The 72,089-nt window shown below is 45.7% G+C and overlaps 1 protein-coding gene across 1 annotated transcript; it reads left to right on the top strand.

Annotated features, from left to right (window-relative positions):
- The first annotated feature begins 35,269 nt into the window (after nt 1–35,269).
- On the top strand, nt 35,270–71,808 carry LOC142802937 (neprilysin-1-like). Its single transcript, XM_075888021.1, has 5 exons — nt 35,270–35,411; nt 46,630–46,868; nt 57,813–57,965; nt 58,445–58,585; nt 71,183–71,808. Exons 1-5 carry the CDS (start codon nt 35,270–35,272, stop codon nt 71,519–71,521), a joined length of 1,014 nt encoding a protein of 337 aa, XP_075744136.1. The 3' UTR covers nt 71,522–71,808.
- The last annotated feature ends 281 nt before the right edge of the window (nt 71,809–72,089 follow it).

Here is a 72,089-nt window from a genome sequence, read left to right as displayed (position 1 = left end):
AAAGCTGTGAAGATGATGAAATTGTTTAGTATCGAATATCGCATTCAAAAGATTGTATTGAAAAATTACAGGAGAGAAGAATTGAGATTATATTATGTCGTCTAGTACTTGAGTACATTGAGCGGTGAATGACTGCTATCAAAAGATACAAAGTGTCGCCCAAGAACACCGTTTGTTGCACATAATCTAGCTTCAGGCTCTGTTTCCCTTGTGTTACAGTCTTCACGGCAGTTTGAAACATTCGCTAAAGGTGCACCTTCCGTAGCAGGAGTATTTGAAATAAATATTTTGAGATACCTCGTGATAAACTGCAGCTGTATCCTTTTTGCAGTATTTCAAAGAATCACCCTTCTGAAATCAACAGCTCATTAAGCATATTTGAGTTTCTTGATCATGAATGATTCAGGAACGCAAATAATATATTATTATTTTAAAATCAGCGCGTGCTTGCTCTTTCATCAGTGTATCGGTGCTCGTTGCAACGCTGGCATACTGTGAGGACGTCAGCGTTTGTTTTAGCTATAGGTACACTGACCAAGCTGCAACACTGCCTCTTTTCACAATTTCCATATTGGTCCTGTTGGGAATATTTGAAAACTTATCTGTTAGCCATTCTAAAATTCAAGAAATAATTCATATAGATGTAATTCGATTTGGGATATAAGGTCAGTTATTGGTAGATACATAGTTAGCTAGATAGATAGAAAGATAGATAGATAGATAGATAGCTAGATAGATAGATAGATAGATAGATAGATAGATAGATAGATAGATAGATAGATAGATAGATAGATAGATAGATAGATAGATAGATAGATAGATAGATAGATAGATAGATAGATAGATAGATAGATAGATAGATAATGTTTCTCAACAGGAAGGTCCTGAACTGGGGATATTTTTGTTAACTGATCGGGCCCCGATGATAGTCTTTGCTGTCATTAGAGTTTACATGCACTAGGTACATTGCTCCTTGCGCTAAATGTAGACTTTGTTTATTAAACTCATCTAGAGGCCGTCTATAACCGTATGTTGTGCTTCCTGCCCTAAAAACAGGTTACACTGCCATCTATCACTTTTCCGGATATTCCTGTTCACGGTGTAACGCGACCGTCAGATGAGCCTAGCCCGCACATAACAAATGCCTCAGTGACAACACCACAAGATCGGCACCATTATCCGACGCCTCTCCGACCCTCATTAGACTGCTCATCGTGTTCCTGCCGGGCATTTGCACAACGCTTACGAGAAAAGCTCGACTTCTCCGTAGACCCATGCGAAGACTTCTACAAGTTTGTCTGTAACTCTTTCAGGGGCCACAACGAAATGGACAATGTAAGCAAGAACACCGCATCTTTTTAAAAACAATAACGCATCTTTTTTAAAACAATAACATTTGCAATCAATGTTTAGCCATAAAATGACGTGATAATTTAAGGGTTGTTTTTAATTGGTGGCAAAAAATAATGAAACTGTTATCGGCATAAATGCCAACGAATCTTTAGAATCAGTGGTTGCTATTTTCTTTGCCTCATTGTGTCTTACTTCCCATAAATATTTAATTAACGCCATCACCAGTGTGGAGCTGATGACACGTGTATTCATTTAGTACATATAAACCACACAATAGAAAGTGGAGGGAACATCATTTTTTGGAGAAATAAAGGTCCACTTGGTTGAAATATGTTCACTTGGAGTATGCATAACATAAACACTAATGTGCTAAGATGCGCCCGGCATGTCGAAGCGCACACAGTACAATGATAGGAGCATGCACAGTCAAATGGGTGACTGTTCCTTGCTGAAAGAAACAAACGTGTTGGCTGTTGATTCGTAGATCAGGCTAGGCTTCAACAGACTTGCTCTTTGGTTGAGCATTTCGGACTGGGGGTCTGCTGATCTGATTAAAATGAGGATTATATTGTCCTCATCAAGATAACTCATGAAATATTAGAATATCTTATACATCAAGAGTGGCTTGCTCATTGCTTACTGCGCTGTATGATTTGTACAAAAATTTGAAATTCTTCAATACATGCTTCTTTTCACAGGTGCCCCCTCTTGATAATCATTGACAAAACATTGATTGATAATCATTGACTTCATGCTACGAATTTTTCAAAATTGTTGCCACAGTTCTTTGTAATGTTGGGTTATTCCTCAATTACCCGTATGAGTGCTGCCGTTAGTAAACCGTGACAATTACTTAAGAACCATCGAGATAATCTTCGAACCTTCCAGTGTTATTACGCGCAGAGCGCGAACATTACAGATTGTTCCAGAACGTACGTGGTTGCTAGCGATAGCAACGCTCGACGCACATGTATAAAAGCCGACGAACGCAATTTACCACGTGTCAGTTGATCGACCGCCGACGCCCTGTTCGCCGCTATCAGTGTCTGTGTGTTTCTGTAATCTGTAATCCTATTTTCCCTTAAGTGGCCTCAAGTTCGGCGAAATAAATAGCCTCGCTTAAACATTCATTCTGCTCCCTTTGTCCATCACAACCCTCCGAGATTATATAATTATATATATATATATATATATATTGTGATGTAATGGTGAGGCAACCTTTATTATGCCCGAAAGACACGATGAAGCGACCACGCCCAAGGCACAGAACTCAGACAAGCCAAGTCCCCAGAGCAGATGAAGATGACGACCACTCATGATGATGAATAAGTGTAAAGATAGTAGATGTGCTTAATGAATGCCTACACTAAGTCCCCCCCCCCCTCCCCACACGTGAAAGCGGTCATCCTGACCGCAGTTCTTGGCCGCAGTTTAAAGCGAAGAGGAACGCCGTATGAAAGGCTTCATGCGGGATACGTGGACTATTTCTGCTGCCCTGTAGCGGCGGTCCGTCGGAAGAAGAACGGGTGCCATGCGATAATTCACAGGAGACGTTTGCTCCAAGACAGTGTAGAGGCCAATAAAACGTAATTGAGACTTCTCGCACAGTCCGGAAGTGCGAATGGGTGTAAGAAGGAGGACTTCGTCGCCCGGACTGAAAGACACGGCACGATGACAGGCATAATATTCAAGCTTGCGACCCTGTTGCTTGGCTTCAGTGTTCACGCGAGCCAGCTGGCAGCAATGAAGTAGACGAAACACGTATTCTTCACTTGAAGATGAACATGGTTTGACAAGCGCAGAGAAGAACGAAACATCGAGGAAAGAAGAAGGGAAGCGACCGTGGACGAGGTAGAACGGCGAGTAACCGGTTGTGTGCTGTACAGAGGTATTATACGCAAAAGTGACAAATGGCGAATTGGTTGTCCTGTTTCTGTGGTCGGGTTCGATATATATATATATATATATATATATATATATATATATATACTTATATATATATATATATATATATATATATATATATATATATATATATATATATATATATATATATATATATATATATATGTATATATATATATATATATATATACACGCGTGAAGACTTACCTATGAAGCAACCACCACAAAAAGACCCACAACGAACAGACCTCTGCTTGACTTACAGCACAAACTTTCCCAATGTAAACAAAATCCTTAAACATTACAACATTCTGGAACAAAGTGAACATCTGAAACGCGCATTCCCATCCGCTCCAGGCGTCGTTTACCGGTGACCACGTAACCTCAAAGACACTCTTGTCCACTCTCAAATTAATACATCACTCCTCAATAATTCATGCCGACTTGTTTAAAACCACGATGTCTTGTATATAACGCGATGCGAGAAACACACAAAGCAACATGCACACAATCGAAGTTTTCGATCAACATACGAGGAAACCTAACAATGCGATTCCTCTAATGTGGTATATCTACTCGAATGCAACGTGTGTAGTATGCACTACATAGGACAAACAGAAACAACATTTAGGATTCGCTTCAATAATCACAGAGCCCATACGAAATCAGCCCCAAGTCTACCTCTATCAAAACATCTCAATCTTCCCGACCATGCATTCGACAAACTATCAGTAACGCTCTTAGCAACAAGATTTAAATCAAATCAAGAACGTGCACAACGAGAGTCATACCTTACCACCGATTTAACACCCTCGATAGAGGAATAAACGAGAATCCTGGTACACTTGCAGCAAATAAAGCATTAGAAAACAATAACGGCAATAATGAAAATAATAACTGAGTTCACGGCACTGCAGCTGCGAAGAGCACTGGACAGCTCAAAATAATGCCAAGTGTGACTACTCTTCCTAAGTACAGCTGTCGTCTGTTTTCTGTTTTTACTTTACTACCCAATCAATTGTGCCAAGCATGACATGCCCAACAGCAACCCTCAAAACAGCCGGGAGGCCCCTACTGCACGCGTAATCCAGAAGTGGGCAAGGAATTCGCATTGCGCCCGCTTGCCAGCCACTGCGGCAATACGGGGCACCCCTCTTTCTACGATGAAATGTCGACGGGCGCTGAGTAGTTAAAGGCTTAAACTTCTTAAAAAAGCTCTTTTTGCCCACACAAAACCGCCAGAGCAAGGAGGCGCCGTCGGGTCGGGAAGAATGCGTTAGTGAAAGGAAGCATACACAGACCGCAGAGAGCAGAAAGGTGAAAAGGAGAAAGGATAGAGAGATGGAAGGGGAAGTGGAAGGAAGAGTGAAAGCGGGGCGTCCGGGAGGAGTCCACCTTAAGCTCTTTTTCTCTGTTAATTTCTTTTCTTCTTTTTTCTTTTCTCTGTTTTCCCCTCTTTCTCTCTTTCCCCTCTGATTTGAGATTGTATAAAGCTGAACACTAACAAACTGTACCTTCAATCCTGATGAAGACCAGACTCTAGGCCGAAACGTCGAAATAAACCACGTTGTGACCGCTCACGGAGCATCCACTTCACTATATGCAACGCTACGGCCACTAAACCACCATGCCCACCTATATATATATATATATATATATATATATATATATACATACATATATATATATATATACGTAGATTATAAAGAGTCTGGCTTCGGTCACCGTAGAATTAAGAAAAAATAAGTATACGCCTCTAAAGAACTGTTTATTGAGAACGATTCGATCGGAGACCGATCTTTATCAGACAAAATTTAGTAGGCTCCGACGCGCTTTTATGCCATCGTCGAGCCGAGAGAGAGAGAGAAAAAAAGAGAGAGATAAAAATAATTATATACATATATCAGTGGCCCAACTACCCATCATGCACTGATAAGCAGCCAAACGGCCACGTCTGCGTATTACGCATAGCACGTGCTTTAAAAAAAAACGCACCTGGGTCAGAGGCGATATCATCTATTATACACTGATAAGTAGTCAAACGACCATATGCATATTGGCCATATGTAACTAGCAACGACGTGTGCGTATTACCAGTAGCATGCGCCTTTTGTAAAGGAAAAAAAAAACGAGTGGTCAAACAACATACAATCACGGCAAGATTTTGGTCCAGGTGGCTAAATTAGGCAAATTCCAGTGATAAAATGTTTGGCTCCTCCGATTCACCTCTCATCAGCTTTCCCCGTAGCTTGTAAAGAATACCAAAGTACATTCCTCGCGATCATTGTCGCTGTGGCGTTCCACCTGTTCTCCCCCTCCATATTTGCTCTTGAAGCCTGGTTAGGAGGGCTACGTCCGAATGATGTGACAAATTAAAAAAAGAGAAAGAGAGAGAAGAACAACAAACAAGGGCTACGCGTGTCAAGGCTCCGCACGTGAGGGATAGGCACATGCCAGGCAGCTACGATCTCCCTTCAGTAACTCAAGCATATTAAATATATAGTGGAGGTTGTTTTTCAGATTTTTTTCTCGGAGTTGAATATGTCATTTTACTTGGTTGTCTGGTGAGTGATTTATTTAGGGGGGGGGGGGGGGTTAAGGATTCTTAGACAGTGGTCCACCTTCCTCGGAATTCGCGTGCCCATGCCGCGCGCCCGAACACGTGTTCCGGGCGAAATCAGAAGACAAATAATAAAAAAACGTATGGTTAGGATAAATATAATCTTGAATCTTCCAGAGCGCGACTGGAAGAAAGTATGCCTGGTGTGTTATTCAGACACGCTTTTAATGTATTAAATTTATAAATCATGTTTAATTCGCACTGTTCAAGTTCCCTTGTGCTATAGAAACCGCTATGTAAAAGTGTGACCTTTATGGATTCAAATAGGTGGTTTCCGCAGTTAACAAGCCGAGATAGAGGCAGATCCGGAAGTGAATGAACATGTTAACGTCGGTTATTGAAGCGGATCCTAACGGCTGAGTCCGTCTGTTCTATGTATTCAATACCGCATCTTCCGCACTCGAGATTGTATATTAGATTGGAGCTGTCACAGTTAAGGCTTGAATTAATGAAGCACTTGAAATCAAATTGTGTGCGTTCAGCAACGTTGGTTACCTGTAGGTGTTTGCAAACCTTGCAGCGGGCTTTGCCACATGACTGACGTTCATTCATAGACCTCTTGTCAGTTTTTGTCCGCACAAGACCATCTTCAATGTTTTGGGGGCGTCTATATACCACTCGTGAAGGGCAAGGAAAAACTATTGATAGCCGTTCACTCTTTTGTAACATGTTAAAGTGTTTCTTTAGAATTTTGTTTACGTTAGGGGGTTGCTACCAAATGTTAGAACCAAGTTTTTCCGTCCCTCTTATTTCAATTCTTTCTGCTGGTAAAGTAATCGCAGGCGATTTTGGTTGGCCGCTTTTTGTATGGCGTCATTCACTATGGAAAGAGGATAATGTTGTTTTAAAAGTACCTTGCGCAAGCTCTCTGGGTTGGCCTCAAAGTCTTGGGAACGGGAGCAAATTTGTTTGAATTGGTGAGCCTGGCAGTACGGAATGGATGTCTTGCAGGGATGAGGGTGACAGCTATCGAAATTAAGGTATTGATGCCTGTCTTTAGGCTTTTTGTAAACATTAGTAGCTAATGACCCGTCGTTTATGGTTACGTGAACGTCTAAAAATTTATTTCAGTTGTTGAGTATGAATAAGTGAATGTTATGTCTGGATGAGCTTTGTTGAACGATTCTATAAAAAATTAAGCTCTCCTGTGTGTCTGTCCGAATAATAAAAATATCATCGAAGAAGCGTCTGTAGAGAAGTGGCTGAATTTTTTGATTTGATAGAAACTTCGTTTTAAGGTCATTCAAATAGATGTTTGTGTAGTTAGATGCCATGTGAGTCCCCGTAGCCATGCTATTAATTTGTAAGTAGTATTGATTAAAAAACTCGAAGCTGTTGAGCTGGAGAACCAACTTAGCGAGGGTTTCAATGACTATTGGGTTTGGTGAGTCATCATATTTATGTGAACTATAGATAGACTTCTACTACTGCTTTGATGCTGTCACTGTGTGAAATATTGGTGTAAAGGGAAGTAACATCAAGAGTTACAAGAAAGGCACCCCCAAAGATTATTAGATCTTTAATCGTCCTAATGAAATGGTTTGTATCATGTAGGTAGGAGGGGTGTGTAGGAAGTATATTGTTAATTAGGTAGTCTAAGTAACTTAATATTGGTTTAGTGAAGGTACTTCTTCGTGAAGTTAATGGTCGGCTGGGGTTTCCTTTTCTGTGTATTTTCGGAAGCATATAAAACCGTCCTGGTTTGGCACGTGCTACAGTACGTGCCCTAGAGAGTTTAGGATCTCATTCTTTGAGCTCTACGAGATCATGGAGTGTGGTGGTTATTATTGCTTGATGTTCTAGGGTTGGATCTTTATCCAGTGGTTTGTAGAAAGATGTGTTGGTTAATTGGCGGGTGTTCTCTAGGATATAGTCGGATTTATTTAATATTTAAATTCCTCCTCCTTTATCCGCTGGTTTCATAACGATGCCTGTTAGGTCACTGTGTGCCTTAAGTCCTTCATACTCCTTTCTTGAGAGGTTTTGGGCTGCTGCCGGTCTGTGTGTGTTATATTCCTGAAGTATGTCTTTTTGGGTTGCTTGGATGTAAGTATCTAGATGCCTTTCCTGCTGAGAGCTTGGTGTCCACTGTTGCCCTGAACTAAAAGGTACTTTAGTAGTGGTTTCTTTCTTGCGTTTGTCGAAAAAGTATTCCTCTCGGCGGAGATTCGGTGCAAAGCTATCGATATTGTGTAATAGGGAGAGCTGATGGTATCGGCTAGGAGAGGGGCAAAATGGGAGTCCGCGCGAGATTACTGTCTGCTCATGACTGCTGAGTTTAACGTTGAAGAGGTTGATTATGATTTCTCCTATGTTGTGTTGTGAGTTAATAGGGCCTCTCGGCCGGTCGTTTGCGGTTTTATGCATCCTACCAAATTGTGGCACAACCACTGGTTGTGAACCCTCTGAATTGTCTGTGTATAGCTCGCGAAAAGTCGGAAGTTTATCCCTTGCTGCTTTTTTCTCCTTAATTTTTATAATTTCCACTGTCCTCTTTTTTCTCAAAACGTTTCAGTTCGGTAACTTCGATAGAGGATAGGGAAGCTCTAGATCTCGCTTAACATTCCACCGCCCTCAGAGACGTGAGCACCCTTTCACAATGCCCCACAACGAGTTCAGTTAATTTAGGTGAAGCAGACTCTAGAATCAGATTACATTCTTGAGTTTCCTCTTTGCCAAAGTCATGCATCAACGACCTAAATGATAGTTGAATGCCCCGAGGGGAGATATTTCACGAGTGCTGACACAGCCCTCGTGAAGTATGCCATGCTCCTGGACTCTATTAGGAAGGAAAGGCCAGACATTGGAACCATATTTTCCGCCCTGGTGCTTCCTCGAGGCTTCAATACGCGTCTGCGGCATTCGAATTCAAGGAAAGTTAACCACTTCAACAGGTAGGCACATCGTTTTAATAGCCGGCTGTCGAACGTGTGCAAAAGCTGCCAGAACGTATTTTTCATCGACCATGCCATCCACCACTTCCCGGCACAAATGGTGCTGTATGCGGACGGCGTACACCCGAACCTTGCTGGTGTATCCTTGTTTGCGTGGAACATCTACAATGTGGTTCTGCATACTCAGAGGGAACACATGGGGGTCTGGAAGGACCACGTGCCCACCGCTGAAGGAACCCACCGGTGCCAACAAAGCTATCATTTGCAGAGGCGCTCAAGTCGAGTACCCGGGCAAAGGGCAGCCAAGCAGTCGCACAAAGGACCGCACAGGCCAACAGAACACCTACTCATTCGAAGAAAAAACGGGCAACAAAACTCCAACCTGTACGCACTAAGACCACGGCAACATCATCGCCGAAAGTTACCGCGTTAGCACCAATATCTCGAAAGACTGAGACAGCTACATCAACGGCTGGGGGAAGAAAACCATCTCAACGGCCCCGAGACGGAGAACCAAGATATTGAAGATTAAGGTCTCTACCACCCTCAACCAGACAACGGTTGACTCAGCCCGAGCATGGCACGTCAACTTCAGCAGGCCAGCCACTGACCACAAAGGACTGCGAGCCATCAGACTCCAGTCCAGCGCCCGGGGAACAAACATCTGCTCCCTCCTCAAAATGTACCATCTCCTAAAATACTGTGGCTCAACTAGGTTATCGCAGTCTGATCGCTCTAACCCAATGAATATTTGCCCCGCAGACGACGCGCACCCTACACCCCAGACACCCCGTTTTCTTAAACTAAGAAAAATTGTTGATAAAAGTATGCGCCATGAACTTTATGTGCGAACCCTCAAAATAGATTTGCGTTACGGTATCGCCCCTCGGGGCATTCAGCTATCATTTAGGTCGTTGATGCATAAGTTTAACAAAGAGGAAACTTAAGAATGTAATCTTATTCTAGAAACTGCTTCACTTAAATTAACTGAACTCATCGCGGGGCACTGTGAAAGGGTGCTCACGTCTCTGAGGGTGGCGGAATGTCAGGCGAGATCAAAAGCTTCCCTATCCTCTATTGAACTTACTGAACTGGAACGTTTTGAGAAAAAGAGGACAGCGGAAATTATAAAAATTAAGGAGAAAAAAATAGCAAGGGATAAACTTCCGAACTTTTACACGCTATACACAGACAATTCAGAGGGCCCACAACCACTGGTTGTGCCACAATTAGGTAGCGGGCATAAAACCGTAAACGACCGGCCGAGAGGCCCTATTAACTCACAACACAATATAGGAGAAAACATAATTAACCTCTCCAACGTTCAACTCAGCAGTCATGAGCGGGCAGTAATCTCGCGCGAAATCACAATTTGCCCCCCTACTAGCCGATACAATCAGTTCTCCTTATTACAAAATCTCGATAACTTCGCACGGAATCTCCGCCAAGAGGAATAGTTTTTCAACAAACCGCAGAAAGAAACCACTACCAAAGTACCTTTAATCCAGGGCAACAGTGGACACCAAGCTCTCAGCGGGAAAGGCATCTAGATACCTACATCGAAGCCATCCAAAAAGACATACTTCAGGAATATAACACACACAGACCGGCAGCAGCCCAAAACCTCTCATGAAAGGAGTATGAAGGACTTAAGGCACACAGTGACCGAACAGACATCCTTATAAAATTAGCGGATAAAGGAGGAGGAATTGTAATATTAAATAAATCTGAATATATCCCAGAGGGTACCCGCCAATTAACCAACACATCTTTCTAAAAACCACTGCATAAAGATCCAACCCTAGAACATCAAGCAATAATAACCACCACACTTCATGATCTGGTAGAGCTCAAAGAATTAGATCCGAAACTCTCTAGGGCTCGTACTGTAGCACGTGCCAAACCAGGACGGTTTTATATGCTTCCGAAAATACACAGAAAAGGAAAGCCCAGCCGACCATTAACTTCACGAAGAGGTACCTTCACTGAACCAATATTAAGTTACTTAGACTACCTAATTAACAATATACTTCCTACACACCCCTCCTACCTACATGATACAAACCATCTCATTACGACGATCAAAGATCTAATAATCTTTGGGGGTGCCTTTCTTGTAACTCTTGATGTTACTTCCCTTTACACCAATATTTCACACAGTGACAGCATCAAAGCAGTAGTAGAAGTCTATCTATAGTTCACACAAATATGATGACTCACCAAACCCAATAGTCATTGAAACCCTCGCTAAGTTGGTTCTCCAGCTCAACAGCTTCGAGTTTTTTAATCAAAACTACTTACAAATTAATAGCATGGCTACGGGGACTCACATGGCACCTAACTACGCAAACATCTATTTCAATGACCTTAAAACGAAGTTTCTGTCAAATCAGAAAATTCAGCCACTTCTCTACAGACGCTTCTTCGATGATATTTTTATTATTCGGACAGACACACAGGAGAGCTTAATTTTTTCTAGAATCATTCAACAAAGCTCATATAGACATAACATTCACTTATTCATACTCAACAACTGAAATAAATTTTTAGACGTTCACGTAACCATAAACGACGGGTCATTAGCTGCAACGTTTACAAAAAGCCTACAGACAGGCACCAATACCTTCATTTCAATAGCGGTCGCCCTCGTCACTGCAAGAGATCCATCCCGTACTCCCAGGCTCACCGATTCAAAAGAATTTGCCCCCGTTCCAAAGACTTTGAGGCCAACGCAGAGAACTTGCGCAACGTACTTTCAAATTAATATCATACTCCTTCCATAGTCAACGGCGCCATACACAAAGCGGCGAACCTTGATCACCAGCAGCTACTTGACGAGCAAAAAGAATTGAAACAACAGGGACGGAAAAGCTTGTTTTTTTACATTTGGTAGCAACCCCCCTAACGTGAAAGAAATTCTAAAGAAACACTTTAACATCTTACAAAAATGAACGGCTATCAAAAGTTTTTGCTTCCCCTCCACGAGTGGTGTATAGACGCCCCGACAACATCAAAGACTATCTTGTGCGGTCAAAAACCGATAAGACGTCTATAAATGGATGTAAGCCATGTGGCAAAGCCCGCTGCAAGGTGTGCAAACACATACAGGTAACCAACGTTGCCGAAAGCACACAATCCGATTTCAGGTACTTCATTGATTCAAATCTTAACTGTGACAGCTCCAATCTAATATACCTTTTCAAGTGCGAAAAATGCGGTATTCAATACACAGGACACACTGACACAGCCTTTCGCGTCCGCTTCAATAACCACCGTTCGCATGTTCATTCATTTCCGGATCTGCCTCCATCTCGGCTTATTAACTGCGGAAACCACCCATTTGATTCCATAAAGGTCACACTCTTACAAAGCGGTTTCCCTAGCACAAGGGAACGTGAACAGCGCGAATGATACATGAATGATAAATTTCATACATTAAAAGCTGGTCTAAATAACACTCCAGGCATACTTTTTTCAATTCGCGCTCTGGAAGATTCAAGATCATATTTAACCCAACCAAAAGCTTTTTTTATTTATCATTTTTCGTTTTTTCTGATTTCGCCCGGAGCACGTGTTCAGTCGTGCGGCATGGGCACGCGCATTCCGAGGAAGGTGAACCACTGTCCAAGAATCCTTAACCTTCCCCCCCTCAAAGAAATCACTCACCAGACAACCAAGTAAAATGACACATTCAACCCCCGAGGTAAAAATCTGAAAAACAACCTCCACTATATATTTAATATGCTTGAGCCACTGACCGGAAATTGTAGCTGCCTGGCATGTGCCTGTCCCTCACGTGCGGAGTCTTGACACGCGTAGCCCTTGTTTGTTGTTCTTCTCTCTCTATCTCTTTTTTTATTTCATCAAATTGTTATGACGTAGCCTTCCTCACTAGGCTTCAAGAGCAGCTATGGAGGGGGAGAACACGTGGAACGCGACAGTGACAATGATCGCAAGGAATGTACTTTGGTATTTTTTACAAGCTACCCAGAATAAGAGGTGCATAAGAGGTGAATCTGAAGAGTCAAACATTTTATCACTTGAATTTCCCTAGTTTAGCCACCTGAACAAAAAACTTGCCGCGATGGCATGTTGTTTGACCACTCGTTTTTTTTCTTCTTTACAAAATGCACCTGCCCTTGGTAGTATGCACACGTGGTCGTTTGACTACTTTTCAGTGTAAAATGGGTGATATTGCCACCGGCCAAGGTGCGGTTTTTTTTAAGTGCACTTGCTATGTGCACGCGCCAGACGGCCACGTGCACATCAGTGCACGTGTCAAACGGCCACGTGCTACGGCCACGTGCAAACGGCCACGTGCTACGCACACGTGGCCATTTGGCTGCTTATCAGTGCAGGATGGGTAGTTGGGCCACTGGCATATGTATATTTTTCTTTTTCTCTCTCTTTTTTCTCTCTCTCCCTCTCTCGGCTGGACGATGGCATAAAAGCGCGTCAGAGCCTACAAAATTTTGTCTGATGAAGATCGGTCTCCTATCGAAACGTTACCAATAAACAGTTTTTTAGAGGCGTATACTTATTTTCCTTATATATATATAATATATATATATATATATATATATATATATATATATATATATATATATATATATATGTGACGCTACGATGGATGGGCGACGTGGCCTGTGTTTTTGCCGAGTACAAGGGGTGCTTTTGTGGCTTTTGGAGATTTTTCTATGGCGATGTCGCAGATGGTTCGATGAAAGGCACATTCTTGATCTTTGGTGGAGAATGTATCTATGACGATGGGCCTTTTTGCAATGTTCTTTGAGCCTTAAAAGTGGTTTCGATGAGGTTTCCTTTCGTCGTTGACAATGTTGAAGTATACGTTGACGTTGTAGTTTCTTGGTTTCGTCGACTTGCTTGTGGTGTGACATTGATCGTGCTGAGTCAGGATTCTTAGCAAGTCCTTCGTAGGCTTCTACGACGCCAACCAATGCAACTGTTTCCGGCGCAAGATAATGTGGCGGGTTTGATGCACTTGAATCTTCTGTATTTATAAACCGTTCATTGTTGGTCGTTGCCTGAAGCGTACTTATGTCATCAGAAGTCGCACCTGCGGTTTTGTTTTCATTATATGCAGTGAGGTTGTATACTGGATTCACGTCGCTTCGATCTTGTGATTGATGAACGCTCGACGCTTCTGCAGAACACTTTTCTTCACAAGATGCTGATTGTGAATGCTTCTGTCTCTGTGGAACTGCTGAACTGAATACTTTGAACAAATGATGTTTCTGTGAACATTCGTTGTCTGGTTTGGTTTCATGTGGATTTACTAACTCGTCATGCGTAAATGCCGTCACGCGTCCGAAGCCGTGTGGGCCATGTGTGCGACACGAAGCATCAAGGGATTCGGGTTGTTCAGTAATACCTGAAGTATTATGGTGCCGTAAATACACTGGAAACGCCGATTTATTTGCCCGTGAAAAATCCAACCGTAAGTCCGGTCTTTTGGAAAAATGGTCGACATTCCTATCGGCATACGGTGGCATTACCTTCTCTGCTGCGACGTGCAAGTCCCTAGTTGGTGTTGTAATGCGTGAAGTGTATTTGGACGAGTCATACGATGGTACAATGGTGGAATATTTTCTCTGAGGTCTCGTTTGGGAAATAGGCTAACTGCGGGAAGACTTCACGTAACTCTGATGGGCGAGTTGAAAAGCTTTCCGCTGATGGAGTATGGACAGGTCTTTATCGTATTTCTTGAAACGGCTGAACATTTCTTCTTTGATCTTGTTCTAAGACTCATCGTTCTCGAAGATGTGGGTGAGGTAAAACTTGAATGCCTCACCTGAGATGGAGTCAGTGAAGTTTATGATCATCTCCCGTTCCGACAATGATGCAGCGGTAGCGTGGAGCTCGAACAGGTCGAACCAGTCTTGTACGGGTCCATCGTCCGCTGCTCCGGTGTACTTGGGGATGGGAAGGTCAGTAGATGCTTCTGACATGATGCTGGTCGATGCGTAATGCTAGGTGCCTGCACGGTTGTCCATGTGTGGTCATGGCGTCACATATATATATATATATATATATATATATATATATATATATATATATATATATATATATATATATATATATATATATATATATATATATATTCTAAAGTGAGACATTTTAGAGCGGCACTTTTTTATAAAACAGGAGAGCGGTCACGACAAGTCAGGTGGTAATGGCGGAACAAGCCTGTGTACCCAGCCAACCAAACGTCGTCTTGTTCACAGACTGAGTGATACACCCTGCCTATCCGAGTAGCACTCATCTTCTTCACTGCATTTTTTCTCCCCTGCGGAAAAGAGCCATCCTGGCGACTCGTGGCCAGAAGACAATAGAGGGATCATAATACGGTTTTGGGCAATTTGTGTGGACGGTCTGACGTCCACGGCCTCGTTGATCATGGGGTTGCTCAAGCAGCTCCACGATGTAATGGACGAGGGAAATTTGTTTAACTACACGGTAAGAACCGTTATACTTGCACATCAGTTTCGTTGAGAGACCAGGGCTGGTTGAAGGGATGCGAAGCAAGACAAGGTCATCCGATGCATAAGAAGCCGGAGGCGTTGGGCTATCGCGGTGGTGTTTCTGGCGTTGCTGTTCAGCACTTGTTAAGGAGCGGGCAAGCTGACGACACTTTTTCGCGTATTTAGCAGCTTCTGACATCGTCGACGACTCAGTAATATTCGGGCGGTAAGGAAGGATGGTGTCTAGAGTGCAAGAGGGCTCGCGACCATAGAGAAGGAAGTATGGAGAAAAACCAGTGGTTGTCTGGACAGCAGTATTATGCACGTATGTTAGTACATTGACAGCATATCTCCTAATGTACGCTTGAATCGTTCTGTAATGCCATTAGTTTGGGGATGATATGCGGTGGTGGTGCGATGAATGACTTGCATTCTTCGAAAAGTGATTCGACGGCGTTCGACAACAACACATGCTCTCGTCACTCAGGAGTTCACGTGGTGCACCTTGACGTAAAATGATCTGATGCAAATATGAAATGACCGGCGTCACTTGCTTACGTAAGAGAGGGTGGTGACGTTTCTGCGTAGCGTGTAAGGTGATTAATAGCGACGATTACCCAGGCGTTTCGTGCCGGTGAATTCGGAAGAAGTCCATACAGATCGATACCAACAAGGTCAAACGGTCGGGCAAGACAAGGTATGGGTTGTAGTGGAGCTGGAAAACTTGGAGTGAGGTTGTTCCGGCACTGGCAAGCAAGACAGGAATGTACGTAGCGACGAACGAAGCCATACAATCCACGCCGGTAGTGGCGGCAGAACAGGTGGGTGTAGGTTTTTAACACTCCAGTATGGGCGCATTGTGGGTCATCGTGAAAGGAGGCGCATCTGTCTGAGTGGAGACGTCTGGGAATAACTAGGAGCCATTGGCGTCCTTCGGAGAGATAATTCCGTCTGTATAGAGAACCATCTCTGAGAACGAAGTGCTGTATTGGAAGGCGCGTACCTCTAGGGATATTTTGCGAGGAAGTTAGACTCAAAAAGTTGATAAGTGAAGCGATCCGAGGATCTTTACGTTGCTCCTGCAGCATGTCGCTGACACTGAGTGCAGATATGGCGGGGGCAGGCGAAGACGGCGACTTGTCAAAACATCGTAGAGGTGATCGGGACAAAGCGTCCGCATCGGAATGTTTTCTCCCAGATCGGTAAACGACGTGAATGTCATACTCTTGTAGCCAAAGCGCTCAGTTTGCGAGCCGGCAGGTGGGATCTTTTAACGAGGAGAGCCAACATAATGCATAGTGATCTGCAACCACGCTGAATGGGCACCCGTAAAGATAGGGTCGAAACTTGCCTATGGCCCATATGATGGCTAGACACTCTTTTTCGGTGACTGAATAGTTGGTTTCTGCTTTTGTGAGTGCACGGCTGGCGTAAGAAACGACGTACTCATCAAATCCGGGTTTACACTGGGCGAGCACCACACCGAGACCAACTCCGCAAGCATCCATGCGTATTTCCGTCGGGGCAAGAGGATCGAAATGTCGCAGTATAGAAGGTGACGGAAGAAGGTGGCGGAGTGTGGCGAATGCATCATATCTAGCTGATGACCAACTAGAAAGGTGTCTGTTGCCGGCAAGAAGGTCAGTCAAGGGCGATACTATGGAGGCGAAGTTGCGAATAAAACGACGAAAATATGAACACAAACCGAGGAAGCTGCGAAGTTCCTTTAAGGTTTTCTGCTTAGAAAGTTCGGCGACGGCACGAAGTTTTGTCGGATCCGGAAGATGGCCATCTCTATATACAACATGGCCCAAAATAGGAGTTTTCAAGCGCTGATGCAGAACTTCTTCAAGTTTAGCTGTAGACCGACGGAGGTGAGGTACGTAAGCACTGTCTCGAGGCACTGAAGATGCGTTGAAAAGTCGCTTGAAAATATCATGACATCATCTAAATAACACAGACATGTCTGCCATTTCAGGCCGCGGAGGATGTCGATCATGCACTCGAAAGTGGCAGGCGCATTGCAGAGCCCGAATGGCATGATGTTAAATTCGTATAAGCTTTCAGGGTAACGAAAGTTGTCTTGGGGCGATCAGCCTCGGCCATGGGAGCCTGCCGATAACCTGAGCGCAGATCTAGTGACGAGAAGAACTCCGCGCCTTGTAAGCAGTCAAGGGCATCGTCTATGTGAGGTAGCGGGTAAACATCTTTGCGCGTGATCTTATGAACTGGCGGTAGTCGCCGAAGAACTCTTTGAGCCATTCTTTTTCTTGACTAGAACAACTGGGGAGGCCCATGGGCTGTTAGAGAGCTCAATAACGCCGCGTTACAACATGTCGTCAACTTGCTCCGCGATTATACGACGCTCAGATGCCGCTAACCGATACGGACGTTGACGTAAATGAGCTTGAAGGCCAGTGTAGATTTGGTGAGATACTGTGGAAGCACGGCCCAAAGTCATTGATTGATTGATTGATATGTGGGGTTTAACGTCCCAAAACCACTACATGATTATGAGAGACGCCGTAGTGGAGAGCTCCGGAAATTTAGACCACCTGGGGTTCTTTAACGTGCACACAAATCTGAGCACATGGGCCTACAACATTTCCGCCTCCATCGGAAATGCAGCCGCCGCAGCCGGGATTCGAACCCGCGCCCTGCGGGTCAGCAGCCGAGTACCTTAGCCACTAGACCACCGCGGCGGGGCACGGCCCAAAGTCAGTTGCTGGTGATTGAAGCTGGCGCGGAAGCGCTCGAGGAGGGCGATGATGTCGCCGCGCTGCTGGGCCGTAAAGTTAGTGTCTATGCAGTGCGAAATTGCGTCGGTGAATGATGGGGAAGAGTGTGACGCGCAACTATCAACAGCATCAATAGGTTGCGTAGTCGAGTGGTCAGCAACTACACGTGCACTCGAGGCATCATTGTCATCGGCAAACCCCAGGCACTCTCCGCACAGTAACTTGGAAGGCGAGGGAGACGGATTGGAAACATAAATTGCACTTGATCTATCATGAGTGTTCAGAACGGCGAAAGAGATCAGGAAGCACTTGCGGCAAACACCGGTTTTAGAAGGCGTAAAAAGAACAGTTGAGCCACTAGCGACGTCACAGGAAAGCGGAACTAGGGCAAATGAGAACGGGGGTATCGAAGTGTCGGCGACAACGAAAATTTTTGCTGGTGAAAGGGGCGAGTCGAGTGAAAGAGCGTCGCATAACGGCGCGACCTCCACTTCAGTGCGAGCACAGTCGATGACGGCATCATGAGTGCAGAGAAAGTCTCAGCCTAAGATAATGTCATGGCAACACTGCGGGAGCACTACAATCTCGACGACATAAATATTGTCAGCAATAGCGACACGTGCTGTCCATGCAGCAAAAGGGCGAATTCGTTGCTCGCTCGCAGTGCTCAAAACGAAGTCGTGAAGAGGCATTGTGACTTTTTTTAGTCTACGACAAAGTTTTTCAGTCATTACTGACACTGCGGCGCCAGTATCAACTAATAAAAAAACAGGTATACCTTCAACGAAGACAGCAACGGCGTTGGATGGCGAAAAACAAGGTCTTGTAGTGTTCGAAAGATCTGCAAGTCTTTTCCCCGGAACTGCGGCTCCTAGTTTTTCTCAGGGAGAGGGCGAGGTCGGCGTAGCATAGGGGAAAGGGAACGGTGTTGAGGTGAAGGCGACCGGTGTCTGTTGAAGTTCCGGCGAGGTGATGTATCCATGGTGACAGGCTCGCCAAATACAGCAGGCTCCGGTCGTGGTGAGAAATGAGAATTGTTGGGCCGGACGTCGTCACGCAGAAAAAAGTCACGCCGTTGACAAAATCGTGCCACGTGACCCGCAATTCCACAGGCGAAGCATATGGGGCGGTTGTCTTGAGTTCGCCAAGGGTTCTGAATGCGTGGTGGTGGTGGCCGGGAGAAAGGACGGGCAGCCTGGTACATAGGCTCAGTCGGTACGACAAAAAGGCGCGTGGACGTAGGCGTTCGCGACCAAGAAACGTGGACGTTCACGACAGGTGGACGTCAGGTTCCGTTCAGTGCTTTGGCATAGGTCAGTGGAGCAGCCACAAGTGATGCGTGAGCTGTTGGTAGCACCTCGGACACTTGCTCCTGAACTACTCGCTGTATTGATGGCGCTAAAGTAGATGGGACACCTTCGGAGGTATAAGGCATGAGGGACAACTGGCGTGTGATCTCCTCTCGTGCAAATTGCTTGACTTCGAGAAACAAACTAGTGTGGTCTATAGCAGTGCCAGCCGACTAACGCTGAGATTGTTGCACATGACGCGCTGGCACGACGAGTGGTGTCACGTTGTTTCCAGAGCTCGTCATAACTCTGACAAAGCTGGATCACTTCCGCTACCGTTTGCGGGCTCTTGGCGACAAGCATCTGAAATGCGTCGTCAGTCAGGTCTTTTAAGATGTGTTTGATCTTCTCGGTTTCTGTCATGGCCGAGTTGACACACCGGCAAAGGTCGACCACATCTTCGATATAACTGGTGTAATTCTCACCATTCTGGTGAGCCCTAGTACGCAAGCGTTGTTCGGCCCGTAGTTTGCGAAGCGCTGGGCGGCCAAAAAAGTGCACAAACGCCGTTAGGAAGGCCGACCAGGTGGGGAGGTCTCTCTCGTTATTACGGTACCACAAACTGGCGACGTCAGTCAAATAGAATTGGACTACAGTAAGCTTGTGCGCGTCGTCCCACTTGTTGTGCTTGCTCAACCGGTTGTATTCGTCGAGCCAGCCTTCCACGCCCTTGTCATCGGTTCCACTGAAGGTAGGCGGATCGCATTGCCGAAAGGAGCCGAGACAGACAGGAGCTGCAGTAGTTTGAGCGGAGGTGGCCGCCTGCTAATCGTCGTCCGTGGACATCGTAGCAACTGGAGGCAACGTACGGTTTCGCAATTCCAGGGTTATGCGTTACCCAGCAGTTCCACCTATTGAAATGAGGCGTCTTAGAGCGGCACTCTTTTATAAAACAGGATAGCGGTCAAGACAAGTGAAGTGGTAATGGCCGAACCAGCCTGTGTACCCAGCCAACCAAACGTCGTCCTCTTCACAGACTGAGTGATACCCCCTGACTATCCGAGTAGCACTTATCTTCTTCACTACAATATATATATATATATATATATTATATATTGTAACGCGGACTGAAAGAGCGAGAAAGATGAAAAGATCGGACGCGCTCGAGCAATGGCGATTCGGCAGTGACAGTAGAGCGCTGACATTTTTTATTGTAAATAAACCCATCACATCCGTAACAGATTTGGTGGAGCGGTGCTGGGTGACTTGCCCTCCTGGACCTGCAGCAGAAGTTCTTCGAAGAAGCAGACGCTTAGCTGGCCTACCACCGGACAACATCAGCATGAACGACGACACAGCAATCCCATCGACGTCCTACGCTGCTGCATCCACCAGTGCCACCGACACGGCACAAGGTGGTCGTCGGCCTCGACAACCAGACTACTGGGCACCTCAGCCACGAATTTTCTCAGGTAAAACTGACGAAGACGTGGACGCTTGGCTAAAACACTTCGACAGAGTGAGCCGCTACTACGAATGGGGCGCACCGGCGAAGCTCGGGAACGTAGCATTCTTCCTTGCCGGGACAGCCTTGCTTTGGTTTGAGAACTATGAACATGTCCTCCACACTTGGGATATATTTGTTAAGGAACTGAAGGCCTGCTTTGGGGACACGAGTTCCATGAAAAAGAAAGCTGAGCAAACGCTGTCACGTAGGGCTCAGTTGCCCGGCGAGACGTGCACAACCTACATTGAAGAAGTGTTGAAGCTTTGCAGGATTGTCAACGCAAATATTTCTGACGAAGACAAAGTCGGTCATTTGTTAAAAGGCATTGCCGAGGACGTGTACAATTTTTTGATAACAAAAGAAAACTTGAACACTCCTTCGACTTTCAGGCAGCAGTGTCGCGCATTCGAGGCGTTCAAGACCCGAAGAATTTTACCCAAGTTCGGGCGCTTGGACAATGTTCTCTTTGTCGCAAGTATGGACGTCGCCAGCTGCAAAGACATTTCCTTCCTCGTACGTCGGGTAGTTCGAGAAGAGCTCGTACGACTTCAAGCAGGTGGCGTTCACCACCAATGCTGGTTCGCCACGTGCCCCGAACCACCTCCCTTATGGATGCGAGAGCGTCACGTCAAAAACCGACCACGCACAGAAACTCCAGATTTTACCCCGCGGCTTCTGTTTTTCTCGACGGGTCGTGGCCACCACCGGATGTCATCATCTCGACGTGCCGCTGCGGACCTCCGACCGTCGTCAACCAGGCCTCTACCAGAAGATTACTATGCGTCATCACAAAATGTTCCTGCGGAGCACGACCCGTCTCCGCGTACTTCTGTTACCTCTGCTCCTGCTAATGTAGGTCGACAAGTCCCCGTTTTCTACACATGTGGTCTCCCAGGGCATATTTTGCGCTTCTGTCCCAGACGGCCGCCTGCACCGTCACGTTTTTCGACGTATCCGGCTCGTATGTATGAAACGCCTGTGCCGCCACATTTTTCGACGCACCCGCCTCGTATGCACAAAACCTGGACATCTCACTCGGCCGATCACCGTCCCCGACAGCAATGGCCTAACTAATTTCGCAGCGAGTCCCCCGCCTCCGAGAGAAGCCTGACGCCGCCTCCGACACGGTCTCGCTGGTCGTCGTCTCCGCGTCGTCGGTCACCTTCCCCGCATCAGCTGGGAAACTAACTGGTGCGACCGATGGAGGCGTGGTCGCGGGATGGTCAGTTTCGCCAATTCCTCCTTCTGCTGTGATGTTGATGATCAAAGTGCGTGTGAGTATAGACGGTGTAGATACTCTTGCTCTTGTAGACACTGGTGCTGCTGTTTAGGTTATGAGCCTTCGTTTCAAACATCGTTTCTTGGGTCACAAAGTTCTGTTCGCGCGGAATCATAAACTTTTCGCGGAGTTGGAGGCGAAGCGTTATGCCCTGTCGGTATTTGTTCAGTTGTACTCACGATTGGTGGACAAAATTTCCGAGTTGAATTCACTGTACTGGCTCGCGCAACTCATGACATCATTTTAAGGATAGGCCCCCTTCATGAATGCGGCGCTACGCTTGACTGTTGAACTGGAGAGATACTTCTACAAAGTACGTTGCCCGCTGCAATAGTTGGCGATTTTCCGACTCTGCCCATCGATGCCCTTTCGTTGTCTGAAGATGTGACGATCCCTGGTCGGACAGCAGTGTTTGTACCTGTATGCTCTTCTCATGTCTGCTCAGGACCCTGCACTGGACTTGTGGAGCCTGATCATGCAAACGCCATCAAGAAGAATGTGCTGGTCCCACGGTCTGTCCTTACAGCCATCGACGGACATGCTTGCTTGTGGGCGCTCAACGCAGCCTCAGAGCCTGTTGTTTTACCAGCCGGATTCAAACTGGGAACGCTCGAGGAGCAGGCCACAATTGACGTCAGAATGGTCTCAGAGTCTCCAGCCATCAGTCAGACTGCGCCCAACTACTCAGCCGAGATTAAACGTATGATCAATAAGTCGCTGCCTTCTTCCGAGCAGAATGTCCTTGAGAAGGTACTTACACGCTACGCGGGAGTCTTAGATTTCTCTCAAAACAAGCGTTGTTCCATGTTGCCGAATCTCGTATGCACCACCGCATCAACACGGGAGATGCTACACCGATACGCCAGAAAACCCTATCGCGTATCCCCGTCAGAGAGGCAAGTGATCGCCGATCAGGTCAACGACATGCTGCAGAAAGGCGTTATTAAAGAGTCAAGCAGTCGTTGGGCAGCTCCTGTTATATTGGTAAAAAAAAGACAACTCTTGGCGATTTTGTGTGAACTACCGCCGTGTCAACGCCGTCACAAAAAAAAAAGACGTGTATCCGCTACCACGCATCGACGACGCTGTTAATTGTGTGCACTCGGCCGCATACTTTTCGTCCGTCAACTTAAGGTCTGGATACTGGCAAATACCTATGCATCCGTCTGACAAAGAGAAGACTGATTTTGTCACGCCCGATAGATTATTTGAATTCAACGTTATGCCGTTTGGCCTATGCAATGCCCTAGCTACCTTCGAGCGATTCATGGACTCCATCCTTCGCGGTCTCAAATGGGAGATATGTATGTGTTATCTCGATGATGTAATTACTTTTGGCAAGACATTCCACGAGCACAACCATCGGCTTAGCGTTGTTCTAGATTGCGTCAAACAAGCTGGTCTCGTTTTAAACGCAAAGAAGTGCCATTTTGGTGAGCGTCAAGCCTTTGTGCTTGGATATCTAGTCGACAGGGACGGTATACAACCAGACCCACACAAAATCAGTGCTGTCCGAGACTTCAAGCAACCGACGTCTTTGAAGGATCTCCGTAGCTTCGTGGGCCTGTGTTCTTATTTTCGTCGGTTTATCAAAGACTTCGCCCAGCTTGCTCATCCGCTGGCAGAGTTGCTCCGCAAAAACACCCCATTCCGATGGACCATTGTATGTGAGGCTGCTTTCGAGCAGCTGCAGTATTTGCTTACTTCCGGGCCTCTCTTGCGCCATTTTGACCCGGAAGCACTCACGGAACTGCATACAGATGCTAGTGGTATCGGTGTTGGTGCCGTGCGAGTTCAATATCACGATAGCCGGCAGCACGTCGTGGCATATGCAAGTCGTACTTTGACTAAGGCAGAGGGAATTATACGGTCACCGAACTGGAATGTCTTGCAGTTGTTTTCACCGTCCAAAAGTTCAGACCTTATTTGTACGCCCGGCAGTTTAAGATCGTCACAAATCATTATTCGCTTTGTTGGCTTGTTGGACTACGTGACCCAGCTGGTCGGTTGGCTCACTATGCCTTACGGCTTCAAGAATATAATTATTCTGTGACCTACAAGAGCGGTAGATGTCACGCAGATGCCGACTGCTTATCTCGTCTTTCATCTCCGACTGTGGATGCTGATTATGATGATTTCGACAACTACCTGGCCGCAATCTCATCCAACTTCCTAAATTCGGATGTCTTCCGTCACGAGCAACAGCGTGACCCTTCGCTGAAACCAATGATTGATGTGGCTCATAGCTCTAAACGCGCCACGCCACTCGTGATTCATGACGCCCTAATATATCGCAAGAATTACTCCAGCCATGGTTCCACACTACTCCTCGTCGTGCCAGAATGCCTGCGTCTTGCGGTATTTCAAGCCGTGCACGATGACATCACGTCTGACATCACCGTATCCGACAACGTTTTTACTGGCCTCGACTCTGGAAGACCATCAAGCACTACGTCGCAAGTTGTGATGTCTGCCAACGCCACAAACAACCTACTATACCATTGGCCGGCCCACTTCAGCCGGCTAAGCAACCGACATCACCATTCCAAAAAGTCGGCACAGATTTACTGGGCCCTTTCCCCAAGTCTACCACCGGCCGCCGCTGGATTATTGTGTGCGTAGATTACCTGACGCAGTATACTGAACGATGGCGGTTGCTTCAGCCACATCATCTGATGTGTCATGGTTTCTTCTACACTTGATCATACTTCGTCATGAGCCCCTCGGGTGGTGATAAGCGATCGCGGCCGACAGTTTACCGCTGACACTGTCGAAGAGTTGCTACGGCTTTGTGGGTGTCAGTATCGCCATTCCACGCCATACCACCCTCAGACCAACGGCCTCACTGAGCGCACCAATCGTACTATCATCAACATGCTTTCAATGTACGTTGCAGCGGATCACAAGAACTGGGATGCCGTATTACCTTTTGTTACATACGCCTTTAATACCGCGAAACACGAAGTCACAGGTTATACGCCTTTCTTTCTTCTCTATGCTCGTCATCCGCAAAGTTTCCTTGACACCACACTTCCAATTTCGACGAACGAAAACGCCAGTGTCGCGCAGACTTTGTGTCGCGCCGAAGAAGCTCATCGACTAGCTCGGCACCGAACTCTTTCCCCCCATGCTCGCCCGAATGACCGTTACGACGCAAAACACCCGCCCGTGACTTTCACTGCACGTTATTTGGTCTGGCTGTGGACGCCTGTTCGAAAGAAGGGACTTTGCCAGAAGTTTCTTTCTAAGTACTCAGGACCAGTCGTCAATACTCAGTGCTTAAGTGACATCACTTACGCTGTTGCGAAAGTGACAGCTCAGAACCGGCGTTCGCGCAAGACGCAAATTGTGCACATTGCCCGATTGAAGCCCTACAACAACCGATCGCTTCTATTCACTCGGCGAGCTTCGTATGGCCCGGAGGGAAATGTAACACGGACTGAAAGAGCGAGGAAGAAGAAGAGATCGGACGCGCTCGGGCGATGGTGATTCGGCAGTGACAGTAGAGCGTTGACATTTTTCATTGTATATAAACCCATCACATCTGTAACAATATATACATTTATTTATACATGACACATTAACAAGGTGATTCCAGGAGAAGCCGACGAAGATAAAGTGCGCGTGCATTAGAATAAACGCACGGCATCTGGACCATGACGTGTCTCTATTTTGTAGCGTCACACAAGTCGACAGGATCGACCTCATCAACGTGCCATGGCTAAGCCAAAGCCTCCGCTCAACATACAGATGTTCAAGGGAACACCAGAAGACGTCCCCATCAACAAGTGGCTTCTTTTCGACATGAAGGCATTCAAGGCGTCATGGACTCGAAATCCATTGGGGTTTCCCCGCACAAGTCGACAGCGATGCAACAATGAGCGTCCAAAAGGAACGCACTTATTGAAAAATAACATCATCATCGTTAAAAGAAGTGACTACAGAAAATATACGTGCCCCATGAACTACGCCCAACCATTCTCAAGAATGCACATCAACATTTTGGGCATGTCGGAGAGAAGAAGACGCTATCACTCCTGTCTCCGCAATATCATTGGCCGCATATGGTAACCGATGTTTCCACTTACATTCGCCATTGTGATACATGCCAGAGATGCAAGAAGACGAAAACAAAAAAGTTTGGGACGCTTGAATCACTGCCTCCAGCTGAAAAGCCTTTCGACCTCTTTCCACTATGCAGCATTGGAGGATTTTCTGGATATGGCTCGTCAAAGAGGTTTATACACTTGGTTATTGATCATGCGACTCGCTACGTATGGGCGTTTGCTCATAAAAGGGGGAACAGCGACCCCTACATTTCATGCTTATAAACAAGTTTTTCTTCTGGCAAACCACGGAAGCTCCTTTCAGACCGTGGAACAGGATTTACCGCAGGAAAATTTAAGTAGTTTTAAAACATAACCATATACACCATCTATTCACCTCATCTCATCATCCACAGTGCAACGGCATAAACGAGCGGACAAACCAACCTATCGTAACGAGACTTAAATGTAATATCAATGACGAACCACAGAAGTCTTGGACTAAGCTGCTTCCGGAGGTAATTGACGAATACAACAGAACACCCCATGAAGTGACCGGCACCTTCCTTCCTGGTGTATGGAATTCCATCTTATCCTACTGTACTCGAACAACGAAAAAAAACTGTCAAAGAGCGCGAAAAACTGCATTTACCAATTCTATCGCCTACCACAATACTAACAAAGTCATTTATGATAGAAAATTTCTTCCAATTGAGTTCCAAGTCGGTGACTTTGTCCTTTATGAGACACCATGGCATCCCAACAACGGCAAACTGAGTTTCGTCATGGAAGGACCCTACAAGATTCTACGCAAGGTCTCAACAGTGAACTATAAGATCAACCGCTCCGTGCTACCCTTACGTAGAAACTCTGACATTGTGCATGTTAGCAAACTGCGACGTTATTTTGAACCTTCTGAACTGAGACTTTCTCGAGAGGAGGCGGAAGTGTGACGCATTAACAAGGTGATTCTAGGAGAAGTTGACGAAGAGGAACTGCGCGTGCATTAGAATAAACGCATGGCATCTGGACCATGACGTGTCTCCATTTTGTAGCGTCACACACACACACACACACACACACACACACACACACACACACACACACACACACACACACACACACACACACACACACACACACATATATACAGCTTTTTGACATTCAAACCAGTGTCAAGAAGCTGTATGACATGCATTATTCGCTACCTAAAGGCACACTGCTGCAACCTCACACCGACTTGCTATGGAGTGAAGGTGAGGGAATTGCAAGCTTCGTACTACTTTGCGGTAATTCAGACGAAATTTTTTCCGTCCTATAGAAAAATTTTCTCTTTTGGAACTAGCTATGTGTCTTACTGAAAAACCATAATATATAACAATATATAATATGCATAGCAGCTACATTATGTAAATGGGAGTTAGGAACCTATAACCGCGTTCAAACGTTATTGCGCAATATGATAAGGCAAGTGCGACTGCTAAAAACATGAATGCAAAAGTATTTTCAGCTGAAGTATACATCACCCTTTACATAACATGTTTGGAATCTTGATGTTTTTGTAACACGTGCTTTTTTATTGTTTTTACTTAGTTCACACTGTGTGCATAAATTTAACGCTTTTTGTTTTATTTCTATTGATATTGTTACGGGGAATAAAGTATACACTGGCGAGAAAATGCGTACTGGCGAATATACTGGCGAGGTAATGCGTACAACGCTGCTACAGTCCGAGCGCGTTCACTTTCAGCACTTCGTCGTCGTCATCCTCAGGCATCTACTTAGCCTGTGACATTACCCGCCGGTGGCAGAAGCACCGTCCCGGTGCGATCAATTCTCGAGGCGTGAGTAGTATGGTTTAAGCCGTGAGACGTGCACTATATTGGTCGGGACTGAAGCTGGTACTGACGTGGTATGGAGTGGAGCTATCTCATGGGTCACGCTGGGGACCTTGCGTATGACGCGGTGGGGGCCAACGTAACGGGACATCAGTTTTTCGCAGAGACCAACACGACGTGAGGGTGACCACAGCAAGACGAGTGACCCCGGAGAGTACTGTGTGTGGCGGTGCCGGCGATCGTAAGCACTCTTTTGGTTAAGCTGCGAGGCACATAAACGATCCCGGGCGACTTGACGGGCGATGTCAGCACGGGCCAGGGCACCACGAGCATAAGCAGTCGATGAGGAAGCGTCGGATTGGAGCATGGTGTCCATTGGCAAAGGCGGGTCATAACCAAACAGTAGGTGAAAAGGTGAAAATCCAGCTGTATCATGACGTGAACTGTTGTATGCGAAGGCAACGAAAGGTAAGTGGATGTCCCAATCTTTGTGATCCTTGGAGACGTACATCGCTAACATATTCGTCAGGGTACGGTTGAGGTGTTCCGTGAGGCCCTTGGTTTGCGGATGGTACGCTGTAGTGAACTTGTGGTGGGTAGAGCAGGATCGCAGGAGCTCGTCCACTACTTTAGATAGAAAACAGCTGCCGCGGTCGGTGATCAACTGACGAGGAGCACCATGACGCAGAATGATGTCATGAAGAAGGAAATCGGCTACATCAGTAGCGCAGCTGGTGGGGAGGGCGTGTGTAATGGCATATCGCATTGCGTAGTCGGTAGCAATAGCAATCCACTTATTACCGGTGGCCGACACGGGAAAAGGTCCTAGAAGATCGAGGCCGACTCGGAAAAATGGCTCATCTGGTACTTCAATGGGCTGGAGGGTACCAGCAGGTCTCAGAGCAGGTGTCTTGCGGCGCTGGCAGAGGTCGCATGCCGCAACGTACTGTCGCACAGAACGGTAGAGGCCAGGCCAAAAGAATCGGCGGCTAATGCGGTCATACGTGCGTGACATCCCTAGGTGTCCAGCGGAGGGGGCATCATGCAGCTGGGCCAAAACGTCTGAGCGAAGATGCACAGGAACAACGAGTAAAAGCTCAGCACCATCAAAGCGGGCGTTGTAGCGGTGCAAGATGTCGTTGTGAAGAACGAACAGTTGTAAGGAGTGGTCAGGGTGGGGAGAGTGCAGACCATTGATAGTAGCACGCAAAGAGGGGTCGCGGCGTTGTTCATCAGCTATGTCGGCGAAGTCAGTAATTGAAAGAACGCGGGCCTCTTGCTCATCTTCCCTCGTGTCAGGGGGATCGACTGGGTAACGGGACAAGCAGTCGGCATCCTTGTGAAGTTGTCCAGATTTATAGGATACGGAAAAAGTGTACTCTTGTAAGCGCAGCGCCCAGCGACCAAGGCGTCCCGTAGGGTGCTTGAGTGAAAAGAGCCAGCAAAGCGCATGGTGGTCCGTAATAACTGAGAATGGTCCGCCATACAGGTACGGTCGGAATTTCGCAATGGCCCAGACGAGAGCTAAGCACTCGCGTTCTGTGATGGAACAATTTTGTTCCGAGCGCGACAACAGTCGGCTTGCATACGCGACGACGCGGTGCATGCCTTGTTGCCGCTGCGCCAGCACTGCGCCTATGCCGTGGCCACTGGCGTCAGTACGAGGCTCCGTGGCGGCAGATGGGTCAAAGTGTGCTAGGACTGGTGGATTGGTGAGAGTATCAACGAACGACGAGAAGGCGTTTGCTTGCTATTGGCCCCAGGTGAATGTGACATCTGTTTTGAGAAGGCAGGTTAGAGGACGGGCTTTTCCAGCAAACTTTTCGAAGAAACGACGGAAATAGGAGCACAGTCCCAGAAAACTTTGGACGTCCTTGGCTGAGCGAGGTGTGGGGAAGTCGCACACTGCTCGGACTTTTGCAGGGTCTGGTTGAACGCCCACAGCGTTAACAAGTTGGCCGAGTACGCAGATTTGGCGTTGCCCAAAGCGGCATTTGGACGAGTTAAGTTGCAAGTTGGCACGTCGAAAAACATCAAGCACTGTAGGCAGACGAGTAAGATGGTCGTCGAAAGTAGTTGAAAAAACAATAACATCGTCAAGATAGCAGAGGCAGATGGTCCACTTCATGCCTCGAAGGAGAGAGTCCATCGTGCGCTCAAATGTCGCAGGGGCATTGCATATTCCAAAAGGCATCCTCCTGAACTGATAATGTCCGTCAGGAGTCACGAAGGCCGTCTTCTCTCTGTCTTTGTCATCCACAGCGATCTGCCAGTAGCCTGAGCGAAGGTGTATTGAAGAGAAATATTTGGCACCGTGCAAGCAATCGAGTGCATCATCTATGCGTGGTAGGGGATAAACATCTTTCTTGGTTTTATGTTTGAGATGGCGGTAATCAACACAGAATCTTCAGCTATTGACCTTCTTTTTAACAAGTACAACGGGTGAGGACCACGGACTAGATGAGGGTTCGATTATGCCTTTATCAAGCATTTTATCGACTTCTCGCTGTATAATAGCACGCTCCGGGGCTGACACACGGTAGGGTCATCGGTGAATGGGTCGAGCGTCACCGGTGTCGATGCGATGGGTTACCACGGATGTCTGGCCCGAATTACGGTCGCCGAAGTCAAAGATGTCCTGCTAAGAAGCAAACACACAGCAGAAAGCAGAGACTTGTTCAGAGGTGAGCTTGTCAGATAGCAGTGGCTTGAAAAGGTTGGAACAGGAACGTGACGAGAACGACTTTGATGAAAATTGGGTGGCGAATCGGTGTTTAGGGCGAAAACTGTGTGGTCGACCAGTGGTGTCAGATGCGCAAGTGACATGCCGCGAGGAATAACTTGCGCTGAGAAGCCGAAATTGAGGACGGGAAATGAAGTTCGGTTGTCCTTAACGGTAACCACCGTGTTGGGGAGTGCAACATTTCGTGTCATGGCCACGTCAGAAATTAGGGCAGCAACATAAACACCATTGGGTACTGGAGGATATGGCGAGAGTTGTACTTGGACTGCGGCTTGCGGCGAAAGTCTGAGGAAATTGACAGAGCGTAGACGAGGTGGGCTGGTAGAGACGGTCTCCGAGAAGGATGGTAGTTCGAGCCGAAGAAGATCTTTGGAACAGTCAATGAGCGCAGAGTGTGAAGTCAAAAAGTCGAGTCCAAGGATGAGGTCATGAGGGCAATTTTCCAGAACAGCGAACAGAACTGAAGTTCGATGCTCAGAAATTGTTAATCGCGCAGTGCACATTCCAAGCACAGCAGGAGTACTCCCATCCGCTGTACGAACGGTAGGTGCAATCGCAGGTGTTAGAACTTTTTGGAGGCGGTGGTGGAGGTCTGAGCTCATCACAGATATTTGTGCACCGGTATCAATAAGAGCAGTTACAGGTAAATCATCAACGAGAATTGTAAGAAGGTTGCACCGCTGGTCGGGAGTAATCAGAGGATTTGCGTTCCGAGTGGTGTATGCAGTGTCACCTCCGGGGGCTGCATCGGCTAGTTTTTCGAGCGACGGTCGTAGGGAGACCGAGAACGGTGGGGTTGGGGCGAGCGGGACTGACGACGCACGGGTGATGGCGAGCGGCTGGTCCGACGTTCTGGATTTTGCTCTGCACCCGTCTCAGCACGGTAGGATGGGCATAAGGAGCACGTTCAGAGTGAGGCCGCCAATCATAGAAGCTCGGTCGAGGTGATGACGTCCAACGGCTGCGGCAATGGCGAGCGATGTGTCCTATCCGATGGCACGTGAAACATATGGGCCGTTCATCATGAGTGCGCCATTCAGCTGGGTTTTGTCGTGGCGCGAACGTGCGGTTCGGAGTGGCAGCCGCAATGACTGGAGCCAAGTTGGAAGTAGCAGGGGCATTTTTATGAGGTGGCGAAATGCCCATATTTGCGATCTCTTGGCGAACCACGGCCTGTATCATAGAAACAGCATCGAGGTTGTGTCCTGGCACGCTGACGCTAGACATAGCGGGAGCCATAGCCTCGAGTTCCCGACGGACTATTGTGGTGACGTTTTCTGGCCCTGGTGGTTGGTGTAGTGTGAGCAAATCTTCGCAAGAGCACGTAGCCGCCGTGTTGGGAAGGCGGTCAAATAGGTGAACTATGCGCCTACTTTTTGCCTGTTCGAAGCGATGACATGCTTCAAAGACCAACTCCACCGTCGAGCAGTCCTTGCACAGGAGAAAATTGAAGGCGTCATCCGCAATTCCTTGCAGGATGTGACCGACTTTGTCCTCGTCGAGCATGTCCTTGTCGACCTTGTGGCACAAAGCCAACACGTCCTGGATGTACGCGATGTACGGCTCTGTGGATGTCTGGCCACGAGTCGCAAGCTCTTTCTTTGCGGCCACTTGAAGTCTGATGGGTTTCCCAAAGAGATAACGCAATTTATGCTTACAGACGTCCGAGCTAGTCGACTCTTCTTGATGTGTCTCGTACCAGAGTTTTGCCGTGCCATGCAAGTAGACGATGATGTTCGCCAACATAAGCGTCGGATCCCAATGGTTGCTGCTGCTGATGCGCTCATATAAAACCAGCCATTCATCGACGTCTAAGCCACTTGTGCCGTTGAATGGGCCTGGGTCACGAGGTTGCACCACAACGATTGGCTGTGGGGCTGATGGATCTTGTTGACATTGAGTAGCCTGGTCAGTCATCGTGGTAGCTGCAATGCGCCGTCCGCTGCGAAGATCCAGCTCGTTGGGCCGAATAGCGAGTGGTAGCCAGCACTTCCACCAATGATGTTACGGGGAATAAAGTATACACTGGCGAGCAAATGCGTACTGGCGAATATACTGGCGAGCTGATGCGTACAACGCTGCTGCAGTCCGAGCGCGTTCACTTTCAGCATTTCGTCGTCGTCATCCTCAGGCATCTACTTAGCCTGTGACAATAATCAGAAAAGATTAATTCCTAGCATCACACTGACTGGTTACCAGCCCATCTTGCATTATATCGATGGCCGAGATGTATGCACCCTAACAAGCTCGCACACATCTCTCACGACCTCAGAACGGCCACCTGCAATGCCCAATATGTCATGATCAAGATTTCACCACGCAGCTCGGATCAGAGCAGAATCATTTATCTTGACATGTACAGTAGCCCTAAGCCCGGAAGACAGCGCTTCAGGGCCCAGATAAAGAAGTTCGTGAACCTGGCGGGTTTTAAGCCCATGTTTGTGGAGGGCCACTTTGATGCCTACCCGTACAATACCAACAAGGGCATGGAAATGTGGCAGAACGGGACTGATATGAACTGGACTCTAATCAACGACAAAGCTTTTGCCATTCGGTTGGGCACTTCTCCTGCAGAAACTCCAGCTCCGACTTGACCTTCGTCAAGAATCTCACCAAGGTATACAACCAACTCAAACAATAACTTGGGTAGTGATCCTTACGTCCTGGTGACGCAGTTCTCATTCGTCCGCAAGACGGCACGGGAGTTTTCTGGGGCAGGCTGGGACCAGTTTCGCAAAAGGCGCAACGACCGGCTTCTCCCTACAACCCGGCTGATCCTCGAGAAATGAATAGGCCAGGTCTGAGACGACGTCAGAAGTACCACCAAGAAGATTACTACCAACCTTCGGTTGAAAAGATGGACAGCCGTCTTGCCTACCCGCTCAACGCCAAGCAGTCGCTTTTCGCCCACTGGAAAGGGCAGCGCCTCAATATCAGGATGCACAAGATGTCCGACCTTCACTAGACCATACAGGAGCACTGCCGCGTTCTCGCCAAGCAGCAGTGCGGCGAGGTCTGCAACGCGTTAGATGGCCAGATGCGCAATGGCAAGGCATAGAACCTAGCTTGAACACCTGCTCGACGAGACTAATACCATTACTATCCAGCGGAACGTACTTGTGCGAGCCGTGCACGAAGCTCAGCAGTCCTCTTTAGAAGAAGTTTCGAAGCAGGCTGGTGCTAAAATATCTCTCTGTCGACTCGAGCCTGTCAACAATGTCGCCCGAGTACTCGGAAACGGCTAACACTGAACTCGACGCCGAAATCTGCAACGAAGACGTTCGGTGGACACTTCACGAACTGAATGTAAGGTCTGCTGCGGACCCTGACGGAATAACTAATAAGCACCAGCGCAACCTGAACGACCCTTCAATCGACTACCTCACCATAGTCATCAACGAAGCATGAAAGAGCGGCGAGCTCCCCGACCAGTGGAAGGTCGCACACGCCGTGCTCATTTCAAAGCCCAACTTGGACAACATGCGCCTCATTTGGCTCCCGTCCTACGTAGACAAAAGTTAAGTTGTCTCTCTCTCTCCTTTTACGAGTTCAAGGTAGCCGTGCTCAATAAGTTGACTCGGTGCTTGGAGAACAATGGGCTATACCCACACGCCGTCATTGGTTTTCGGGCCAAGCTTTCTACACAAGATGCTATGAAGCTTCAAGCACCAAGTCAACGACTGCAGCACTCGAGACATGCGGGCATTGTTGACCTCAACTTATAGAAAGCTTTCGACAATGTTGCTCACTTTTTCGTGGTGCAGTCGATTGCCAAGCTTGGGCCCAGAACGAGGCTTTACGAATACATCAAATCGTTCTCCTACCACAGGAGAGGCACCCTCGGAGTGGGAGACGTCGTCTTCGAGGAGATCAAGCTGGTCACGCTTGGCATGCCGCACGTGTCAGTGATATCAGCCACCCTATTAACCTTGTCATAGTACGATTGTGCAAGAATCTCTAGTATATTAAGGGCATTAACCACACAAGTTATGCGGACCATATAACTATTTCGTGCTCAGGTGAAAGCCACGGCAAGTTGAGTGCTCCCTGCAGGAAACCATAGACAACACGGAAGAATATCTCCGTCCTACATGCTTGAGGTCTTCCCCAAACTTCCCCAAACTATTCGAGCTTCTCTACCAACCCACTAGGCGAGGGCCCAAGCCCAGAAACTAGCAGCCGATCTCGGAGAGCGATATCAAGCTTTGCACCGGAGAGGGCGGCGCACTACCCGGAAATAACTCAATTCAGGTCCTTGGCATGACTGTATAGTCATTTAGTTTGAATGGCAAGAATAAACTCAAGCTCACAACCAAGACAGTTAACATGGTTCAGCCTGGGCTGGAGATGACCAACCACCAACAAGACCTCAAGGAAGGCAATCTAATCCACCTGGTCAATGCCAGTTTGCTCGGCGGTTTTTCCTATATTGTGGACATACACAGCTGGCAGCGTGCCAAGCGCGACAAGACCAACGTCCTGCTCAGAAAGATTACCAAGCGCGCCCTCAGTATCCCAATTAGGACGAACACGGTGCGCATTCTCAACCTCTGAGTACAAAATACGTTGGAGGAGATGGCCGAAGCGCTGGAGCGGGCTCAGCACGAGCGTCTTTCGACCTTCCAGACCAGCAGACATATACCCCGAAAGCTCGCCTACTCTCCAGCTGAAGTGGACGACAAGATGAAACGGGTGCTCTGTGGGATTCGCGACCGCAGTATGGATACCGAGGAATGTCCATCCCGAGCCTAATCGTGGCAAGTAACGGGCTAGAGCTGCCACACTTCTCATGCAAATCCACAGTGAGGAGCACGGCGTCAGCTTTGTCGATGTGGCAGGGTACCGCGGGAGCCGTGCATCTGCGCAATCGTCGTCGACTTCAAACAACTTATTACCAATGGCGCATTCGTGCACACTGAAGATCTGACTATTGCCGAGCAAGTGGACTTCGCCCTGGCTATGCTGGATTATGAAAGGGAGGTCATCTGTAGGGACTCCAGGTCAGCTATCCGTGCTTTCGAGCGAGGTGCCGTCTCTAAAAACCCCTGTACGTGCTTCAAAGTAGCGGCCATGACGCTATCAAGCACCGCGTACTTATCTGGTTTCTCACAGATGCTGGCCTGGTCCAGGCGCTCCCCCAACCCTCAACAAGTCTGCCCATAAGACCACGCACATGCCAACTGACGTCATCGGATGATTCGGGTACAGCGGGGTTGCGGAGAACAGTGACGCGCCTTCCACGTACAACGAAATAACGAAACATTTTTAGCTCACGCGAAAAGCATATACACTCCCTCATCCAAACTCAATAGACCACGAGCCCTTACGTTCAGACTACTGCCGACGGATAAATACTCTAATCTGAGCTTCCTTCACGCTATTTATCTCGACGTGCTCCCTATTTACGCTTGCCCCGCATGTGGTGACGTAGCAACGCTGACGCACCTGTTCTGGAAATGTGAGGCAACGCACACTGAACCCGACACTATTTCAGTCAAGTGGAAGGTGGCTCCCTCTACGCAGCTCTCCACGGCTCCCTCTCTGCGACGTGGGCTGGGTTAACGGCTTTAAGGGGGCTTCCGGTACATGAATGAAGCAGCACCTCTAACAGATGTCATGGGGTTGTGACGTGGACACATGGAGCAGACTGCGGGTTGAATAATAAACTGTTTATTTGCGCCGAACTTGGGGCCACGTAAAATGACATTCCGATTGCAGCAAGACACTGGCACTGATAGTGGTGAGAAGAGCGTCTGCCGTCAATCAACTGACAAGCGGCGAAGCATGTCGGCATTGGTACACTTGCCTTAGAACAATACAGTGTTATCGCTAGCGGCAACGTAGGTTCCTCAATATTTTGAAATGTTCACTAGGGGGGTGGGCGTAATTTCAACGAAATAATCTACTGCCATTCAAAACCTCCTTGTACATTGTAGGTGCGCTTTATGTTGAGAATTGAGTACAACGTAACGGATTGATAGGAAATCTTGTGGAAAGAACGTCGCAATAAAACAAGCATTGCAGCTCTGTTTGCCTACAACAAATTATCTGTGTTTTTAAGACGTGCTATAGTTCTGTTGATTATTGTGATTGAACTGAAAAAGAGCTTTGTGGGTTGATTTAAATTTTGCTATATCGCTGCTAGCTGCATATAACATTACAAAGCTCAGCCCAAGCCCTTACTGTGAAAGTAATATGTAGGTGACTATATATGTAATCTCGGAAGGGACGTGCACTTCAAATTGTAAGACTATGTCTACTTAGGGCAGGTAATAACCACGGAGCCCAACCACGAGATTGAAGTAAGTAAAAGAATATGAATGGGGTGGAGCAGATTTGGCTAGCACACTCAAACTGTGACAGGTAGATAGCCACTATCCCTGAAGAGGAAGGTATATAACAGCTTTATCTTGCCGGTACTTAGCTACGGAGCAGAAACCTGGTGACTTAAAAAGAGGGTTCAGCTTAAGTTGAGATCAACGCAGCGAGCGATGGAAAGAAAAATGGTAAGTGTAACCTTAAGAGACAAGAAGAGAGCAAAGTGGATTAGGGAACAAACGGGGGTTAAGGATATCATAGTTGAAATCAAGAAGATGAATAGATATGGGCCGGGCATGTAGCGCGTAGACAGAATAACTGCTGGTCATTAAGGGTAACTTACTGGATTTCCAGAGAAGACAAGCTGGTTAGGGGGAGACAGAAGGTTAGATGGGCAGATGAGATTAAGAAGTTTGCGGGTATAAATTGGCAGCAGCAACCACAGGACCAAGTTAACTTGTGGAACATGGGAGAGGCCTTAGTCCTGCAGTGGATGTAGTCAGACTGCTGCTACTGATGATGATGATGATTATGATTATGATGATGATAATGATTATGATAATATTAGTGACATTCCCTGAGAAAAGTCTAAGACATCCTAAAAAACGGGGAGTGCAACCACCGACACAAGCAAGATGACCCAACAGCGCAAACGCTGGAAGTTTGAAGTGCTGTGACAGGCAGACCGTTTGCGTGACCGTGAAATAAAACTGGGTTTGTTGAAAAGAGACTAGCCTAGGATGCAGACGGTAAATCGCATGTCAACAATTCAAATATAGCTTTCTTGGCCTTTTATACGCCGAGTACAACAAGATCTTCTTAGTACCAAGACTCTCTGAATTGGAGCTCTGGTGACTTCTCTCAGAGACTTTGTGACAGACTGTTTGATGGGTTGATACCACCTGAGCAGTCACCCTTCAGGCTTCTCCGTATATTTAGGTACGAGAAGAAGTAAGCCTGGCTTGCAATGTCAATGTATAAGGACTGCATCAAACCTGATGTGAACCTGCAGACTTCACAGTGTTCTCAAATGGGCTGCCAATGTTTCTCGGCAGGTCAGGGCTCGTGACTTTCTGGGTGCGCTGAAATAGCATAGCTAGTATTCTACTCCGTGTAAGAGAGTCCAAAAACTATTTTCATTAATAAGTATAATGTAAATAATATAGACTTGATTGTTTTAACCAGACCTTGCCCAATCACTGTGCAGACAGAACACGCACGTGAGAGTGAGAATCCTCACGAAGGCAATCTATAAAACGTCTGACCTTTTCTGATAAAGAAAATTTGTAACTTGTTGCCATTTCGGGAAGCTAATACCATGAAGTATTTCTTTCAGAACAGCTTCTAAATTCCATTCACATCATCACCAAATTACGTCTTATTTTTCCGTATATACCTGACTCGAATCAGCTTTTGTGGCAGAAAGCAGCTGGGTTGTACCATGCTTGCTTGACATTCGCATCAAGGTATGAACCAGAGGTGAGTGTGAATACTCTATTTTTATTACCAAATAATCTTCTAAAAATTGATAAGGGGGTGAAACCTGCATAGGGGTATCCTCTTCCTAAAATACCAACTGAAAGCAGTTATGAAGTACTCGCAATGTGGATGTCTTGTAATTGGCCGAATTTCATAGCTAAAGGTCCATGGTGCACGGCGTTTTACCAAAAACACGTGGTTTCGATTCTGGGCACGAGAGTTGCACATAGGTACACGCGACACGCTATCAGCTACTGTAGTCAACTTATACACTTCTTAAAGATCATTTAGATGTTCGATAATATCCTGAGCTCTCAACACCACCATCCCTTGCGCTGCTTGTCTCTTTCATCTATGATCTATGCCAAACCAACTCACACTAACGTAGCTGTCCCTCAGAAAGTGGCGTAAGTTCAGGAAACTCTAATGCAGAACATGAAGTTTTATTAGTTTCCACAATTGAACGAAGAAATACATTAGTGGCGAGATTTGGCTTGCAAGCTAAAAGTACTATGCAGCCTGCTTTTCAAGATACGCACTATTCCTCATAATTTAGGATAGCACCTTTAAGCCGCAGTGGCACTGCCGTATCGGATATGCTAGAATAAAAAACCAAGCCAGTATGCTTGACTAGCCATTCTAAATATTTTATTGTTTACTTTTGACATCCGGAAGTAACTACGAGTGCTGCTACGCTGCTCTGCTCATTCTTTAGAACAGTTAAGTCCAGTGCCATGGTAAGCCACTTCAGGTACAGTGTGGAAAAGACGCGCAAGCGTCACGTCTTATTTATTCCATAAAAAACAGCCTAAATTACGACATTTCATTTATATAAAGCTGAACCGTGACACGATCGAGAAGAATGTGAGTGGCTGAAAGCTTTCTGCGCTGTTTGTTCGAGATAAAGTGATAAATGTTTTCTCCCGTATACTTGTTTTCAGACATGTGCAGATTTTGCTTTCGATCATTCTGAATAGAAGATAAAAATTATTCCACATAACTGGTCTGTCCAAGTATTCTTCTATTTTCTACACCTGCGAAAGTGTTTCTTATAAGGTGTTTGCTATGTAGTGTTCCAATATAGTGTTTCCTATAATTTTACACCTGCTTTTATTACAGACAAAATATCTCGTTGAATGGCTCGCTTCAATGGACCTGGACATCCTCAACGAGAATAGGCTGGCTAAAGTGAATTCCATGAAGATGATTGTTCGTGGCTCTCTTCAGCTTGGAGTGCCAGCATTCATTTCCTTCTCATTCAGCCCAATGGAGTTTCGTAATAACAAGAGAATAATGAAGGTACACAAAGCGAATCATCGTTCACCGTATTACACCAAGAATTGGGAGATATGCATCAGATGCGGCTATTAGACAAGCCGGAATGTATGTAGTACACGGGCTTACACTGTTTCGTAGAACCCGATTTCCCAATTCTGCGTACACTCTTAGGCAAAAGGGTCTTAAAAGGGTGTGTGGTTCGTCCTTTTGAGGACTAATGGGGCTGCCACAACCACTATTTTCTTTAAGCACTAACGGCACTGTGTCTAACAGTTAGTCCTCACAGACGAACTCAAGGAACCAACAATAGGTTCTGACATTTACACCTTAGTGAGTAATCGTTAGTCCCACAACTCACCTCGAAGGACTAACATTGAGTCCTCACATTTTCACCTTATAGAGGAACTGTTAATACCCACATATACACCTTAACAAGAAAACGTTAGTCTTCACAGTTGCACCTTGTCGGACGAATGGTTGAGCCACTCAAATGCTCCAATCGGATGGACTTTTTGTCCCGAGTTCACACATTGCTTTTTGTTTATTTTCTGCCAGGCCTAGTTCTTTTTTCGCGTGTTTTTCTGCGCAGCGAGCAAGAAATTGCACAGAAAAGAACACGCGAAAAAGTAGTTAGCCACCTATGTGTAACTGCTTTCATAGTCACGGCAACAACGAACGCCAAAAGTGAGACATCGAAATCTTATATTTTTCTACATACACATCAAGTTTCTCCGTTCTTTTGAGTGAATTCATGGTGAAGTGTACAAGTCCAGTCTCGTTCTCCAATTTTGTTCACTCCATGGGGAGCTCATTCGACGGAAGCGATAGATGACAGGCATTGCAGACGCCAGCGCAGGCAGCCTTCTGCCTGTTGTGTTCCGACGGCTGCACGTACAATAATATAGTAAAAATAGTTAGGCACACGTGACAGAAGATAAAGATGCACGCATATGACAAGTACGTGCACGTTATTGTAAAAACAAGCGTTAAAAATGACACACAATCAACTTTACCCTCACTTCTCGCACAGTCCTTTTGAAGCTGCTAATGACGAAAGAGATGGATGACAGGCATCGCAGATGCCAGCGCACACAGTCTTCAGCACGGTGTTTGCCCGTGGCTGCACAATAAATATGTAAAATAGTGAGTCAAACGTGACAGAAGATCAGTACAAATGCATATGAGAAATACATGCAAGGTGAAAGGAAAACATACCTGAGATATGACATGCTAATAATATCATTGTGGTGTCACACATCGTCAAAGACTCATTTCGATCCCCGTAGCGCGACAGCTTAAGAGCGTAGCCCGCAGCCACAACTACGCGAACCACCATCCCGCAAACAAGTCGGCAAGTTCTAAGCGAGTGGCGTTGTTCAGCTCGAGCAAGCGAACGCGAGAGACAACACGGCGCTGCACACGGAGTGTCTGCCGCCAGCCAACTTCGAACAGGAGAGTGAGCGTACGCTTGGCCGCCGCCACGAACAGCGCCGAGCTGGTTTGGAGCTAGCGCCGAAGAAATCGACGGTTATGCTCCCTTTTCCACAAACTCAAGCGAGTGCAGCGCGCAAACGGGAGTCCGCCCTAGCGACCAACGGACGGCGCCGAGGTGCTTGCGACCGACTGACGGGGAAGCCAACTGTAATGGTGACAAATTTTTAGTGAGTTCCGACGCTAGAGAAAGCCCCGCCAGCCCATGCTGGTGCACATACAGCGTGCTACATTCTACAACCAAGCGCTTCGCAAGAACCCGCAACGTGTTTTCGACAACTTCCAACACAGCGACGAGGTCTCAGTGTAATATCGCCAGCCCGGAGGTCATCGTGGTGGCGAAGACAGGCGAACACTCGATGAGCGAGCGTACGGGAGGCCGACGGCAATGGCGGCCAATTTACAGGTGGTCGCAAAGCACAGGCGTACTGCAGACGCCGAAGATGACCTTCTTGATGCATTTCTTGCGTGCGATATTTAACACGACCGAGCCCGTTGCCGGCAAGTGCGATTTGTATCGCACACGCGACAAGTAGAGTAGAAAAAAAAAGTGATAACCTACTTGTCTTAGACTCCAGCGCTGTTTTCTGCCCTGAGTCCGACTGAAGTATATATCTGATAGGCCTGTTGTCGTCTCGTCTGCCATATTGGCCTTCTCAACTGTTGCTGTCGTGTGTTGGTCGTGACTATCTTGAAGCCAGAGATATACAGCGCAGCGTGGTGACATGTCTAGACTTGCTGCAGACTTCATGGGTGCAGCGAAACGCAAAATTAGCAGCCCACACTCATCCAAACATACACACTAGCACCACGCCGTATTTTTTAGATCGTAGAATCCAGGTGGCCTTGGTCGAGCACTCCGAGCGCGACGCAACGCGAACAATCGCCGGCACAATACGGGAAAAGACTGAACAAGCAGAGGAGGAGAAAGAGGGCTGGTCACCTTGGGAACGCTTTTCGCGCTGCCTGCAATCCCCGGGCGGTTCATCCATTTGGAGCGTGTTGGAAAGCAAGTGCTTTCGCGCGGCACGCTTCCCTCTGTGGTTGCTCTTCAAAGGTCTATCCGTTCATCGCGCGCGCCTATTGGGCTCCGTTACTTATTTTTTGGGTAATTTTGCCTTGGAGTGTGCAAAACAAAATGTCCCGCAACGTCTGTTTTTCACGGAGAGCTTTGCTTTTAGAATTACTAATTTTCCCGGCCTCCACTAAAGCCATCTCGAAACAGCATAGGGCATCACATTCAATTGATTGATTGATACGTGTGATTTGACATTCCAACACCATCATATGATACTAAAAGACGCCATAGTGAGGGGCACCGAAATTTTGGCCGCCTGGAGTCTTATAACGTGCACCCGAAAGCATAGTGAAATGCGAAATGCAGATCGAAGGCTGGCTTGTGTGCCTATCATTGTTTTTTTTTGAACATTTCGTTGACTTCACGTGTACACTTGTCCTTCTGCTTCATCGCTGCTGCAGCTTCGTTTAGCACAGCTGTGCAACCCCGCTACCGTCCATATAGAGACAGAAGTGTGGACAACGTACCTTTCTAAGTGCTATGGTCTGAAAGACTTGACCGGACTTTCAAGCCAACGTTTATATATCGTCCCATTTGCCACATGTGCCCATCAAAATATCATAACGCTGTTCCATACTCTTGGCTTGTTGTATTGTGCATCGATGCGACACACGGAGTGCATGAGGCCGGGCGCCCGAAGCAAGGGCCGGGAAGGTGGAGAAACTGACAGTGCCGAGACCCGGGTATAAAACCTTTTACTACGTGCACGAGCATCTCTGTATATACAAATATACAATACTATCTAGGGGCCAGCCAACCGGTTCTGAAACCTGAGCCATAACCGAACGCTATATATCACGTCATTCCTCTGTTATTTGAAAAGCATGGGGGCTAGCACGTAACAAAAAGCATAATGTAACACACTGCACGTAACACAATGCATAATGAAAAATATGAATGTCTGGCTGGCGCTTTAACGCATCAAAGCAAGGCACAAAAAAGCAAGGTACACAAAAACACCACCACATCAACCCCTCCCCTGGGAGAGTTTGTCCACATAGTCACTGTCATGTTTGAGTCTGCGGCGCTGTTGCCTGAACCTGTGCAATTTCCACGAAAGGCGTTTGATGGTGTACACCACTCCACTTGCACATAAGGTGAAAGTTTTAAAGCGCCTCATACAATTCCTCTCACCACCGGTGAGTGATGCCCCTCTGCAACTTTTGGTCAAACTCCCGCGCGCACACTTCCTGTCTTTTTCCAGCATGGATGACGACACTACGTCATAATGTGCAGGAGTCTTTTTAAGTGATGTGACAGAGTGCAGCTACGGCATAATGGGGAAGGCCTTTTTTTTGCTTATCCGAGGGCAAATTGCTGGGCAACACCGCACCACCTGGATTCTCTTTTTGTTCTCGCTTCAAGCATTGTAACAATCTATGTGAAGTGAAGGCAAGAGCCATGTGTGAGAAACCACCCACTTTTGATCTGTGAAGCTGCTGCAAAAAAATGTCACGTACAGCGGGAAGACAAGCCTTTTTTGAAACAGAATAAAGATAAGATGTGGTCCATTCATTGTTTACGGGGGAGAGAGTGGTATACGACCAAAAACATGACATTTGGAGAGCCGTACTGAAAGATATAATTGCAAGACATTGACCCTCGACACTTGAGAAGTGAAGCACACGTCTCAGCCCCGTTTCTGAAACGTACTCAGAGCTTAGATCATAGAGTGCATGAAACTGACGTGATCAACAAACAAGTAGTCACCGACGTATCTAAAAACATGTCGTGCAATACTCTTGAAATACTGTTCAAGTGTTCAATTTATTTTTCAAGGAAGAGTTGACTTCTAAGAGTGGACTTTATTGGGTTGCACAAGCTTGTTTAGGCCGGAACACGCTTGCTAAAGAAAGGTTCTTTACACTTGAGATGTCTTGATCCAACAGATTATGCAGCCTTCGTCAGCATCGATAATGTAATTGGCATCATTTTGTACTGATGTTTTTTTCACTGATGGCCTAATAAGACAGAGCTTTAACTAATCTGCCTAAGCAAGCGTTAGGCTTTAAAATGTAAGTTTTAAATTGGTTATGTAGGCATAAACAAGCTCTGAGACAAGTTTCCGTTCATTCCCTACACGCTCATCTCTAGCTTCAGAGAATAATTCTGTTATGCTTTAACTGATTAGCTTTAACTAATCTGCCTAAGCAAGCGTTAGGCTTTAAAATGTAAGTTTTAAATTGGTTATGTAGGCATAAACAAGCTCTGAGACAAGTTTCCGTTCATTCCCTACACGCTCATCTCTAGCTTCAGAGAATAATTCTGTTATGCACCTAAAGTGCTTATTTGGTGCATGCATTTTTTCAACCACTACATGATATCAACAGTCATAAAAAATAGACGCTCATATATTCCGTTTAAGTCTAAATCCAGCCTCTCACATCTTGGTGCGATCAGTCGGATGCCTGTGGTCGAAGTTCGTTTGCACCTCCCAATCCTTTACCTAGCTTTATGTTAAGAAGGAGGCGAAACATCAGTTGACTTTTTGCATGTGAATACCCAGTGCCACACAGGAGCCTATCATAGCGCTCACCGAACTGCTCTAATAATTGAACACTAATGTGTTTGTAAAACCGACCCAGCACCACTGTTTGCACTCGGCCCGTCGATACATAACCATAACCTGTACCCGCGAAGTAAAGGTGGCGTGAATCGTGTCAAAACGTTTCTCTTCCTTGAGGCGGAGGTGCAAGTTTGGAGAGCCCATGATGCAATCATGACGTACAATGCACTTTTTCAAGTTCCACGCAACCAGAGATGCATGCATGATTTCGAACTATAACAATGCCACCATTTTTTCCTTCCAATAATAAGGAACTGCTCTCAATTGCATTTCTCATCAAAAATATTGAATAGGCAATAAAAAGAAATAGGTTTTATTCGCCTCCGAGCAATGCTGAGCTCCCACAGGCTCAGCATATTCGCGCAGCACGCTGGAAATGTGGGGAAGGCACTACTTCTGCGAGTCATGTCTAAGGCCATTTACACAGAGTGGCTCTCCGATACTCAAGTAGAGCCGCTTTTGCGCCCATCATCCGCAATCACGTTTGTTGTGCGGTATTTGTGTGCGTTCATCACACAAAATGCAAGTGTGACGAGGTTTCGAACGCAAAATCGGTTAAAGTTTGTTCCTCGCCTAACGTTATTCGTGGTGGATTAGCCGTAAACTGGAGGTTGCGGGGAAGCGAGGTGGCGACTGATTTAGCCGTCTTTTTTCCAGGCCGATTTTAACAAACATGGGGGGAGGGTAAGTTTTTGAGGGGGGTTCACCTGCGAATGGGAACTCAGCTAAATTCAAAGTCTGGCAGTTTTGACAAAACACGAAAGTAAAAAAAGTCGCAAAAGCAAAGCAAAATGCAGTCAGTTTCAATGCTCTGGCGGACACGTCTGCGAAAAGTGGAGTACTGAACGTTGGACTATTCACATTCATAAATCCGCGGAAATCTGTGAGCTTAGAAGCACACGCTTTTTATCGCAAAGCTGACCTGGCTCAGTACTTACCAGGTGGTATAATGAAGAGCTTTTGGCCGTCACTTAAAGTTCTGGAATCAGAAGGCGCATTAGCCAGCAATTACAAGAAACAGAAAGGTCATTCTTTGGTGAAATGTATTTCATAGCACAACGCGCATATCCATTAAACAGACGAGGCGTAGATAAGCGCATGAAGAGCAAAGTTGGTAATCGAGAGCGACTTTAAACAAACGCTGCGATTGGTCCCACGTGACGGCATCGAGCCAATACCAACACAGCGCCAGCCGCTGAGAGGGCAAGGAAGAGAGAAGAAAGAGAAGGTGCGCCTTCATTCACCTATGTCGCTACTTTGCGAATTTCTAGGGGCGTTAGGTGACGAGCACTCATCGCGCCATTTCACGTGCTAATGCTGAAAACACCATAGTTCCCCCAAGATAGACATCACTAGCTGTAAATTGTAGTGGTAAATAGCCTGTCAGTTCAGCGTTACAACAGATGCTCCTTCGTGGCTGAGTGGCTAACGCCACACACTCACAGGAAAGAGATCGGAAGTACGATTACGTGTGCCGAAATATTTTTTTCTGCAATATTTTCTTTATTGGGCTTTCGAATGCACATAGATACGTATACATTTATGTTGAATGACGACGGTCACCAACGGTGACGCCGGCGGTCAAGTGCAGCCGAGGGTGTCCGTATCGTTGCTGTCACATTAAAATTACGGTTGCTCGAAAATGAAGAAATCTGTTGGCAATAAATAAGTCTCACGGTTTCTTCGTTAGGTAATTGTCGATTGTTTTTTCATCTTCTGACACAGAACCCTACCCTGATGCGCCGCTGGACCTAGATGCACTGTTCCCGACGTGGATAAAGGCTCTAGGTCTTTCTTCTCAGTACATGTGGATTGACACAACGACGCTATTGTACGACGAAACTGCCATCGGTCTATATTACGACAGTGATGTGAACCGTATCACGGTACCGACAGCCTCCATGCTCCGTCCATTCATGTATATGTATGGGGTCCCCGCTGTGAACTACGGTGGCCTTGGAACGGTACGCACGCTGACTTTCATTACGCTAAATTTGTGTTGTGCTTCTTTCCATACAGTCATACCTTGATCACCATTTCTGTAAATTACTGTATTTAACACACAGATACGACTGCTGAGATGTATTTCTAAAACCCTGCTGAAGATGCGTAAGACAAAGAAACAGCATTGTCTTTCACCCTGCACGATACTAAGTTAGCAACCAGCGTTATTAGTTTCTACACAGCCGCACTGAAGTGCCAAACATGCTTCTTACCATGGCGGTGCGAAATAGGTACTAGCTCATGTACTTTGATTTATGCTGAAGTAACAAGGAGCCCATATTTGCTGCAAAAACGATATCAAAATACGGTATCAGTTGCCGTATTGATACGCAGTTCATAAGCACTTTGGAAATAAATCAACAGGAAAACTTTCAAGTGGATAGCTTGCAAGTGGACAATATTTTCGATTCGCTTTTAAGGAAAAATACTTGCGCTTCTGACACGTTATAAAGGCGTGTCTTGACCCGCGTGCTAAGGTTTGTATGAAATCACATAAATTCTTATCGCCAAATGCTATCCTTCACATTGTGTATATCTGAAGCATATACGGCCGAAGGAAAAAATCTATCTATCTATCAATCTATCTATCTATCAAACCATTCGTCTTTCTATCTATTTAAGACACTTGTGGCTCGTTGGCTGGCCTTCAATAAAAAGTAGGGTTGTAGGGTGCCGTTGTTCTAATTCTGCAGATCTCACTACACTTTCTTACAAAGTAGTGACGGTGCCCAAAAATGAATGCACACAGAGAATGCCAGAAGCTTGTGCGTTAGCAGATCCTATCACCACTAGTGACAGAGGTTCGCAACAGCATATAGTAGCTTTTTATAGAAAAGTAGCACAGTCACTTTTGGCTCTCATGCATCAGCGAAGAAAAAAAAAACGCCAGACCTGCGCGGTAGGTGCAGCAAAGTTACAGCGAAAGCTACAAGAGCGGCCTTTTAAAGTCTTTTCAGAAGAGTCATTGGGTAACTACTACAAGTACACTTGCTTGGTACCCACTAGGGCATTAATAATAAACTTTTGGGTAGTGGGCCGGCACTTGCTATGCTGCATGCTTTTCGTCATTCTTCTGAGAAGCGTGGTATCCGCCAAACACGACGACTGGCTTTTCTTTAACTGTTGTAAAAGGCTTTATAACTTGTATTGACGCGACCGCTTTCACGACATCTAGCCTGCCTAAGGTAAGTTTGACGACAAGTAACAAACACAAGTGTAACTCAGTAACAGACTCCTGTGTTTTCGGAAGTTTCACAAATCTCACCATGCACTCTCGAAAGAACAATCTTGCGGGCCGTGCATCTGAATCACAGTGACATTCTGCTATACGGGCCCGCCATAAACAGTGGAAACCTGTTAACTATATTGGGTCAAATGACAAACCATCCTCGTTTTCAGTTGGCAGAGATCTGATGCCGTAGGGGTCTAGCGGAAATTCTTTTTTGATTGTCCTCTGCAATACATTCCAAAAATACACTCCCTCCAAGCAATACAAGAAAACGTGGTCAAATTGTTTCTGGCCTCTTTCAAATGATACGGTCTGACCTCCAAGGTAGAAATACACCCCGCTCTCCTAGAAATACCTTGACGTGCAAAGTGCCGGTGTGAAGCCTAAACAAAGGTCTTTGTGGCAGGAACTACTTGCATTATTTTAACCCTTTTTAGCACGTACTGCCCTTGACCTCCACTGTATATGGCCTTGTACAGCGGTACAGGTAAAATGGTATCACAAACATCTCTGTACAGCTTTGTGCGTGACATTGAAAATAAGTACTCATTGGAAAATCTGAGAGACAAAAAGCGGACACTTAAGATCACTTCCTTGAGGTATCTGCACACAGCGCCATTCCAGTGGTCTGTGCCCACTACATATGCAGGCAAAGCTCTCGTGAGCCTCAGTTGGCACACCGTACGCAGGAATGGAACACTCACGTTACGAAAGAAGAAAAACCTGTTTATGAGTTACGTTATGAATGAGTGTTGTAGTCCCAAGCCACCTTTCTCAACATGCCTAAATAGATTAGTTTGGCTCCATCGTTCCCAACTTGAGGTCCACACGAACACCGCGAAGACACTATGGCATTTCTGTATATTGGCCCGTGAAAAATGCAACACCTGCCCCACGTACCACAGTTTCGAGACAAAGAACAAATTGCAAACGTTGCTGTCTAGAACATTGACAGGTGATTCTTCTGCGACCTACTCGCCTTCAACTGAGTTTCGCAAGCCTGTTCTTGCCAATAGCCATTGTTGTCTTTGTATTGTCCTAGTGGTAACCACCGGTATTTGACAGGTTACGTCCCCCGCTTCATAATGGCAACAAATTCGAGTGTGAAGGACCACTCTCCGTGCCAAAAACCCAAGCACTTTCCCCAATTCACCCGACTACCAGTGGCATTGCTGAAGCTCATCACTACATTGATAACCTCCGCTACACTTTCTTTCTCTGTACAACAAACTGCGACATCATCCGCATATGCCAGAATTTGTTCTTCTGATGCCTGCAAAGTAAAACCGTAAATGCTGCTGCTTTCACTTATAGCTATGCATAACATTTCTATATAGACGCTGAAAAAAAAGGACCAAGCAGGCATCCCTGACCGACGGAACGCCTAGCGCTAGTGGGGTCCCCTTATGTATTATTTTCTACTAAACGTGACAGACATTTGCGATATGTCAAAGCAAGACCATCTCTCATTAGCGAACCAACATTCACGAGGTCTAGTATGGCAAGAAGCCGGGCATGAGAGACAAAGTGGTTGTCGAGGGTGGAACTCGTGACAGCTCTCAAGGAATTTTAAAGCTAGTGTCAATTCAGTAGGCCTGCCACCACTTAATTTCGCGACCTTTACGGCATTGTTCGTGTACAGAGTGTGGAAACAGGCAATAAAGCAGCAAAAAAACGGTGTAGCTTAGTGGTACAATAATAGACGGGCACCCGGCGGACCCGAGCTCAAGCCCCACTGTGTCATTGCATGGTGCAAGGATTTTCTTTTTAAGTTCGTGCGTGGAGGTTACGGACACCGGCGGCGGCGGCCGCGGTGGAAAACAACTGCACGTAACCCGAAAAGTGATCTCATGACAGCTTTCGCTGTAATATTACGACACAATTAGGGATTGAACCACACTTGGATCTTTCACAATGGCAGAAAGGCAGAAACACTCTTACAGCCGATGGATCACGACCTTGTTCAGTCGATTGCTACAACGAATTCAAGTCACTGTGCAGGCATATTTTAAAGCCTTTCTGTATTGTATTTCTGCGGCAAATGACATAATGCTGCTGTTTTATTCCCTTTTACAAGTGTACTTTGCACTGTTCAAGCACGAATAGTTTTGTGTTTGTTCGCAACTAGATACAAAACGCTACTGTGAGCTCGTTGTAAATGCTGGCTTAAACTTCAAGTTTTAGAACAATCCTACGGGTACGTGGGGAATACATATAATAATGTAACTCAGTATCATCACGTTGAGGCTGCTAGGCCTGAGTGTCTATTTTATCATTTCATCTCGACAACGCCCCTCACCGCCATACAAAATGTGACATCAGTTGCTCTCATACAGAAAAACTCATGGAATAATCACAGAGTAAACGACGATGAGCAGAGCAAGGCGTAAAGCAAAATCACAGAGTGAATGATGATAAGTGGAGCGAAGCATCTGTGCGGCTGTATTTCTTCCTCAATGTCTGGCTGTCCGTACTTCCGTCCGTCAACTTATGATACCGTTCACTATATCAATAGCACTAACGCCTTCTAGTGATATAATTTCCAAGGACATGTATACACAACGTCATCTATTCAGCAATTCATGAAGTAGACTTGCCTACATCCATACTACACAGGAGGAAAAAACCCCACACCCTAAGAAGCTTCGTCCCTTAAACCCGCAGAGCGATCTCGTTTCGCATGTACTACGGGCGTCGACGGAAGCGTGCCTTTTGGTCTTCACCTTTGACAGGCGCCCAACACACCGATTTGGCTGTATTTCATGTTCGTGGGGATAACTGGATGGCTTATGGTGACCGCTTTTCGCGTCGTATTTATAGGTCGACAATACGAGCAACAGCTACTTATGGCTACAGCAGGTACTACTTTGGGAACTGCTCAGTTTCATACAAACCAGAGAGACTTCTGTCGAATGTTTACTTTCAGGCTACTACTTTATATTGCTTGTCTCGTAAATTATTCTCATTTTCTTTTTATCACTAAAGTGTTTATGCTCAAGTACACGAAGATGTCAGTGAATCATATTAGGCCTCGATGCAACATTAAAAAAAAAGGCCAGGCCTGCGCGGAAGGCGCAGCGGCAGTCACAGCGAAAGGTAGAACAGCGGCATTTCAGAGCCTTTTCTAAACACTCATTAGATAACTCCTGCGAGCGTGCTTGATTCCCCCTACGACTTTATTACTAAAAATGTTAGAGCAGTAGGCAGGCATTCACTATGCTATTTTTTGTCATTCGTGTGAGAAGTGTGGTATCTGCTAAACTAATGCGAGGAGTTTTGTGCCAATTGTTCATGGAGTAGCTGACGACGATGAGGAATTGTGTCTGAAGTCGGTATGTGCCACAGTTATTTGCTGAGTAAAAACAAGCTTTTGTAATAGGTTGGAGTATCACGCGACCCACTCGTAACGCTTTTCGTTACGAGGTATTTTCTTTGTAATCTTTATATAGCGAAAGCAGTTATGAGCTTACAACTGGTGTAGAGAAACATTGTTTTGAAATACGTGTGAAAGCAGGTGAGAAGACATTGGAAAGGTCACCAATATTTAGCGTTTGACGTCCACTTTGAAAGAAGCAGAAGCATAAAGCTCCCATCATATCTTACGCAATCACCACTTTGAATAACTCTTGAACCAGCGCAAACAACATGAATTTTGTGGTCATTTCATGTGCATTAAGATTTATTGTTTTGCTATTTTTATATCTGCACCTGTGAACAATGTTTGGCCCATTCTCGGTTTGATATAGATTCAGGATAAAGAAGTGCAGCAGCCTTGTACACATAAGCTGTTGCATGTGTATACAGCGGCAGTACTCAGTCGGCAGACGCTTGAGATCATGCTATTTAACTAATTTTCCAACAGCCGCAAGGGAAAACAAAGTACAAGCATAAGTTCACTAAAGAAGATCTACAAAAGAAAAACACCTTTCTAGTGCAATGCGTGCTGTTTGCCTCGCAGGTTTCATGTGAAAAAAAAACTGTCAGCTGGAGCAGCACACAAAAAAAACCGTTGCTTCAAGGCCACATTCTCCTCAACAAACTTTTATCGTCGAGGAAGTCATTCTTGGATGAAAAGTTTGCTAAAATAAAGAGAGGTGACTTTAGTGCAGAAGTTTGTGAAGCATCGGTGGCTGCTGATGTTCAATGGGTGAAGACAAAAAACAAGGTGTTTAATTTTTTTTATGCAAAAACTCTAGAATAATACGTTAATATAAATCAGAAGAGATCTCGGTGAATCATGCATAAGGACTTCAGTGGAAGAGATAACAATTGCAACCGACCTCTTGCCTGGATAGTTATTAGTTGGAAATATGAATGCCAACAATAAAACACCCTTTTTGTGTGATGGATGCAACCAGGAAAAACTAGAAATAATAGCATCACCTACATTGTCAATTCGTCCTTGAGAGCACTGTAATCTTCTGGATCTCATCACGACCAAGCACTGCGGCTCTCCTCACATAAAACAGCTCATGTGCACAAGGCTACTGCGCTTTTCAAGATTTTTTGATACAGAATTACGCCATGAAGCAAGAAGTCCGCGACGTCAGTAGCGCAGCTTGTCGGTAGCGCTCGTGTGATAGCGTATCTTGTGGCGTAATCAGTGGCTACGGCTATCCACTTGTTTCCAGTGAGAGAAGTAGGAAATGGTCCAACGAGCTAGATCAAGACCGACGCTGTAGAAGGGAACGGTTGGTATGTCTATTATTTGGAGCGGACCAGCTGGTGACAAGGTGGAATGTTTGGAGCGCTGGCAGGACTCACATGCAGCAACGTATCGGCACACAGAACGGTAAAGGCCTGGCCAGAAGAATCTAAGTCGCACGCGATCGTACGTGCGCGTGATTCTGAGATGTCCCGCGGTTGGGGTGACGTGAAGCTGTTCTAGTACAGCGGAACGAAGTGTCGCAAGAACTATGAGTAGTAGCTCTGTTCTCTCGGCGCTGGTGTTGCGTCGGTAAAGAATACCATCGCGTAGAACGAACAAGTGTAGCGACGGGTCTACGTGGAGCAAACATAAACTCTGCATGATAGACTGCAAGTGGACATCGCTGAGCTGTTCCTTGTGTATGTCGGGGAAAGCCGACATGGCGAAGACACAAGGGTCAGAATCACGTGCTGAAAGGTCAGGTGGGTCCACGGGGTGACGGGATAGACAGTCAGCATCCTGGTGCATTAGGCCAGATTTGTATGCCACGTCGAAGCTGTATTCTTGTAGTTTCAAGGACCAATGGCCAAATTGTCCAGTTGGATCTTTAAGAGACGACAGCCAGCACAAGGCATGGTGATCTCTAATAACCGAAAAGGTGCGGCCAAACAAGTACAGTTGAAATTTTTCGACTGCCCAGACTAGTGCGAGGCACTAACGCTCTGTAATGGAAAACTTGCCTTCATGAAACGTCGAAAGTAAGAACAAAGGCCAATAAAACTCTGTATATCTTTTGTGGAACGTGGTATGGAAACATCTTTGACAACTCGAATTTCGTCAGGATCAGGTTGCACGCCTCGAGCACTGACAAGGTGACCCAGCACAATAATTTCCCGACAGCCAAAGCGACATTTGGAAGAGTTGAGCTGAAGTCCTGCTGTCCGGAAAACCTCAAGAACGGCCGTCAGGCGGCTAAGGTGGCCTAAGGTTTCGAATGTAGGTGAAAATACGATGAAGTCATCGAGATAGCACAGGCACGTGGTCCATTTGTATCCACGCACGAGAGAGTTCATCATCCTTTCAAATGTAGCTGGCGGATTACACAATTCGAATGGCATAACCTTGAACTGGAAAGTCCCTCCGGTGGGATGAATGCGGTTTTCTGACGGTCTCGATGATCGACAGTAATCTGGCAGTATCCTCATCTCAAGCCGATAGATGAAAAGTAGGCAGACCCATGTAGGCAGTCGAGATGATCGTCACTCCGCGGCAGTGGATACACGTCCTGACGTGTTATTTTGTTTAAGTGACGGTAGTCTATGCAGAAGCGCCAGCTGCCATCTTTATTCTTGACTAGCACGACCGGCGACGCCCATAAACTGCCGGGAGGTTCGATGACGTCTTTTGTGAGCATTTCTTCAATTTCGTGTTGGATAACTTATCGCTCAGCATTAAACACGTGATAAGAATGTTGTCGGATGAGGCTGGCGTCTCCAGTGTTAATCCTATGAGTTGCAAAGGGTGTCTGAACCAAAGGGGGGTCATCAAAATCAAAGATGTCGCGGTAGGATTTCAGCAGGTGCTGGATGTCAGCTGTCTGTGCTGGAAGAAGGTCCGGAGCGATCGTCTTGTTGATGGTGGCATCCGCTGCGCTCTTCAAGGATGAGAACGCAGCAGAGGACGAAGAATATTCGGCAACGAACGCCGAAATGACAGCATCTATAAAAAACTTTTGCCAAAGTCATACCATCTGGGATAACTTGAGCGCACCAGCTGAAGTTTAGGATCGGAAGAGATGCTGTTTTTCCTGTGACTGTCAAAAGTGTGTGAGGCATGGCACCGTTTATGCCCAGCAGAACGTCAGCAATAGGTGTCAACATGTAGTCATCATCGGCAACAGGAGGGGCAGATCTCAGGTTCACGTAAGTAACGACTTGAGGTGCTAGGCGAACGTGATCTGCAGAACACAGTCGGGGTTGAGCAGGTGTTGGGTCGTCATGGTAACACAGTAAATCAAGTTGAAGCATGCCGGTTCCACAATCAATAAGGGCAGAGTGGGCGGATAAAAAGTCTATGCCTAGGATAAGTTCATGGGAACATTTCTCAAGCACAGCAAATAGCACTGTCGTGGAGCGATCAGCCACACCTATACGCGCGGAGCACATTGCAAGCACTGGAAACGTGCTGCCGTCGGCGACCTGTATGAGTGACACTGTGGGTTGCGTTAAAACTTTCCTAAGGCGGCAATGAAGTTCTGAATTCATCACTGATATGTGAGCCCCTGTGTCCACAATTGCAACAACGGGTGTGTCATCTACTTTAACGTCAATAAGGTTGCGTCGAGTCGGCAGCATGGTCTGAGGATTTGGCGGGCAAGTGGTCGATGCTCTTTCGTTGCCGATGTCGTGTAACAATATTGCGTTCTTCGACAGTAATTTTTTTTTGAAGTTCCACTTGAGCATAGTATGGTTGTGGATGGGAATTTTTCCCACAATAAATGTAAATATTTACTCCCATACTTACCTCAAAATGTTCTCATATGAAAGTAACTAAAAAAATACAGCATATTCATGGAGTGAATGATGATGAGTGGGGCGAAGCGTCCGCGCGACAATCCGCGCGTCTATGCATGCGTCCATCCGTCTGTCCGTGCATCCTTCCGTAAGTGCGTCTGTCCCTTTTTCCATCCGTTCGTGCGTCCATCTGTCCGCATTTTCGCGCGCCCGTCCATCTGTCGATCCATCTTCTAGTTTTTCTGTCCATCCGTCCGTCCATGCGTCCATCTAGTGAACCGTCCAGGTACCATCATCTCGCATCTCCTGTGGCACATAACCGCTCTGCACTCCGCCGCGGCGGTCTAGTAGTTAAGGTACTCGGCTGTTGACCCGCAGGTTGCGGGATCGAATCCCGACTGCAGCGGCTGCATTTCCAAAGGAGGCGGAAACGGTGTAGACCTGTGTAGTCATATTTGGGTACACGTTAAAGAACCCCGGGTGATCGAAATTTCCGGAGCCCTCCACTACAGCGTCTCTCAAAATTATAGGGTGGATTTGGGACGTTAAACCCCACATATCTATCTATCATACCTGCTCTGCGCGTCCATCCGCCCCTCCGTCTGCTAGTTTGTCTGTCCGTCCGTCCATCTTTCCAGTCGCAGTCGTGCGTCCATCAAGGGAACACTCCAAGTACCACCGTCTCCCATCTAGCATCCTCTGTGGCGAATACCCGCTCTAGAGCGGGTATGTGCCACCGGTGGCTACGCATTACATCGGAGAATGTACAGACCCACGCCTTAAGGAGCTTCGCCCCTAAAACGCAGCATAGGCAGTTACTCGCCGACTTCGTTGCATGCAACCGATTGCTATTAGAAAAAATGATCTGCCAAATTTTTCAACTTGCTTTTTTGGTTCTTCTATCCGGCCTTTCTTTCCATGCCTTAAGTGCATTTCAAGAACGAGTATCGCATCATGAGCGAACATTTTTCGATAATTCTCCGAAATAATAAATACATCTTGACAATGCTTGCATAATGCAAGCCGCTATGCGACATACTTTTCAGTCCTGCAAACGTTTTTGAGGGTCTATCTTGAGCTTATTGCAGCTGTATGTTAAACTACACACAAAGTTTTTTGTTTTTTCTTTTATTTTTATATTCGGTGATTTCCGGGCTAGGGAAATGCCGAAATAAGGCTTTGTACTTGGCTGCTTTCTGTTTCCAATTTATATGCGCATTCTTCTGTTACGGAATTCAAATGACCACACAAACACCATCGCCATCGTACTCTTTGAGACAATGAAGAAGGCTTTTACATGTACTGTACTCGCTGACTGAAATTGAGGGCTAATGAACGCGCTTACTCTCACTGTTAAATGACAGAAAGGGGCCATCTCTTAAAAAAGTTGTTCAGGAACGATAAGTTGACTGTCTAAAAGCGGTTGGTACTAACCTACCAAAGTTCAAAAAAGTGTCTAGAAACTGTCCTTAGACTGCTCTAACAACAATCTGTCAACTTTCTGGCTGCATTTGGCCACCAACTTTAAAAAGAACCGTGTTCACAGGCTGTCTGCTGCAGTGACGCCCTATCAACAGTGTTCAATAGACGCCCTAGTAACATTCTCTCAAAACAAAGACTCTCATAGGCTGCCTGGTTACCACGTAGTAACAGCCTACACACAATGTTCAATAGACGCCTCGGTAACATTATCTCATTAGAAAAATTGCAGCATATGCACGGAGTGAATGATGATGGGTGGGACGAAGCGTCGGTCAGCCCGTCAGTTCTTCCATCTGTCAGCTTGTTCTTGTTTCCGTCCGTCCACGCGACCATCCGTGCGTCCATTCATGCATTCATCTATTTTTCCATGAGTCCGTCCATCCGTCTGTTCGTGTGTCAATCCATCCGTACATCCGTGCATCCCTCCATCTGACCATCCGTCTCCTACACTGTCTGTCCGTCCCTTCGTGCGTCCATCTAGTGAACACTACAAGTACCGCCATCTTGCATCCCCTGTGGCACATACCCACTTCGCGTATCCTTCCGTTCATCCGTCTGTGAGTCTGTCTGTTCGTCCGTCCATGCGGCCATCAGAGCGTCCATCCAGTCCGCACTTCAAGTACAGCCATCTTCCGTCTCGCATTGCTTTTGGCACATACCCTCTCTAGAGCCGGTATGTGCCAAGAGTGGCTACGTGCGACAACATCGGAGGATGTACAGACCCACGGCTTAAGGAGCTTCGCCCTGAAACTCCCCTGAATTCATCAAAAAATCAATTTTGTCAGGGAGTAACTTTTTCACTTCGCCCAGACAGTGTTTGAAAATCCCCCATCGGGCGTGCGCTAGTCGTTTACTTCCATCTGGTCTTATTTTCATTTACAGTGTGTGGGGGTGCGGATACCCCTTGTATTGTTGTTTGCGCCTCATGGCGTTCTTGTCTCGCGCATAAGCCGCATTCGGAGTGACAGCTATCGAGCAGTAGGGGGGCGGTGTGCTCGCCAGCGGTTATTATTACCATCATCCTCATGGTTAGAACGATGGCGCTGGCAGTGACGCCTGGCGGGAAGCCTTTGTGGCAGCGTGGGAGAGATATGCGGGTCTTTTTGGCACGTGGCAGCTGGCGCGGGCGGTTGTCTCTCGCCTGGGTCCGCGATGCACCGTGAGCGATCTGCCGGGGACCCTTGTGGTGAGTCAAGCGTAGGCGCTGCCGCCTTGTGCTTGTTATGTTGTTATGTGTTGCGTAAGTATGTGTAAGATTGATTTAGCGAGTTTCAGCACAACTGATGTAAATTCATTCCGCTGAAGATATCGTCGTTCTAAATGTACTGAAAGAAATGTGTTTGGCTTGGTTTGTTTCGACCGCGTCTGCTGTGTCCGTTTTCTCCAAGAGCATGGTGGTGCTCGATGTAAAAGAAATGTGTTTGGCTTCGTTTGTTTTTAGCGCATCTGCTGTGTCTGTTCGCTCCAATAGCATGGTCACGCTCCCTACATCAAAACTCCACAAGTGCATTCCCGTTAAACGGTCGTATCGCTAAGAAAAAACAATAAACAGAGCGAAGGCGTGTTTTATGTAAGTAAGCATAAATATAAATCTGTGATGACATAAAACTTTTGTATTATACAGATTTCTATGCCGATTGATCAATCATGTCTTGCTGTTTCCAGATGATTGGCCAAGCGCTTATGGGCGCATTGGACCCACGAGGCATACATTCCCTCAACGGCTATGTGCCAGATCCAAGGGACGAAGTCATGAGAGAATACAGGAAGCGGGCACTCTGCTTGCGCAAATCTCGCAGATCTGTGGTGAGTACACCTAGTACATGTTCAGCCTGACCACGCCCGATACAGCGCCAAGGAATCTCTCATGTACCGCGAGTGATCTCGGTCCTGTTCTTGCTGCTGCCACGTTATACCCGCAAACTTCTTAATCTGCCCGCCTAAATTTTGGTCTCCCCTACACCCACTTGACTTCTTTAAGAATCTAATCTGTAATCCGTAATGATAAGCGGCTATCTTACCTTCGTGTTACGCGTACCCGGCCGTGACAATTTATTCTTCTTGACTTCGACTATGATATCCTTAACACGCGTTTCTTTCCTGATAGGCTCTGCTCTCTTCTTATCTCTTAGTGTTACACCTACCATTTTCATTTCAAGTACCCGCTTCGTCGTCCTCATTTTAGGTTGGACAGTTGTTGTAATCCTCCAGCTTTCTGCTCTAAAGGTAGGCAGCCAAGGATGTAGATTTTGTAACCTTTATCTTGAGGAACAGTGGCAGTTTGCTATTCACGATTTCAGAATGTTTGGTGATTGTGCTGAACCAAATTCTTATTGTTCTACTTGCTTAACTCTCGTGGTTCATCTCCGCCGTTACGGCCAGTCCTAAGTAGACGTACTCTTTTACAACTTCAAGTACACTGCTACCCATCTCAAACCGCTGCTCTCTTCGGAGCTTGTTGTACATTACTTACGTTTTCTGCTGAATAATTTCAAGACTTACCTTTCTGCTCTTGTCTTATTCAGTAATCACAAATTACCATTCGCCCCCTGAGTTTCTCATCAAGGAAATGTCATCGGAGAAGCGCAGGTTACTAATGTAACCTTCATTAACTCCAATCCCTATCTATTCCCATTCTAGGCCATTGAAAACCTCATGTAAGCACGCGGTAAAGAGCATTAAGGAGATCATATCACCTTGTATGATGGCAATTTGTCGGTTTCTTTATAAAAAATCATGCCAATAGTCGATCCACGGTACATTTCTTCGAAGATGCTTAAGTGCGCCTTGTCGATGCCCTGATTTCGCAATGTCTGCATGACTGCTGATATCTCTACTGATTGAAATGTCTTCTCGTAATCTATGAAGACAATGTGTTGTGTTTGGGTCTATTTTGAGCTTTTTTCTATCTCCTGATTGACAACATGAATATGGTTGATTGTTGAGTAGCCTGTATTAAACTCAGTTCAATCTCTTGGTTGATGAAATTTAAAGTCTTCCTAATTAATTACCGAATACCTTTGTAAATAGCTTGCATATGATGGAAAGCAAGCAGATCGGTTTGTAATTCTTCAAGTCCTTGTCGTCCATTTTCTTATGAAATGAGATGATACCAGCTTTTAGGATAGTGGTACTCTCCCCTTCTGAAGAAACTTCGTAAACAGGGTGGCCAGTTTTCGAACATATTCTGTTCTCCGTTTGTCAGCAGATCTGATGTTACCTGATTATTACTAGCGGCTTTGAATCTTTACATTCCCTAAAATGCTTTCCTTACTTCTTCTGTCATTACTGGTGGGGTGTCATTTGGGGTACTGCAAGTTGTTACATATTCGTAGTGGTTATTGTTGGTACTGTAAAAATCTCTCCGAGGTCTCAGATAACAACAATAACAAGACTGTTTAAACAATAATAATGCTGGCTCTAACTGGCGTAACGTATGGATAATGTGACTAAACATGGCTGAATATAAAACAATGCGTGTTACCCCTAAGAGTATTCCTCTGCCAAACTACAGTCTAAACAACATTTCCCTAGAAACCATGAAGCATAGAATTCTACAAATACCTTGGCGTCGACATAACCTCGGCACTTTCCTGCTTTTTATACATTTATAAAGTAATTAGCAATACTGACCGCATGTTAGGATATATCCGGCAAAGTTCATATTCTGCACCTTTCTAATTATAGTTATTCTTATGTAAAGCACTCATTGTAAGTAAAATGAATTACGCGTCATCCACCTAGGACTGTCACTCTGCGACTTATTTTGAATCGCTTGAACTAGTTCAAAATAATGCCGCTCGTTTCATTTATAGCATTTACAGGCAAACATCAAGCATAATTTTCATGAAAAATTCCTTAATACTTTCAGACTTTCGGCCCTCTTATCCCGACTTAAGTGCTTTCACCAAGAGTTATTCAATCATACGAGTTGCGAAACTCCCTATAGGCTCCATGTATCGAAATCCTAACATGACATAGGCCGTGTTCTACCGATTCACCAGATTCTGGCCCAATCTCCTAATAGCAAAAATAACAAGAAAACGCAATATTTTGTTTTTAGGCATTTAGCAAGATTGTAAGTGCAGCCACATTCTACCAAACAGCATGACAGCGGCTAGAACTTGTTCTTAGGTGAGTTGGTGCCTAAGGGTGCTGAACATGTCTTTACTTTGACGCAGTGGTGAAGGCGTGATAAAGGGCAGAGGAGCTGCTCGTTCTGTTGATGCTCCATCCTTTTTCATGTTTTCCGCATTGCGCTAGAAGTAACGTGGCTATAAGTGGCATGTTCGTGTGGTCAACGTGTTCTTTGTTTTGTCTCAGTGGCACAGAATCCGTCGCCGCTGACCTTCAATGACCGCACAGCAAAAGCAGCGTAATATACGACGCAGAGAAGTCGGTAGTTTATCAGATTTATGTGGCGAGACTACAATCTTTACATTTTGGCGAAATAGGGAGTGGTAAGGCGTGATACAAGAGGGATGCAGCGTTGATCCAAGTGGATACAACCTGTAAGTCTGCCAATGGCTGGCAACAGACGACGTGGGCCGAGCAGCAAAAGCCAGTGCTATTGAAAAGACTCCACGAACATCGCACCTGAAAAAAAAGAGCGCTTTCAGTCCTAGTTGCAAGTAAATAGCAATGTTCACTGTTCTGACTTTCTTGTCATCGGGCTTTCATAATTATTTGGTATCCCAGCCAGTTTCTCAGTGATTTCGCGGTTAGTGTAATTCGACCGCTGCGTGCAAGACAAAGCAGCCAATTCGCAATAATTACTGATCGGTAGTTTTGTGCTTTGGTTTGCACTCTACTGTATCTGTGTCTTGTCTTTGCGACTATAACTCACGTTGTGTTAGAAAGGCACATCGTGAACTGCAGAGCGAAGCAGTTAAAGGACTCTTCAAACTTCCCGTGAGCATCGGTCTCAAGCGCACATTTTCAAACGAGCAAACGAGGAATTATAGAAATAATAAGGGCACAGCGTTTAAACCCTAGTAGCACGACATCCCAAGCACCACCTTCGATGAAATAAAACTTGACGCACTAAGTCGGCTTTGATTACGGTTTCGCAGAGCGAAAACAGCTGACAGCGGTGGCGGAACACAGAACGGTGCAAGCCAAGGCCACTTATTGAGGCGACTACACCAGTGTAGCGTGCGCTGTTGAGCAGCCAAAAAAAACGCACGCACAAGTGGCAATACCATATTCTGTATTGTCCCTCCCTGATGGCTCGACGATCTGCTCTCTCCCGCTAGGTCGGTCAATGGCGTGTCAGAGTTTCGGAATGCAGTTTTGCAACTCATATGATTGAATAACTCAGTCTTCACCAAGCTTTATTCCCTAATTTATATATCTACAGTTAACCTATATTATAACTATATATCATTTGTTACATTTTTGTCACAATGATCATGTCCATATGGTTGCAATAATGCACTGCTTTACCAAAACCTGTCACGAATCATTTATTCTCTGTAGGTCTCAAGAGTGAAACTACTTTACCGGCACTATTGTTTTTATCAAGGACCACTTTAAATGTCGCTTGGCCATTGCGGACATGATCACTCCTGGACTTAACAGACCAAATATTTTTTTGTGTTGCCTAGCCACCTTCTTGCTTTGTTTTGTCTTACTTTTTAGGTATGGTTAACCACGCCACTCTGTAATATTTCAGCCCTGAAGGTTAAAGTAAACTTTTAATAAAATGAATGGAAACTCCAGCACTTTCACTATCCTATCAAGATTCGTAGTTCTTAGCCTTCCTTTTCGCCAAGTGCGTATACCTGGTTTTTGCCTAACCATAGTTTCCTCTTCACCGCTTTGAAGTTTCCTCTGTTCTTTACAGATGATTCAATTTTCTTCATGTTATACATTCTTATATAGATAGCTTACACCTAATAATCAACTTTGAAAACTCTGCCAGTACTTTTTACCTGTTGTGCTTGAGGTTTTCGTACTTTGACTTTTCTTAAGAAGCTTCTTCGTCTCCTGGGACAGCTTGCTTTTTGTCTAACAACCTTACCAAGAACTCCCCTTGCGCACTCCTTAGTATTTTTCGTCAGATTATTGTTTTTTGCCTCAACGCAACGGTCGGTTTCCTCGATTAGTGTCAAGTATCTGTCTCTAAGCAAGAAGATGTATTTCTTTACTTTCCTTCTTGGGGCCAGCTCATTGATTGGCTTCTTGCGTATCATTTATTATCGTTCCTTATTCAAGTCTAGGCGGATTCAAGACCTTACCATTCTGTGGTCACTGCATAGTACCTTGCCGAGGATTGCCATATCCTGCACGATTCATGGGTGTACACTCAGTAAAAAATATATTTCGTTCTTACTTTTGTGATTCGGCCTCCTCCATGTCCACTTATGGTTCACTCATTTTCGGTACAAGCTATTCAAGATCTACTAATTCTATTATTAACTCCTCTGTGTTATTTTGAGCACCAATGCCGTAATTCTCCACTGCCTGCTCTCTCGCCAACTTCTTCACTACCTTGGCATTGAAGTCACCCAACCGTATAGTATGCTGTGTTTTCACCTTGTTCAATGCTGATTCGATGCCTTCACACGTTTCCACTAATACGTTATCATGGTTCGGTGTAAGAGCATAGGCCTCAACCACCTGCATCGTGTGTCTCTTGATAAGTTTAATTACGATACTTGCCACCCGTTCAATCATGCCGTATTATAACTCTGTGGTAATACCTATACTTCTGTGGAAAGAAAATCCTACCCGAGTTCTTTTTTGTCAGCCAAGCCATGATAGCAAATGACTTGTCGATTTTGTATAACTGTATAGACCTCATATATCCTCCTGACTGCACTGAGCCCATTTAACACCCTCAAGTTACCCGAATAGCACATCTAGACTAGCCTCACTATATAAGATGCCAGCGTTAAACTTCGCCAAATTCAGATGAATACTTGTGGCGGCCTGTCATGATACAGACATATTTCTGAAGCAAACAGCAGCAGTAGTTGTCGGCTGGGCGCTCCAGACTATGCTGATGTGATCTTTTTAAGTGCATTCGAAACAAACCGCATAGGCACTAGCGCTAAAGTCCTTCTAGCTCTTATAGAAGAAACTCCATGAGTTGAGTTCTCTAACGCACTGCGTACGCATAGATGAACTGCTGGTTCGTATCGACGCGTCAAAACTTATATATATATAGTCCAGTAGATCCTCCCTGAGCGGTCACAGCGTGGTTTATTTCAACGTTTCGGCCTAGAGTCTGGCCTTCATCAAGCCATGAAGGCCAGACTTTTGGCCGAAACGTCGAAATAAACCACGTTGTGACTACTCACGGAGGGTCTACTGGACTATATGCAACGCTACGGCCACTCAACCACCATGCCTGCCTATATATATATATATATATATATATATATATATATATATATATATATATATATATATATATATATATATATGTTGGATGAGACACGGCGTCAGTCAGAACACTAGTTTATTTCGACTCTTCGTCTTCCTGATCTTCCTTTCCCCAATTCACCCGTGAAGTGTCACACGTTTCCTCCTCCCCCGAGAGTGCGTCAACCTATTGGGACAATAATAGCGCCGCAGTTTGTTTACGTCCACAATGTCAGTAGTTCTGCTTAACGGTGCTAGGTAGCGGTCGATCTCATAGCTCACTGGAGAGACTCTGCGAGGAATTGCGTAAGGTCTTTCTATGACCGAACTGAGCTTTCCTTTGTTCGGGCGCCAAGGTGTTTCGTAGAGAACCTATTCGCCAGCTTGTAGATCTTGTGGTAGGAATTTTTCGTCGTAAATGATCTTGTTCTTGTCATGGTAGGCGAGCGCGTTCTTGATTGCACTTTTCCTTGCTCCTTGTACACTCTCAAATGGTGCGTCTAAAACTGTGTCTTATGAACGGATTCCATAAATGAAGTACGATGGCGGATATTGTGTTACTTCATGTGGGATTCTGTTGTGTTCATCTACGACAATCGAAAGATGTTTGACCGAAGACTTTTCTGGCTGCTCATTTCTTTTGCACTTTAGCCGGGTTACAATTTTTTTATTCATACGTTCGTTTAGGTTATTACATCGAGGGTGTTGGGAAGACGTGAACAATTGGTGGACACCAATGTGTTTTAGAAACTGCTTGAATTTTCCAGTTGTAATAGCTGGTCTACCATCAGATAGGAACTCCTTGGGCTTTCCTGCAGCAAAGATGGCGGTGATGCACGAAATGTATGCGTCACAAGTTTTGTTCCTGTGGGGAAACGCCAAGACATACCGCATAGAGTGGTCTATCACCAAGTGAATAAACTTCTTTGTCGAGCCGTATCCTGAAAAGCCACCTATAGTGTCCATTGCTAAAAGATTAAAGGGTTGTTCTGCAGGTGGTAGTGACTCGAGAGATCTGAATCTCTTGGTTTTCGGCTTCTTTCAACGTTGACATATCTCACAGTGGCGGATGTAGGATGAAACGTCTGGATGATTTCCGGCCAATAGTAGGATGATCACTACAAGCCCAGAGTTTTCTTTATTCTTACGTGTCGGAACTGACACTGTGCTTTCTGCAGAAGGCCCAGTCGAAGCTTGAGAGGAACGTACACTTTGCGAATTCCTTTATGTGTTACGATAGTGACCCCATTTTCCGTTGTGTACTTGCAGCGAGGGCGGTCATCCTGGTAAGTTTTAAGTTCTGGTAATGAAAGGAGTTGAACCATAGGGCTCCGCGAAAATGCGTCCGCCTTGATGTTTTCGTTGCCTTTTTGATGTCGAATGTTTACGTCACACATCGACAGCTTCAGAGACCATCGAAAGAGCCGGCCATGGTTTTTCATGTTTTTGCACCAATGTAGAGCAGCATGATAGGTGAGAACAGTGAATGGTCGTCCATAGAGATAGCAGTGCCACTTGTCAACAGCGTCAATTATAGCGAGGCATTCAAGCTCTGTAATGGCATAATTTAGTACTGCGTGAGTAGCTTGCTCCAGTGATAGACAACGGGGTGTTCTTTACCATCATGATCTCGTTGCATCAGAACTGCACCTACGCCTACGTTAGATAAGCCGCAATAAAGAATGCACGGTTTCTCGCAAGAAAAATTCTTAAACTGGGTTTATTGGTCAGACAGTATTTCATGTTTCCAAAAGCTTGTTCACCTGAGAAATCCCATTCTCATGGTGTGTCCTTTTTCAACAGCTTCGTAAGTGGGAAAATTATGTCACTGAAGGGCAGTATAAATTGGCTGTAAACGTTGGTGGTGCCTAAAAAATGCTGACGCTCTTTCGGGGATTTCGGTCTCGGGAATTGCAATACAGCTTCTATGTTTCTTTGTATAGGTGACACTGTACCGTGCGACACTCTGTGACGCAGATATTCAATATATTCTTGGGCACAATTGCACTTATTCAGTTTAGGTTTTATATTCTCCATTTTTAGGACATGCAATAGAGTTTAAAGGTGCTGTAGGGGCTCAATAAATAAGTCAGAGAACACTACAAGATCATCAAAATAATTAACGACATTTTTAAGTTATGTTTTCTGATAACTGATTTCACAGCTGTTTCAAACGTAGTTGGGGCATTTCTTAAACCGAAAGGCGTAACAGGCCACTCATAATGGCCATTCGGCGGGACGAAAGCTGTTTTTGGGATGTCCTCTGGGTTCATTTTGACATGCCAGTAGCCTGATGTGATATCCAATGTGGAAAAAAATTTTGATTTTTCCAGGTAGTCTAGAACATCGTCTATACGCGGAATGGGTTGGTAGTCAGGCGCAGTGACAGAGTTAAGGTTTCGATGTTCAATGCATAAACGTGTGCGTCCTTCACCTTTTTTTTTTCTCTGCAAAAATGACGGGAGCCGCGTATGGGGGAAAAGAGGGACCCACTACACCTTGCTTGAGAACTAAGCCCACTTGCCTAACAATTTCCTCTTTCTTTGTCGGGGAGCATCGATACGGAGGTCTGTGGGTAGGGACGTTGTAGCTGAGGGAAATGATGTGTCGTACAACCGCGATACATCCGTTCATTTGAAACTTCGAAAAAAACGTCCTCGTAACTGTGAAGCATCTCTCTCAAACGCGCTTGCTGCAATGGTGGAAGGTGCGTGACGTCAACGGCTCGGAGTGGGGTTGTATCGGCGCTGAAGACCCACTTTTGAGTTTGAAAGGATTTCTGCAGAGCTTTGTTGTCTTGAAGCAAAGTCATCCTGTGGAAGTCCAGTGACAGGTTAAAAAAGGAGGCGTTGTCAACGCCTTGCAAGAATTCAGTCTTCATGCCTGGTAGAACGTGTGCTTGGACTGCCTGCTTTATCTTCCCTAATTCTAACTGTATGTGTGTGTGGCCCAAAGTTTTTGGGGTTGAGGTGGCTTGTTGGATACTAATGCATGAATTTTTGAGCAACTGCAGCTTGAGTTATTTTTTAACGCGAATTCGTTGATACAGGTAATAGTTGCTCCTGTATCCAGAGTTGCGTTCACCATGTGTCTGTTCACAAGTGCACCAAAACGTAATAATAAATCTTTGGGCTGCCCTCTTCGTTTCCCTAGTTGTCAGTTAGAGCAGATACCATTTCACGACGAGGGCACTCATTGTACCAGTGAAACTGATTTGGGAAACCAGCGGATGCACAATGTCGGCACTCACTGCGAGGGGTGCGCGTCGATCCTGCAGAGAGCCATGGTCGCGTAGAATGAGTCTCTCGATCCAGGAGCTGCCACTTTGACGAGTGTTGGGAAGCATCTCTGTAGACAGAGTCTTCCGCTTGAAGCGCAGCAGCAAGCCACTTGGCCGGGCTGGTGAGCGTCAGTCCAGCGAGGCGCCTTTCGATAATCTCAGGTACACAGTCGGTCAATCCTGATATGTGTGAGCGTCTTTCAAGTCGGTGAGGCGACCAAGTCACGTCTTCTCTTCGTTGTAGTACCTGATTCGCTGTTCTCTTTTGAGCCTGCAGTGTAAGAATTGGCGGAAAGGTTCGCTGACAGGTGCAGAAAATTGTGCTATCATGCTTGTTTTGATGCCTTCCCACATATCTTCTGCGTCGAAAATCTCGATGAAGTACCAGCGGATTGCCTCACCTTCGAGGTACTCGCTGATGCAGTCGATGCGATTCCGTTTGGACCAGCCGACGTTGCTCGCCTTTGTTTCAAAGAGGTGCAACCACTTGTCAACAGGGATGCCGTCTTCAGCTCCGGAGTATTTCGGCTGGCTGATTATCTTCTTTGGTGGGCCCATGATGTTGCTATGGTAGATCCTGTCGACTTACTGTAACGGATGAGACATGGCGGCAGTCAAAGCACCAGTTTATTCTGACTCTTCATCTTCCTCATCTTTCTTTCCGCCATTCACCCGTGAAATGCTCTATATATATATATATATATATATATATATATATATATATATATATATATATATATATATATATATATATATATATATATATATATATATAATTGTATCTACCAGACAATAATGCCAAGGAATGTATGGAGTAAGTTATTAGACCGCACTATAATGTAAATGTGAAGAAAGCAAAGGGGGTAAAAAGATAACTTCTCTTGAGCAGGAATCGAACCTGCTACCTTCGAATAATAACGCGTTCAATAGTCTACCACTGAGCTTTCACGCACTATATATATATATATATATATATATATATATATATATATATATATATATATATATATATATATATATTCATTTGATAGAGAAAATGTCGAACACAGCAAACCTCAATATCTCTATACATAATTTTTGTGGATTACAAGAAGACATTTGATGCGTTGGAAATATCACCACTCATAGAGGCACTGTGGAATCGGGGCATCTAGGTAGCCTATATAGACATACTGGAGGAAATATGCAGCATATCCACATCCATCCCATCCTCCATAAAGGAAGTGATAGAATCCAAAGAAACATATAAGATAGCAAGACATGTTCTCTGCAGTGTTATTCTCGACGTGTTCGCAATATTTTCGGGGAGTTTTCGGAGTTCTATATTGATAAGATTCGGGAATAAGAGTTCATTGTGAGCATCTTAGGAAACTTCGAATCGGTGGTGTCATTACTTTGTTCAGTAACACAGGGAACCAATTACAACCTATTATTACTCAACCTGACACCAGCAGCAAAAGAGTAGGTCTGAAAATTATTATTGATAGAAAAAAAGTAATGTGCAGTAGTGTCGGCAGAAAACAGGGCTTTGCGATAGGTGCTGACAGAATGGTAACTGTAAATGAATAACTCTACTTGGGACAGGTAGTAACCGCGGAAGGAAAACCTGACAGTACAATTAGTAGAACAATAAGAAGTGTGTGGATAACACTCAGCAAGCATTCTCAATCGATGAATGACAGTCTGCCAGTATTTCTATAGAAAAAGGTATATAACCGCTTTTTCTTGCCTTAATAATCAACGGAGCAGAAACCTGAAGGCATACAGAGAGGTTTCAAAATAAATGAGAATAATGCAGCGAGCATTAGAAAGGATATTCATAGGTGTAACGTTAGTAGCCAGGAAGAGAGCAGAGTGGGTCAGAAAACAAATGGGGGTAAAGGTTGTCATAGCTGAAATGAAGAAAAAAAAGTGGACATGGTCCGGGAATGTAGCGCGTAGGTTGATCAATAAGGGTTGCTGTTTGAATTCCAAAAGAAGATATGCGGGTGAAGGAAAAACAGGAAGTTACGTGCGCACAATACATTAGAAAGTTTGCGGGAATAAAGTGGCAGCAGTGAGCAGAGAACCAAGTTGAACTCAATCCTGCCAAAGTTAAAATACTGCCCATCACCTTGTTAAAATTCGTAACTAAAAAAGCGTCAATAGAACGCTCACTGATGGTTTGTCCACTCACATCACTTGGGGCATCGTGCATGGGAAGATGTTGCCATATGCAACATTCATACGTATTGTAGGAGACTGGTAAGCTGACGCCATACGAGATTGTGTATGGCCCCACAGTCACCACGCCTTTCACCGCAATGCTGTCTATAAGTGACAATTCAGGGCACAAGCTTGACATTATTGAGTCCACAAAGATAGCCGAGGAAGTGCGAGAGATGTATATAATCCGATTACGCCGTCACCAAAAGGGAGAAAGAAAAATAACAGGTGTGCAATTAATGTCACGCTTAAGAAATGAGGAGTAAGCATAGCGATCTTTAGTATATGTCTGGTATATATTCATTTTAATTTAGGTCGTCTCACTAGAACCTTTTGGTGTTTTTTTTGTTATACATCAACGCAGGTAAGCATGCCATATCTGGACTGACGTGGCTGCCACTAAGGTCTTCGTTTTATTTCACATGCTTTTCTATGCCAAAAATACCTGTAAGATAATACAAAGCGAATTCAGAATCAGAATCATTTATTTCAAATCAAACTTAGGGTTAGGTACATCGTGAGAATATACAGATGGAGGTCCTGTGATCAAAGATTGAAAAGGGACCTCTTGTGCATGATAACAAGTTGAACGTTATATACCTAATGGCAATATGGAGACCTAAAATGACATAAGCTTATAAGATACAAGCGAAAAAAGCACATCAATGAAGATTAGGAAAAATTATTGAAAAAGAAACGGAATGTGGCTTAGTCAATAGGAGTAAGAGCAGAGCACGAAACATAATCAAAAAGTAGCCCCGCCGAGGTGGTCTAGTGGCTAAGGTACTCGGCTACTGACCCGCAAGTCGCGGGTTCGAATCCCGGCTTCGGCGGCTGCATTTCCGATGGAGGCGGAAATGGTGTAGGCCCGGGTGCTCAGATTTGGGTGCACGTTAAAGAACTCCAGGTGGTCGAAATTTCTCGAGCCCTCCACTACGGCGTCTCTCATAATAATATGGTGGTTTTGGGACGTTAAACCCCACATATCAATCATAATCAAATAGTAGAGCGAGAATGCATTGCACAGGATTAAAATACAGTAGGCACATTATTTATATCGTAGAAATAGGATATAAAGTGGGGGAAAATTATAAATCAGCAAAATATATCGCGGGAAAAAACTAGAGCAGTCATAGTGAACATCGTCTTCAGTTAGGATGTGGTTTTGCCTACATATTCGGCGAATCCCTTCAAAGACGTGAAAGTTTATATTTCAGTGCTCTCATATGTAGCCGCCATGTAACAAAGTTGTGCCAGCGTCATCATTCACTAAACATTCATATTGCAGAGTGGCGGAGAGAGTTTGTATCAGTGAATTTTTATTCGCATGTCTCAGGGTCTAATCATCAATGGCATACGAACAAGAGGAAACATGCGTAATGTCTGTATGCACACAAAGTGCCTATGAACTTCATACACGGAACTTAAAACCAGATAAAAACGTTAAAAACTGTACTGTTTCACTATTTTGCACGTGTAATAAACACACGAATTGTCCACACTCAAAATGTCCACACTCTATGCATTCTAAGAATTACCATTTTTTGCAGCTGTCCGTAAGTGGCACGGAAGAAACTTTGAGTGAAGAGCTGGACAGTGAGAACCTGGCCGATTTCGTTGGAACCAAGATGGCGTTTGATGCTTTCGAGTACTTAGTGAGCGAACAAAGAGACCAAAATCTCGCCGGGCTGAATATGTCAGTGCGGCAGCTGTTCTTCATCAGACACTGTGCGAGGTGGTGTTCTGAGGACAACTCAGTAAACCCACCACATGCACCACCCCGTGTGCGTTGCATGGTGCCACTTATGAACATGCGGCCGTTCTCCAGTGCTTTCGGATGCGCGGCCAAAACAGCGATGAATCCAAAGGAGAAGTGCACCTTTTGGTAGAAAAAGTAAGTGGACTGTACTGCATATCTTTCACTGACTGTTGGTCATTTTCCTTCATTGGTGTTTCCTAGTAGTAAAACAGGTCAAGCCGATCCTCCGTACCGGGAGAATTGGTGTAATGCAAAGCATCTAGCAAGTAGTGACATACTTGTAAGTAAACATGCACACGACAGAAATGTTATATTTTCGTATTACCATGTAAGCTGCTTGTACAATCGGCTTAGGTCATAGAACTTTATGTGTGCATCAATCTAGCAAAACGGCGGCGAGCTCACCATGAGCGTGGCTTGTAATAAATGTCATCCGACATGCAATTGAACTATTTCATGATAAGACCTCTCATAAAATTTTGATATACAGTCACTTCGTGCAGAACTAATCTTAGTGTATATCAATAAAATGAAATGACTGTGAGCCTACTTTGAGCATGACACGTACATAAGGGTGCCCAACAGATGCATGTCGACGTACGCGTTTTACCACGTATCGTATAAAGTCACGGCGCAGTCACGTCATTCAATACCTACTTCGGTGCATATAAATTGGGTGAAATGACTACGAGCTCACC

Source organism: Rhipicephalus microplus, chromosome 3 (assembly GCF_043290135.1).
Source record: "Rhipicephalus microplus isolate Deutch F79 chromosome 3, USDA_Rmic, whole genome shotgun sequence".
NCBI classification, from domain to species: domain Eukaryota; kingdom Metazoa; phylum Arthropoda; class Arachnida; order Ixodida; family Ixodidae; genus Rhipicephalus; species Rhipicephalus microplus.
This window is presented reverse-complemented; position numbering and strand designations above follow the sequence as displayed.

What these genes read in the sequence shown, in the direction of transcription:
- LOC142802937 (XM_075888021.1), top strand. Translation starts at nt 35,270, where the DNA reads ATGGCCGAAGCGCTGGAGCGGGCTCAGCACGAGCGTCTTTCGACCTTC. An exon ending in ACTACGGTGGCCTTGGAACG is followed by an intron (nt 46,869 to 57,812) that starts GTACGCACGCTG and finishes CCTCATGGTTAG; the next exon opens with AACGATGGCGCTGGCAGTGA. An exon ending in GCAAATCTCGCAGATCTGTG is followed by an intron (nt 58,586 to 71,182) that starts GTGAGTACACCT and finishes CATTTTTTGCAG; the next exon opens with CTGTCCGTAAGTGGCACGGA.